Genomic DNA, 72,089 nt, shown 5'->3' on the forward strand with positions numbered 1-72,089 from the left:
ATTGCTTTTCTTGGATGATAATCAATAACCAAATCATAACCTTTCAACAATTCAAGCCACCTGCGCTGTTTCAGATTCAAATCTTTCTGCGACATCAAATACTTTAAGCTTTTATGATCGATGAATATATGACACTTTTCACCAAACAAATAGTGTCGCCAAATTTTCAGCGCAAATATAATAGCTGCCAATTCTAAATCATGTATCGAGTTATTCTTTTCATATGGTTTAAGCTGTCTACAAGCGTAGACTATTACTTTACCTTCTTGTATCAAAACACAACCTAAATCGTTCAATAATGCATTACAGCAAATTACAAATTCCTTACCTAATTCAGGCTGAACTAGAACTGATGCTTCAGTCAACAAGGTTTTCAATCTGTCAAAGCTTTGCTGACATTTATCAATCTATTCAAATTTCACATCTTTTTGCAATAGTCGTGTCATCGACGAAGCTATAATCGAGGATCCTTTTACGAACCTCCTATAGTAACCGGCTAATTCTAGAAAATTTCTGACTTCAGACATATTTTTCGAGGGTTTCCAGTTAACAATAGCTGATATTTTATTCGGATCCACTCTAATGCCTTCAGCAGATACTATATGTCCAAGAAAACTAACTTGCCGAAGCTAAAATACACATTTACTAAATTTAGCATACAATTGTTTTTCACATAGAGTTTGCAGAACAATTCTCAAATGATTAGTATGCTCGATTTCATCTCGAGAATATACTAGGATATCATCAATAAATACCACTTAAAATCTATCCAAATACGGTCTGAAAAATCTATTCATTAAATCTATAAACACTGTAGGTGCATTAGTCAAGCCAAACGGCATCACAAGGAATTAATAATGTCCGTACCTGGTTCTGAGAGCTATTTTCGTTACATCTGAGTCTTTCACTCATAACTGATAGTAGGGGTGAGTATTCGATCGAGTCGAGTCGAATCGAGTCAAAAATTTTCGAGTAAGTCGAGTTGACAAATCCTATTTTAACAACCGAACTCAATTTGAAATTTTTTCGAATCGAATCAAATCGAGTCAAAAAATTTCGAGTCAATTCGAGTCGAGTTAACAAATCCTATTATTTATACTTAATGTTGTGTTTAGATGGACCGATTATTTAACTAGTAGATGAAGTACAAGATTATTTAACTACATTAACAATATAATGATTTAGTCTTTTAACTTAATGAGTAAACATTTATCAAAACGACATAGTTTTGCCTTTTAACTTACTTATTTTGAATTTTAAATTTTAATAAAGTAAAAATTTATCAAAACTACGTAGTTTTGTCTTTTCTTATTCGGATTTTCGGATAACTCAAATTGTGTAATTCATATTCGAGTTAAACTGAAAAACTTAATTTTTTATTCGAGTTTATCCGAATAACTTGATTAACTCAAATAACTCAAACTATTTAATTCAAAATTTGAAATTTTATCGAGTTTTTCAAATCGAATCGGATTTTGCTCACCCCTAACTGATAGTAACCAGAACGGAGATCTATTTTCGAGAATATTGTAGCACCCTTTAACTGATCAAACAAGTCATCAATACGAGGTAGTGGATACTTATTCTTAATTGTGACTTTGTTGAGCTGTCGGTAATCAATACACAATCTCAACGATCTATTTTTCTTTTTAACAAATAGAATCGGTGCACCCAAGGTGAAAAACTAGGTCGAGCAAAACCTCTGTCAGTCAGTTCTTGCAACTGTGCTTTTAACTCCTTTAATTCTGTCATAGCCATTCTGTAGGGTGCTATAGATATCGGTGTTGTTCTTGGAACAAGATCTATACAAAATTCAACTTCTCTAATCGGCGGTAATTCGGGTAACTCTTCTAGAAACACATCAGGATATTCACAAACCACTGGCACTGATTTAATCTTTGATTCAGACTCTTTAGTATCCAACACATAAGCATGGTAAGCATTACACCCTTTCCTTATATATTTTTGTGTTGATATAGTTGATATTACATTAGATAATCCGTCCAATTTATTAGATTCAATACAAAGCAATTCACTATTCTGACATTTCAATACAATATGCTTTTATTTACAATTTACCACGGCATCATGCTGAGTTAACCAGTCCATCCATAGAATTACATCAAATTCATCAAACAATAATAACATCAAATCAGCTGGAAAATAGTAATCCCGTATCATTAATGGGAAATTCTTATAAATTTTATCCACCATCACATACTGACCCAGGGGTTCATACTTTAACACAAATTCAATAGACCCGACAGGCAAATTCTTACTAGACACTAAATTTGTGCAGATATATGAATGAGTTGAACCGGGATCAATTAAAGCAGTTATATCAATATCAAGAAGAGAAAAAGTACCAGTAATAATGTCGGGTACAGAGGCGTCCTCACGTACACGAATAGCATATGTTAGTGCCGGTGCCCGTTCTTCAGATTTAACAGTTGAATCTTTTGTTGTACCTCGACTACCATTGACATTGTCGGGGTTACGAGGTGGTCTACCTCTGGTAGCTGTATTGCTCGACTTTGATGTTTGAACAATATGTCTTTCAACTTTCTCCAGACAATCTCTTAGATCATGGTCAAATGAACCACATCTGAAACATGCTCCACTTTTCATTCTACACTCACCAAAATGCATTTTATTACAGTGTTTGCATCTGGGTTTGGTATTTCTAACACTGCCAGCACTTACTACAAGTATAGTCTGAGACCTTGAACTAGAACGTGGAATACTTTTATTTCTCCTAGAATACCCCGCAGAGGTGGTAAAATGGTCAAAATTTTTCTTTGATTTCTTTGAAGTAGACTGATTTGACTTTTCCGTAAATTTTTTACTTGAAGTTCGGGCCTCAATCTCAGCTTGTCTCTTTTTCTTACTCAACTCTTTAGCTTTATGAGCTAGATCAACCAGTACAACAAATTCTTTCAGCTCAAGAATCTCAACTAATAACTTTATGTCTTCATTTAAACCCTCTTCAAACCGCTTACACATTGCAATTTCAATCGGGATACATTCTCTGGCATACTTACTTAATCGAACAAATTCCCGTTCATACTCAGATACTATCATATGCCCTAGTTTGAACTCTAGAAATTCTTTCCATTTTTTATCAGAAAATCTCTGACTGATATATTTATTTTTAAACTCAGTTTGGAAAAATTCCCAAGTGACCATTTCTTTCGGTACAACAGAAATTAAAGTATTCCACCACTGGTAGGCTGAGTCTTTTATCAGTGATACAACACATTTTAGACATTCAACTGGTGTATAAGACAAATTATCTATGTAACACCCCTTACCCGTATTCATCGCCGGAATAGGGTAGGAGGCATTACCGGAGTTTACCGAATTAATTTTCCGTTAATACGAGTTAAATACTATTTATTTACTAAAACATGTCATGGTGTCCTTTAGATGGGTCTCCAAAGCCCAAAACATACTTCGAGACCACACTAGAATTAAATCGAAACCATAGGGAATTTTTCGCAAAATCCCAAAGTGTTTTTTTTTGCTCAATATAACCCCTTTATAAATATCTAACATTCCCTGCAATTTTTAAAACCGAGACCAATCCAACCAACCAATTCATTTCAATCAATTTAATACAAAATTATACTTCTATTATAATTATACTATTTAACTTACTCATCATTCTTTACTTTAATGTATATTCATTAAACAAGTCTTAATATTTATATAATCACCAAGCCTTATACATGCCATATAAATCAAAAAGGAAATTTACAAAAGCTACCGGAGATAATCTGGATAGTGTGATCCTCTGTGTTGATCCGATCCTCTGTATACTTCCACGTCAATCTACAAGAGACATTGAATACACTCAAATAAGCTTATAAAAGCTTAGTAAGTTCATAGGCATAAAACATAAATCTTACCAAATATTTATACACTTATACTATATACACAATTATTAAGTTCACCTGTCAATCACAGTCATTGGTGAGTTCCCTATATAAACTCACTACCACTTATCCATTTCCATTAATTCTTTTGGGCCCATTTATCATATATCATTCTTTAACCAAATTAGGGAATGGTAAAGGAAAATTGAGTACTTCACTTTCACTTTGCCATAGTATAACTATGGTCTTGCATATGATCACTTATCACTTTTTAAAATCATAGTCCTGCCACGGTCTTACACTGATCACATTTATCACTTGTCACTGATCAGATAAGTGTAGCTAAAGCTATCACTTATCACTTATCACTTGTCACTGATCAGATAAGAGTAGCTAAGCTACCACTTATCATTTGTCACTTATCACTGATCAGATAAGTGTAGCTGAGGCTACCACTTATCACTTGTCACTGATCAGAAGTACTCAAATCCGACATTCCACTCAATTTGATCATTTATTCGATTTTCAGGTTGTTATTTTATTTTCTATTCATCAATAAATATATTTCATCATACATTATATAATTCATAAAATTAACATATAATCATTAAACTTCAACCATATGAACTTACCTGGGTCGATTTGTAAAATTTGTGAAAATTTGTGAAAATTCAGGGACTAATCAGCTACTTTTTCTTTTCCTCGACTTGCTTCGGGTTCTCGATCTATCATTGTAAAATCATTCATTTATCAGTATTGACTTCATCTTCAACCCGCTTATAACTAATATTATCTATAATTTAATTGTTTACTTATGTATATTCCAATGTTGTCCATCGGTGTCATAGTCACTAGATTATTTTTATCTTTAGCTACAGAACTCCAAATTAGGATCCGATAATTTTATCTGAAACTAGACTCATATATCTTCTTATCATAAAATTTTTAGAATTTTTTGTTTAGCCAATAAGTACAGTTTATTCTTTAAAGTCACCCCTGTTCTGCTGTCTGACAATTCCGACCCTTCTTCACTAAAAATTAATTATCTCTTCGTACAGAATTCGGATGATGTCTATGTTTGTTTCTATTGAAAATAGACTCATTAAGGATTTTAAAAATATAAATTTAAGCCCCTAATTATTTTTATCCAATTTTTTATGATTTTTCAAAGTCAGAACAGGGGATCCCGAAATCATTCTGACATTGTCTCACAAAATCTATTATATCTCATGATATATAATTCCGTTGCTTACACCGTTTTTTCTTATGAGAAACTAGACTCAATAAGCTTTAATTTAATATTTTTTTCATCTTCTAATTATATTTCTATAATTTATGGTGATTTTTCAAAGTTAGACTACTGCTACTGTCCAAAACTGTTTTAGTGCAAATGTTGATTTCGATTTTTGCCCCAAATTTCACAGTTCATACAATTCAGTCCTTGCTCAATTAATCCCTCAATGAAGCTAATTCTTCCCAATTAATGCTTTACCTTAACATTATAAGTTATTTCACAATTATTTAAGTTCAAAATTTCCACATAAAACCCTAACTTCAAACTTTTTCACCTTTAGATCCCAAACATTCACTTTCTATTCAATTCTTTCAATAAAATTAGCATATAAACAATTTAAAACTCTAATTCCATGCTAAATCATCATATAATTCCAGCACATATTCATATCAACTTTCAATTTCTTTCATAGAATCAAAAACTAATGAATTCAACAAGTGGACCTAGTTGTAAAAGTCATAAAAACACAAAAATTTCAAGAAATAATCAAGAATTGAACTTACTTGCAGTAAAAATATAAAAAAGCAGCTTAAGAAAACCCTTTTATGGTGTTTTTGCTTATGAGAATGCAGAAAAATAATGAGAATTCTAGATAATTCCACTTTAGTCCTAGTTTATTAAGTAAATTTTTGCAATATTCCAATTTTGCCCTTAATTCATCAATTTTCCTGCTGATTTCATGCACCTTGCCGTCCAGCCCAAATAGACCTGGGGTCTATTTGCCTTTTAAACCCTCTTTATTTTATCATTTAAGCTATTTAATTATTTCCCATAATTTTACATTTGTTACAATTTAATCTTTTTTATTCAATTAACTATCGAAACTTTAAAATTTCTTGACGAAACTTTAATACTAACTTATTAACACTCCATAAATATTTATAAAAATATTTATGGCTCGTTTTAAAAATTTTCAAACTCTCGATATCTCGTTTCCGATTCTAATTTAATTTTTTTATTTCTAGTACACTATTCGCTATTTCAAAAAATTTCCTAACTTCACACTTAACTTATATTCACTAAATTATTAATATTTTCTACTCATTTGTCGGATTTAGTGATCTCGAATCACTATTCCGACACCACTGAAAATTTAGGCTATTACAATCTAGAACCTTGATAGTGTTTTCTAACAAAAATTCAGCCCTTTCAAGATTATCTTCAGTGGTAGCTCTGAATTCTTCTGCCCCGTATTTACGGATTTTATCAACAGAAGGCTTACTGGTTCTAATAAGTTTTTGTACCTTGAGGCATATCGGGAACCGGTTGAGAAACAGGAGGGGATGGAGGTTATTGTACAACCAGATTTGTTCTTACAAATTCTGTAAACCATTTGTTCATCATTTGGAAGAAAGATTTTTTAGCCTCTCCTCCTCAGCCCTCAGATACAGGCCTTCTACTATTAGATGCTGCTCTTTGTACAGAAGCTTGAGCATTACTTTCAACTTCTTCGGATTCAGCTCGGTTGGATGACAACACTATATGAAAAACATTCTTAAAATGGTTAGGATATATCACACTATCACAGGTTATATAATGGTATTATAGCTAGACTCACACATGCTACATTAGTTCGAGCATCGACTAAATCGTAGCTCTGATACTAATAAATGTAACACCCTTAACCCATATCTATCGCCAAAATAGGGTTACAGAGCATTACCAAAATTTACAGATCAAATACAGACATTCCATATCACTTCACATTCATATCAAAAATCAATCATAAATCAATCATATTGTCCCTTATATGAGCCCTTGAGGCTCAAAATACACCTTGGGATCAAGTCGAGACTAAATCAAGAACTCAGAGAATTTTTCGCAAAATTTCAAAATTTTTCCAAGATAAAAGGGGACACATGCCCATGTGGTCAGGCTGTGTGACTCACACGGTCAAGAGACACACCCGTGTCTCAGGCTATGTGGGCATTCGAAGTAGGGCACACGGCCATGTCCCAACCTCTGTTCATACCCGTGTAACTCTCTGACTTAAGTCACATGGCCAAGTCACACGGCCATGTGCTAGGCCATGTGAACATAATAATTTTCATTAAATAGGTGCAAGGGTCACACGGCCAAGCCACACGCCTACGTGTCAGACCGTGTGATAAATTCTGAGCATTCTGTTTTGAAATTTTAAATATGCTGGGACGCACGGCCAAATCACAAGCCTATGTGCTAGGTCGTGTGTCATACATGGCTAAGTCACATGCCCGTGTCTCTGCCCGTGTGGACAAAATAAGGCTATTTCTAATCCATATTTCTCACTAAAATTTGCCTTCCACCTACATAAACACTTAAATATATTCTCAAGTCAATACAAGACATTCAAATCCATTCAAAATCAAGTCTTATACATGATATAATACCTCTTATAACCAAGTATACAAACTTACCAAATTCACATATATGCATATTTTACCAAATATGTTAACTCAATTTAATCATTAACATACCAATATGATTCTATCAATCAATCATTTCAAACACATATCAAACATGATATAGCCTCTTATATTCACATTAAAACATGTCCATCACAAGTCATTCCAATGTCTAGTTACAACCAAAACATTTATATGCCAACATTAGCCAAGTTAACCTATACATGCCATTATAACCAAAGTTGATTTACTAAATACACCGAGATAAGCCGATTAATAGTGTGATGATATCTCCGCCAAGCTTCCAACCCAACGAGCTTCCGAATTACTATAAAATAGAGTAAGGATATTATACTTAGTAAGTTCGTATAACGAGAAATTAACTTACCATTCATTTACATTTAAAGTAAACATGTAAAATTCATCTAAAGAAATTTGGCAATTTGTCTAAACACATATAACCTCAAGAAACATGTTAGTCATGTACTTCATGTGAATATCAAGAAACAAGGATAAGCTCATCATGTAAAAATTTTCATATACATATGTTTTCCACATCATATATTCATATAACATATACATTTCCATAATAATTCATTTCAAGTTCAGATTATTCCATGTCGAAACTTTACCCGTTGAATTTATTTGAAATATTGATGGATACACAGGTAGTACACTTGAAGTGTACAAAACTGTAATCCATCAATTCATATTTGGGAATGCTCATACGAGTACATAAACGGGAAGCTCTCTCTTGAGCCATATAGTAGGAAGCTCACGTGAGCCATATAATGGGAAGCTTATCCAGGCTGTATAACGGGAAGCTCATAAGAGCCATAATTAGGAAGCTCATGTGAGCCAATAATGGGTAGCTCCGAAGAGCCATTAATCGGGAAGCTCTAGATAGCCATATATCGGGAAGTTCAAGCGAGCCAATATCGGGAAGCTCCGAGGAGCCATTAATCAAGAAGCTCATAAAGAGCCTTTAATCGAGAAGCTTCGAAGAGCCATATATTGGGATGCTCATAAGAGCTACAGTGTGTCCACAACACATGCAAGATCATAACCGATCGGGATGCTCCGAAGAGCTATAACGGGTAGCTCGCAAGAACCATATAACGAGAAGCTCATGAGAGCTAATAACGAGACGCTCTTTCGAGCTGTGGTGTGTCCGCAACACATGCAGAACCACAACCAATTCGAGAACCTTGTATCCATCGAATTTCATTTATTCCAACGGGCAGTAATATTGATCGGACATTGTCGAATATGTTATTGATTTTTATACATGTCCATTGTTAGATATGTGATTGATTCTCATATATGACAATTACACAATTCACATACATAACATTCAATTCAAACATATAATTATATAATTTAGTTACACGAACTTACCTTGACAATGTTCGTATACACAAAAGTTACTAATCCGCTACTTTCTTTTTTCCTCGATTTAACTCTGTATTTGATCTATCCGGATCTATTGAATAAATTTACCTCGGTTTAGTACAATTTATATTCAATTCAATCCAATTCAAATCTTAGGAAAAATTTTCATTTTGCTCTTATACTATTAATTAATTACCATTTCGTCCTTAGGCTCGGAAAATGAAATTCATGCAATTTAATACTTGTTCCAAGCCTAGCCGATTTTTACATGTAACAATAACAACCCATGTATTTCATAAAATTCAAAATTTTTTCATCAATTTTAAATCTTTACAATTTAGTCTCTAAATCACGATTTCATCAAAATTTCCTTTACAAAAGTTGTTTATCTACCAACAAACTTTTCATTTTCTACCATAAAATTTCATAATTCAACTATATTCATCCATGGAAAAACCTTATTACTTTGATAACTTTACAAATTAATTCTCGAGATAGCTAGATTAAGCTATTACGATCTCGGAAATATAAAAGTTATTAAAAACGAGACAAGAATACATACCTATTTGAGCCAAATAAGTTTGCTAGAACTCAAGTTCTCATGGCTAGGGTTTCCATGTTTTTAATTTGGGAAAGATAATAAAATATGATAATATTTTCATTATTTAATCATTTATCATCTTTTATTATTTTTACTTTCCAATTTAGTCCTTTTCTTTAATAAATTTTCTAAGGATGAATCATCATACTTATCTACTAACTCTTATTAATGGTCTATTTTCCATATAAGGACCTCCAATTTTGAATTCCATAGCTATTTGATACTTATAGCTACTAGAACTCAACTTTTGCATTTCATGCAATTTAGTCTTTTTATTAATTAAACATGTAATCGGTAAAATTCTTTTAACAAAATTTTCATACGACATTCCTATCATAATACAGACTATGCAATAATATTAAAATAATTTTTCTTCCAAACTCGAATTTGTGGTCCCGAAACTACTGTTCTGATTTCACTGAAAGCGAGCTGTTACAGAACTTACCTAATCAAAAACGGCTATGAGCACGACACCAATATTTACTCCGCCAACTTTTTTTTCCACGATTATATTCCGTTTGATTTTTCTTGATCTAAATATAATAATTTCATTAAATTATTCAATTATAATACTTTAAACACTTAAATTCACATACTTGACCTTTAATCAACATTTTATATTTTTACCCTAAACTTTTATCTTTTATTCAATTTAGCCCCTAAATTCGAAACTTTCAAATCTATCACAATTTCACAAATTTCATGCTAGCTAAATTTTCTCTTATGCCATTACAGCCCATAATTATTAAAATATCACAAGAATTTCATGCCAAGTTTATTATTTTGTCAATTTAGTCCTTAAACATAAAAATAAACCAAAATCATTTTACAAAATTATCCTATTTAACTATCAAACTTATAAATCTATCATAAAACTTCAAAAACATCACCAATTCATCAATGGTATAATTCAAAATATTTAACAAATTTACGAATTAATATCTAGATTAGCTAGATTAAATTACTATTATCTTAAAAACATAATATATATATATATATATATATATATATATATTAAAAACGGACTCAACACATACCATGCAAGGGTGGCCGAATGCTTCCTTGCTCAACCATGGATTTTCGGTCATGAGATTGAAGAAAGTGGAAAAAAAATAAAATGGTTCTCTTTTTGTTTTATTTTTTTATTTTTTTTTATTTTAACATATATTATAAAATAAATATAAACATATAAAACACTTAAAAACAACCCACCAGCCGCCCAAGTTATTTTAATATGGTCTAATTCTGACATAAGGCCTTCCAATCATGATTTTATGACTATTAAGCATAAATAAACTAATAGCGTTAAATTTTGTAGCTTTTACAATTTAATCCTTTTTCCTTAATTAATTATCTGAATTTAAAATTTTTGGACTAAATTTCAATACACCTATATAATAACTCCATAAATATTTAATAAAAATATTTACGGGCTCGGTTTACATAAATGAGGTCCCAAAACTTCATTTTCCAAAACCATTTAACTTTAGAGATAAACCACTTGAACTTAACTATTCGTCCAATTAAAAAAAATTATCAAATCAAAATTTAAAATAATATTATATTTGATTCGTTAATATTAGTATTTAATATTTACGAAGTCACTCATCAGATTTGTGGTCTCAAAACTACTATTTCTAACACCTCTGAGAATGGGCTATTACATTTTGTTTCACTAAAAACAACTTTTGGAAAATAATTTTTAGAAAATTGTTTGATTTTTTAGAAAAACTGATATTTTCTAGTGTAGATGATTTTGCATAAAATGTTTTTTGTTATTTGACAAATTTTTCTAAAATTATTTTCTAAAAGTTATTATTTGTGAATCAAACACGATATAAATATATTTGTTACAAAATATTATAGTGCAATTTCCTTTTTTCAATTAAAATTTATTTTATAATAAAATAATATTTTGTAATAATCAATATCATATGTAAACTTAATAATAAATAATGCATAATGAAAACTTAATTTAAATTACATATATTACATATATGGGAGTACATATTGACACATTAGGTAAGGGATAAATGAAACTAAGCATTATTTAAACAAATACTCATTTATATAATTAAAATATTCATATTTTCTATTAGATTAAAATATGTCATAAGTCCATATACTCTTCGTAAATTTAAAATTTAGACCTTGTAATTTTATTTTTGGTAATTGAGTCTTACTTTTTAGATTTCACAATTCAAGTTCAACTATTAGCACTATTAAAAATATTTTTTTTTATCATTCATGTTCATTACAACGTCATTTTTAGTTACATGATTACCAAGTGAGTTTTTTTTATTTAAAAATGTCATATCAATAAAATTGACAAAAAAATTAACATTGTTAACAATTGGACCTGATTTTTAAATCTAAAAAGTATAAAGACTAAATTCTTGAAAGTAAAAGTATATGGACTAAATTCCAAGTTTATTAAGACGACATGAATTAATGACCTATTTTAACCTTTATACTATAAAAATTTATTATTAATATTGTAATATATATTTATTATTAAAATATTAATATTAATATTAATATTGTTCATTAATATATGAAGAATATCATTTAAAGTTTAAATTTATTATTTTAAAATTTATTATTAAAATAAAATTGTAATTTTAAATAATTTATTAAACTAATAAACTATATTAATTATAGTAATAATTTATTATATTATTAAATATTAATAATTAAATATGTATGTTTAATAATATTAAAAATTACATTATTTTTATTAATATTTTAATATATTTTAAAATTAAAATTTTATTATTAATAGAATGATATAATGCTTGATTTAAGTTAATTTTTATATGAAAATAAAATTACTCACAAAGGAGTTATTTTCCGAAAAATGACTTGTGTCTTCCAAAATGGTAAGTCATTTTACACGAAAAAAAACTTACTTTCCATTGACCTACAAGTCATTTTTTATTGACCAAGTTGTTTTTCATAAAATAAATCCAGGAAAATTAAAAAAACAAAATCAATTAAATAATTAATTAAAATTAATTAATTTAATCTCCTAAATTTTATTTTATGTTTCCAGATTAAAATAAACTCAAATAACTCAACTTTAATGATTGTTTATGAAACCTAAATTTCTTTTGATTATATATTGTTGAAAAATCAATGCAATTAATTAAATTAATTAATTTGGTCTTCTATGCCAAACAAAAACTTGAATTTTTTCATTACTACTTTACCCAAACAAAGAACAAACAATTAATTTAGTTAATTGTAAAAAAATTTTCTTTACTTTTAGCTTAGCATTGAATATTTGAGATTATATAATCAAAAGAAATTTAAGTTTAAAAGAAAATTATTAAATGTGAGTTAATTTAGTTGATTTCATTAAGAATAATCTCAAAATATAAAATAAAACTTTAAAATTTTAAAAGAGATTAAATTAATTAATTTCAATATTATAGTAATAAATCGTTTGACATTATTAAGGGATAAATTTTTTTTTACAATTTATTTAATTGATTTTGATGTTTTGAAATTTAAATTTTCAATATTGAAAAATAAATTAATAGAATTTTAGACAATGGGAGAAACAAGTACAATTTAACAATTTTTAATATATTATTTTAGTTTCTAACAGTTTGGCTTTATCTTTAATGTTTTTTTAATCTTGACCAATAATTAAAAAAAAGATATTTTTTAGGTAACCAAAATAAAAACAACCTGGAAGTTGGGTGACCAAAATGAAAGTGTAAATATGATGTGCCATTTATCTTTTTTTTTATAAAATTAATGCTTAAGTAATTAAAATGAAAGCGCTTTAAAAGTTGGGTGACCAACTTGGCAGTTTATCCTTTTTTGAAATATAAAATAATTTTAAATAAAGCGTCTTAACTTGTACAAAGCAGTAGTTAAAGTTCTTGTTAGCATTCATTTAACACGGGTTCAAAGCATGTGATCCCATCCCTTACCCCGATATATAAAAAAAATTCTAAATAAAATTAGTATCATATCATTTGGTTATTTTACATCAAAAGTTTGCTCAAACATATTGTAAAAACATATAAATAATTTAGATTTAACATGTTAAAAAAAATTATACGTACAAATATATAATATAATTCAACTCACTTTGTTTTAAATATGCACCATGCCATGTTGAAACTATAATTTAATGTTTATGTTAATGAAAGAATCTTATCATTACAATATTGCCTATTACATCTCTATTTCATTCCCACCCGAATGCTATTACATTCCTACTTTATTTCATTCTAGCAAATCAAATTAAATTAGAATGACAATAATTTTGAGATATTTAATTTGCTTTAACTAGTTTCCTTTCTTTGTCTTCTTTTTTTAGTAAGAGATAGAGAGTAAGGTTTATTTAGGAATAAATTCAAGAGTGTGTCAGTCAAACACATTTACATAAGTATAATCACTCCTTTATAATAATCTGTTTATTTTTAATAGATTAATTACATCATGAGCCTTGATAATACATAACGCAATTATCATCAGCTACAAGCAAAGAGTAATACTAAAAGGTGGCGCATGAAAGAAATGAGTCCCTAAAGACATGTTGAAAGCAAAGTGTGCTAAAGAGTCTGAAACCTGGTTAGCTTCCTTGTAAATATGTTGTATGTTAACTTTCCAAGGCCTCACTAGTAACCAATGAATTCTCCTCGTGATTGTCCTCTAATCCTCTACTTTACCTAACAAGAAACCAACAACTATACTACTATCCATTTCTAAGAAAACTCCCCATAAGCCATAGCTTCAAGCCACCAATAAACCTTCGAGCACCCGTAGAGTTTAGCTTCAATGATGGCACACGAACCAATATTTTTAGCAAAGTGTAACACCCGCACTTGACTCGACCATTGGATTCGAATGTATGATGTCATATTACATAGCCGAAATAACTCAAGTTACTATAACACAAATAAAATCAACCTGCTTATCAAAATAGTTCATACACATGTAATTATACACTCATTGATTTCATTTCATCAAATTACAGAGTTATATGGGTTTAGTTTCAAAGTTAGGACTCAATCCAAACTCAAAATTCAATTTCAACTATATGTCTCAAGATTAGGATCTGTCTCGAGACATGTTATAAATTATTTTGGAATTTTTAGTTTCAAAGTTAACATGCCTCATGACACTACATGCTGTGTCTCAAGGCAAGATTTTTTATGTCTCGAGACTAGGTCTCAAGACCAACCTCCCATGTTTTCCTATTTTTTTTTAAAAGTTTGAATGTCTCGAGACAAAGAGTTCCTATCTCTAGACCTAGAGTAGGGAAAAATCTATTTAGCTTCGGTGTTCTACTATCTCAAGACAAAGGTTGCTTGCCTCAAGACTATACAAATATGTCTCAAGACCTCAAAGTTTTGAATGCAAAAAATTAAGTGAAATTTGTTTTAATGGTCTCAAGACATGTTCTTCCTCTCTCGAGACTCAATGACCAAATGGTCAAAATGCTGTACATTTAAGTATCCAAAACCTTAAACAAATGAGCCTAAACATACCTTAAACTTGTCACAAAACATATGAATCCAACTAACCTATCTAAACATGATCAAACATTACCTAAAGTTTGTTTTGAATAATGACTCTAAATACATTTGTTCTAAATACAAGTTGTTCCAAATAATAATTGGTCTACACATAGCTATTCTTAAAACACCATATTCTAAACAAGAGTTATTTCGAACTATAGAACTTGTTCTCAAATATGAACTACACTAGGTGACAATAGTTTTAACTGGAGTCCTATCCTAAACATAACTATTCTCAAACAATAATTGTTTTGAGCAACAACTATTTTAAATAAGAGTTGTTACTCCGGAAGAAATATTAAGTGAAACGGCGATACCAATTGTTCCACACTTAGTGGTACAATTTCTTGAAAAATAATAATATTTAGATCAAGGAAAAGATAAAATGTTAATAACCAATACTAAATATTTACAAAATGCTTTGATTATTTCCGTGACTTTTTATTAAGTCAAGAAAAATACAAAATATATTATTTTTAATATAAAATTCATTTGGCAATTTTAATATAAAACACAATTAAAAAAGAAACCTCTTTCTTGCCCATATTATTAATGTTACAAAAGAATTTTTGGTAAAATAAATTAACAGTTATTTAATTATTCAGTTTGTTCTATTTTGATAATTTAATTATTATTTTTTAATTTAGTTATTTAAATTCTTGAAATTAAATATTTTAGTCATTTTTGCCATTAACTTAGTAACGGAAATTTAATGTGAGTTATTTTTTGCTAATAACAAATTATACATTCTATCAATTTGATCTAAATCTAAAATTTTAAATAAATTTAATCCCAATATTTACAAAATTTGTCATTTTAGTTCTAGTTCTAAAAATTGTAAAATATATTTAAAAATGTTTAAAATATTTTTAGGTTTACTTTTAAATTTTTTTAAAAAATTATATTTACTTTTTTCCATTAACCAGACATGTGAAAAATTCAATCTCTTTTTATTTTGTCCCCATTTTTTCTTTTGCTACATTATTCACCTAAAATGTCTAATTAAAACCCTTAATGAAACTCAAAATTAACAAATTTATAAATCTATAAAAATGGTTGGGTTGACAACCCAACTCTAATAGCTTTACTCTTAGCTACATAGATAGTATTAGGGTGCGTTTGGTTCGCTGTATTGGATTAGAGGTGTATTGGATTAGAGGTGTATTGGGATTAGAGGTGTATTGGATTAGAGGTGTAATAGCTAATCCACTGTTTGGTTGAATGTAATGGAATAGAGGCGTAATAGTAATCTTGTGTTTGGTTGAATGGAATAGAGGTGTAATAGCATAATGGAAAAAACTAAAATGACTAGAATACCATTAGCATAAAATTGTTTTGGTAAATGATTATTGTTATTGTTATTTAAATTTTAATAAGATTATTATTATCAGTAATAAATATTTTAATCATATTTAAACATAATTATAATTAAATATATTTTAATTAAAATATATAATTTAATAAAATTCTTAATAATCAATATTCTTATATGAATTTACTCAAATCATAATATATGATACTATAAAATATAAATTAACATAATTATTAAATATATTATAATTAAAATATATAATTTAATAAAATTCTTAATAATTAATATTCTTATATGAATTTACTCAAATCATAATATATTATACTATAAAAGATAATTTTAAATAATTAAAATTAAATATATTTTAATTAAAATATATGATTTAATAAAATTTAAAATAATTATAACTAATAAATTATCTTATATGAATTTGTATAATTTAATAATATATAATTTCATAAAATTCTTGATAATAAATTTTCTTATATGAATTTATACAATTTAAAATAATTAATATTAAATTTAATTTAATAATGATATATAATTTCATAAAATTACTCAAATCAAAATATAACTTGAGAATTATATTCTGGATAAACATAATTAACTTATATTAAGAAAAGGTTAGATGAAATAATCTTATATACAATCAATGTATCAAATATAAATTTTATAAAAATAATTGAGAGAACAAACAAATTAAAAATGAAAGCAACTAGGTTTTATGTATATATATATGTACGTAGTCCATGTTAGGGGCTAGAGAATTAAGAGGCAAAGAGCTATATTGGTTTTGGAATGAAAAAATTGGTACAAACTGCAATAAAAGCTGAAATTTGGGGAAGAAAAAGCTAAAGTCCACAATGTAGGTAAAGGAATTGATTAATACAACAAACATAGATGTTTGTGGGAACCCATGGTTTATTTTTCAGCATCTGCTTATAATTTTGTGTCATTAAATTTATGATAAAAATTTCTTTTAATTCTTTTTTCATCAATTAATTTGGGGGTACCATTCTAGGCCAATGCCCACATGTCTTCATTTATTGCTATTATTTTGCTCTTTCATCATTTGTGGTTCTCTTGGTTACTTCCCCATCTTTTTAGGTACCATGAATATACCATTCCTTCATGCAAATTTTTATTTGAGCTTAGAGTTAGCACAATTTATTTTAATAATGTTTAAATTTGAACGAGATCTTTGAAAGTATCAAAATCGTTAAATAAAGATCATAATTGATATTAATACAAGAATTGGTACTAAAGTTTGATGTCCTTTTTAAATTATAACGATCTCATCATTTTTTGATCCATGTAGTACTCACATTTTTTTATATTAATACAAAAATTGGTACACCATTATCTTTAAGTATCAAATATTTATCAAATACAAATAATAGATTAAAAAAGAAAAATAATTATTATTACATATAATTTAATAATAATATAGAGATACAAGATGATCAAATCTCTACTTACTCTGCCTATGTCATGAGCACCAATGCCAGAAACTAAACAATGAAGCTGAATGATGTCCATCACTGATCCTATGAATTAAAACCAAGCAATAACAAGTCAACTGTCAAAAAGAATTAAAGTATGAATCTTAATATCTGAATTCGGGTGCCCACCATGTCCTCCTATGGATACTTTTATGAAATCCAAAGCAGAACCTTTTGTTACTCTATGTTGGAAATTTGGCTGCAAGTATCAACAGATTTGCAAAGCAAAACCAATGAAAAATCGAAGCAAAAAGAAATGAAAAGAAAGCAGCAAGTAAGACTTGAATACACAGCAAAAATTGTAACTGAACAACCATCTCCATTTCAGTTGCTTTGCTGTTGCTGATCTTGACAGTAGCTGGCAAAGCAGGCAACGTATGTTTAATGTTTTTCTAAGATTTCTCATGTATTAGAGGATTTTTCATGTATTATACATCTATGTACCATTGATGTAAACCAGATCCAGTATCTTATACTTTGTCCAGGTCAAAGTATCCTGGACCTTTGACTCTTATATACTGGGATTCAGACTCAGGTGCGTGTAAAAGGATACTTGGAAGATAGAATCAAGGTGATTATTAGTGATCAGGGAAGTATATGTCCTAGAATTGTTCTTTAAAGCATTCTAAGCCATTGCATTTACGTACTGAAAGCAAACAAGAAACCAAAAAGAAAAGGGTTACAGGCACTTAAAGTCTACAAGATAACAAGATAACAAACAACAACTAACAGAATGTAGCAAGAGAATCATCTTATTGACTAAGCTGTCCGCCTTTAGCAGACAATCCAATTCATAGAAGTATCATGATTGTGTCTATAAAGAATAACAGTATGATAGAGAGAAATGGTTTAAATTGTTAGTAAAATATCTTCTTGGTTTTATTGAACTTCTGACACCTCTGCCCACTATACTTGTACTACAATACATTCTTGGCAATATAAAATTGTCATAACATTGTAGGACACAGATCTGAACTCCAAGCAACCAATAGCACAGTTATATACCATCTTGAAAGACTCACCCAATTTAAACTTCAATGAATGTCTATCACGGTAATTTTAAGACCCTGCTTCATATAAAGCATAAAACTAGAGTAGCAGTAACAAAACTAAGGAATATAACAGAGAGCAAAGCAACCACCTACCAGGTTTCGCGATAACCTCTTCTTGAGGCTTCAACATTATCTTCTAAAAGAACGAACCGATACCAAGATTGAAATAAGTAAAGGTTTCAAAACCTAGACATGGGGTCTCATAGGCATAAATTCAATGAAATATTCTAGATAAAAGCTTGGAACATGGAAGTACCTGAAGTATTTGAGCCTCACCACCCAATATTTGAAATGGGATCACAGCATCTTGCTGACTCTACACAACTTTATACCAAAAAGAGACTATTATGGATATATATATATAAGATACATTTACACACACATGCTGAGGCATTTAGACTACACAAGATTAACATTCTAATTTCCACTAAAGCTAACAAAATATTTGTTGTTCACCGAATTCAACACTTACACTAGCTACTTTCACAGTTTGATCACTGAAGTCTTAGGAATAAACAACGTGATATAAAAATTTATTACAAACGGATCAACTTCAACAGTGAAATCAAAGTCAAGTCTATTTAAAGGAACCTCAATCATTATTTCTCAACAATGCGAGTTAAACATAACAGATCAAATGGCATAACATAACCTAAATTCCATTGAAATGCAAGCCAGTTGCAAAGAAACAAGGTTGAGTCTCCTCAGTTTTACCTTAAATTTATCATGAAACAAACAGAAAACTGATACAAGAGTAAAAAGAGTTTTGCGAAAAAATAAAATATTACCTGATAAACGTAAGGTTGAAAAGGAGTAGAAAGAAAAGGGGCAACCATTGAATGATCTCGAATTTGAAATCAAATCCTTGAAGTTTTCGAGGTTTTAATCTGAAATATAATTCAGAAGGGAAAATGAAATTAAAAAACAAAATTCACTGTTCCACTTCTGTTCTTTGTCGAAGCGGTCGATGGACGAGCTGACATTGACTGGTTGTAAAGAAAAAGAAAAGAAAAGGTTGAGAGACAGAGGGAGCAAATCGGTTGAAACTTGAGCAAATCGGTAGAAGGCAGAAGGAAGGAAGAGGAGACGCAATGGGGAAGCCAATCGGGAGGGTAAAACAGGTAGGGTAAAGGAAGCAGCACCTAAACTGAGCTTTGGGATGTATTACAAATCGGTGGATTTCACCTTGATGGGATACCTTGATGCAAAGATTACCAGTGCAAAAGACGTGTTGGATCATTCCAGGAACTAGCATGGACTTGAATTTGGGAGGGAGATCAGCCGCCCGATGGGGTATATGCAAATCCCCCAAAGCCAAAACCAGCACTATCTTCTTCTAATATCTACCAATAACTACAGCAATTTGATTCAGAAATTTTGAAAGAAACCCAAACAAGGAAACATGAGCATGAAAAGAAATTGTATAAAAATGATTGATTACCGGTGAAAGATTTGGCTTTCAATTTTGGGAATAAAACCAAAAAATGCACATAAAACACTATAAATCGGGTGAAATATCAAGTAGTTCCAGAAAAGAATAACTTCAAAATCATTTCTTCCTAAGCACCCAAGCACCGAAATATAAAATCAAACAATAAATCGTGAAATGGATGTGAGAAAAAGGGGTGACCTTGGAAGGATCGACTTTGGGGAAGCTTTTGACAACGTCGAGGACTCCGTCGATTACTTTGGGGAAGCTTTTGACAGCGTTGAGGACGAGGGCAGAAAACGGAAGAGAAAAAAGGGAAAGACGCTGAATGGGTAATCGGCGCTGAGGGGCCGTAATGCCTATTACGCGCAATCAATGTAATGGGGGAGTAACCGATTCGGCGGGGAATGGGAAAACAGCGAACCAAACAACTGTTTCCTGGTGGGCCTGCTGCATAGGGGGGGAATACGCATGCAGAGGGGGGGAAAACAGCGAACCAAACACGCTGTTAGTTTTAGGCTCTAGTGCTCTCATGTCTTTATTATTTCTAGCACAAGCATTAAAGAGAGATTGCAAGTTAAGATTATGATATTTGATATTTTTAACTTTGTTAATTGAATGAAAGAAAGAATAAAGTGGAAGATACTTGGGATAAAAAATCTTTAAAATATTTTTATATTTACTTTTTAAAAATTTTGAATTTTATAATTTACTTAAAAACATTTTAAAAGATTTTTATAATTAAGACTGAAATGATAAATTTTGTAAACATTAAAAAATTAAATTTGTTATTAGACAAAAAAAAACAAACCGTATTTTAAATTTCCATTAGACAATTAATAGAAGAGTGACGAAATATGTATATATATATTGGTATGAAAAGAACAGCCAGAAGGTGATTGCAAAATATATAATAAATTAGTGGATGTCATCAGCCATGCGGTCAAGATTCGCCTCGAGAATATTTTGTAGTGAGCTTGGGGGTTCTGAAAATTCTTCTAACTCATTGCAATTGAAAATGACACTTTTGGCTAAAGAATCAACAGCATCATTATGGTCTTGACGAAACTGTATTTTCCAGTTGCTAATGTACCGAACACAACTTCCACATTTCACTGTTTGCAGCGCCTCGAGATAACAACATTTCCACTATTAAAGTATTATCACTTTTCACCTCTAATTCTCTAAAACCTCCATGCTAACTTGAGTCCTTTTAAAATACCTCTTACATCAAATTTGAAGATTGACTCCTTTCAAGTCCTCATAAGTAACAAAAGCCACATAACCAATTGGCACAAAAATCTCTAAAAAATCCCTCCCAAAATATTAAAGTTCAACGGTAAAGTGATTAAAATCAAAAAAATCAAATTAATACGAGTTAAATAGTTAAATGATTATTTTTATATTTTATCTAAAAAATTTTCTTCTTCTAAAAAAAAATCAAAAATATAATTTATCGAGATTCAAGTATAAATATTTGTTATTGAATACTAAAAATTATTTTTTTATACAATAAAATCTCAAGCTAATTCATTTAAACTATCAGGTACGGCCTAAGATGAATTCCACGAAGTTAAAAATATCGAAAGATGATTTGAAGTGATGTTGCTACATAGAACCGTGGGGATAATCAAGAAAGATAACCATATATATCCTAAATTTGGGGTTAAATATAAGATAATGATCGCTTAATTGCAGGTAGAAATATAAGATATGATTTTATCTACCGCTTTGTAGATTGGAAAGTTGTATAAGTGAGCCGCCATCATACATTTTATTTTTATGCCAAATAAGTAAGTAGAATGAACCCTAAACAAGATCTGAAACTGATAGTTTTTATCAGAGAAAACCTGATTTCCTTACTTAAATCACATGCAAATCTTCCTTAGTAATTGACCAAATTGTTTTGTATAGAAGAACAAAGTAAAATTAGTTCAAAAAGTTTACAAAGAAATATCTCTATCTGCTTCTAAAATTACTTATATCTCCTTAAAAAGAATATTTAGTAGGATATTACTTTGATTTGGAAACCACTACCGTCGATTTGGTATTTATCCTTTTGGGACTCTTTCTTTATAATTCTGCATTGTGTCCCATTCTAAATTCTAACTCAACATACTTCTTTTGTGGGGAGAGGAAAATGGTGGAAGGTGGTATAGCGAAACCCGACAAAACAGACTTCAGCGAGTGCTGGAAAACGACATGTAAGACTCCTTATATCATGCGCCTTTCACTTTCGGCTGGGATTGGCGGGCTTCTCTTTGGTTACGATACAGGTAATAATAACATCATGGGTTTTGAGTCAAGTCTTGTTGATCGATAAAAACAGTGTCAGGAGAAGGTTTGATTCCCGATTTATCCGACTGGAAAAAAATAATAAGATCACGATATTAATAGAGACGAATATTGTGTTTTGTGGGGATTAATTGCAGGGGTTATTTCTGGTGCACTGCTTTACATTCGTGAGGATTTTCAACAAGTTGAAAAGAAAACATGGCTACAGGTTTTTGAATTTGACCCCTTTCTTTTCACTGTTTTCATTGTTGGTTTTCGAAAATTTTTAGGTTAAGTTATAATTTTGGTCTCCTGTTTTTATAATTTTATCTGTTAATTATTAATACGAAATCTTTTACAGGAAAATTACACAAACACTTCTACTTCTGTTTATGGTTGGTTTACAGGAAGTGATCGTGAGTATGGCTGTAGCAGGGGCCATTTTCGGTGCTGCATTTGGAGGATGGATAAACGACAGGTTCGGCAGAAAACTGTCGATTTTGGTAGCCGATATTCTCTTTTTCGTAGGTGCCATAGTCATGGCTCTGGCCCCAGCTCCATGGATGATCATTATTGGGAGAATTTTTGTTGGCTTAGGAGTTGGAATGGCTTCGATGACTGCACCTCTTTATATCTCTGAAGCTTCCCCTGCTAGAATCCGAGGTGCACTTGTTAGCACCAATGGTTTGCTTATTACAGGGGGACAGTTCCTGTCTTACCTAATCAATTTGGCCTTCACTCATGTAAGTGATGATAATTCACTACAATTCATGCTTAATTTATAAAATTCTCACAATCAGTACCGTTGTTGTGTTTACAGGCTCCGGGAACCTGGCGTTGGATGCTCGGGGTTGCCGGACTGCCTGCTGTGGTTCAGTTTTTCTTGATGTTATCACTCCCTGAATCTCCTAGATGGCTTTACCGACGGGTTAGAATATTTTCTCCGATTCATATAATGGTTTACAACAATGATATTTATTTTACTGGCTTGATGTACAGAATAAAGTAGAAGAGGCGAGGTCCATCTTAGAGAAGATTTATCCTGCTAATGAAGTCGAATCCGAATTGATTGCTCTTAGAAACTCCATTGAAGCAGAGAAAGCTGATGAACAAGCCATTGGTGATAATTTCCTAGCAAAAATGAAAGGGGCTTTAAGCAATGTTGTTGTGCGAAGGGGACTCTATGCTGGGGTGACGGTTCAAGTTGCTCAGCAGTTTTCGGGCATCAATACCGTTATGTATTACAGCCCAACAATAGTTCAGTTTGCCGGATTTGCTTCAAACAAGACAGCATTGGCGCTTTCTCTCGTCACGTCTGGGCTCAATGCTGTCGGCTCCATTGTTAGTATGGCTTTCGTCGACAGATATGGGAGGAGGAGAATGATGATCATCTCAATGTTTGGTATCATTTCTTGCCTAGTGATTTTATCGATTGTGTTCTTCCAAGCAGCCAGTCATGCTCCCAAAATTAGCCAACTCGAGTCTACCCATTTCGCTGCAAATGCTACATGTCCTAGTTTCCTTTCCGCCCCTAATCCAACATCATGGAACTGTATGTCTTGTTTGAAAGCGGAGTGTGCTTTTTGTGCCAATGGAGCAAATGAAGTAAGTATTTTAACTCGATTGTAAAGCATTTTAACTCGATTGGCAGTGACATTCAGATTGGTTTGTTTTTCTCTTTATTTAGTATTCTCCAGGAGCATGCTTGGCCAAGACATCAGATCTAGAAACCTCATGTCATGGACAACATCGTACTTGGTTCAAGGATGGTTGCCCGAACAAATTTGGGTTTTTGGCTGTTGTCTTCCTAGGACTGTACATCATTTCCTACTCGCCTGGAATGGGAACTGTCCCATGGATTGTTAACTCTGAGATTTACCCATTGAAATACAGAGGAATCGGTGGAGGGATAGCTGCAGTTTTCAATTGGGTCTGCAATCTTATTGTTAGCCTCACATTTTTAACCCTAACCAAAGCTCTGGGTTCCTCTGGCACATTCCTCCTATTTGCTGGCTATTGTGTGATTGGACTTGTTTTTATCTACTGGTTCGTACCTGAAACCAAAGGGCTGCAATTTGAGGAAGTGGAGCAGATGCTAAAGTCTGGTTATAAGCCATTAGCATTCAAGACAAAGTCAACGAGGGGTGAGAACCAGTCTGCCTAAGCTTCAAGAAGATTCAGTCCCTGTAGATTTTATTTATTGCACAGCAACTTTGAAGAAAATGAAACTCCGTTCTTCAAATTTAAAATACAAAATTTTTCGGATTTATAGCACTGATTACCAGTATTCAGTATAACAAAACATGCTTATATATCACAATCATTTAAATCCAAAAAACATCAAACTTGGTCATTCACTGATACTCCGGAGTTTAAGCCCAAGAGGCAAGAGGTAAAAGACATCTGGTTGTGCTTGAAGCAAAGGTCACTTTCTCAACTGTTGAAATGGATTAGATTGGCACTCTTTTTCAATCTGCTCTGGCTTTACACATAAACCCATCAAGTTCAGATGCAGGAATTAAATAACAGATCAAAATGATGTTGAAATTTCCTAAATGTCTCGCATAATAAAAGCTATCAACATTCTCACAAGATTAATACATGGACCCAACTTGCCCTTCTTAAAGGAAAGTTGATGTGGGGTTTGAAAACATAGTATGATTTAATGTTAGACAAGTATCCAAGCTTTGTCAGCTAAGCAGTGTAGTAAGCCCAGTTCATAAGTCAACTGTATTTGACCTTCAAAGTCAACCCTTTAAGAGATCCGCCATGAGTGTAAGAGGTCTAAAACAAGATTATAAAAAACTACGTCAATTTCTTATCCAAAAACATAAAAGGTCAACCGAAATAATAAAAAGAATACAAAACCCACCGTCAGTGAGGATTTTAAACAAAGGAATAACTTTTGTTTACTCAACCAAGGGGCAGACACCAATCCGAGTTCGAGTGATCCGACTCCGTGGACAGACCCTACCCTTTCCCCTTAATAAAAAAAATAAAGGAAACTGAGCCGGTACCTTTATAAGCCATTAAGCTTCCTTCCCATTTTGCTCATATTTTGTATATGTTCTTGATTTTGATTATAAGACCAATTTGAATCCTTTCGAAAGGAAATCATCCCTGAAAAAAGGAAGAACAAAAGGAACCAATATTAAGCACCAAGGTTGATAAATGAAATACAGATGGGCTGCTTAACATGTTTCAAAGAAAGATTCAAACAAGTTGGAATTCACCATTTGTACCTGTTCTTTCGATTTCTGTTTTTCAGTTCATCTTGTTCATTTTGCTTCTCAATTTCTAATCTTTTAGGGTCTTCTATCTGAATGAGGCTTCCTATATAAACCTCTGCACCAAATGTACCTGGACTACCACCAATCTTCACACTTCGCATCTTCTTCTTTTGCAAATCATACCAGGCAAACTTTTGGCTATTAATCTCCACCAAAATCATATCAAGCTGCTTGGAATAAGCTAATGGCTTTAAAAACGTTAGTGTGGTAATGGTTCTAGTTCTTTGAATGGAAATCAACTTAGTCCAAGATTGTTTTACTCCATATTCCTTCATAGTCCAAACATCAATTTTCTCTTGGTCATAATTACAAACAGCACATAGGCGCCCTTCCAGGGCTGCCACATCCAACAGATAGTTCTTATCGGCACATTCAGGTTGAGGCACTTCAATGAACTCCTCGTTTCCAAGATCAAAACCCACAATCCTATTCCTCGGTCCCAATTCAATTCGTGGAGGCATCACCCAATGTAAAACCCCACCAGCAAGCACACCATAGCCTCGCCTATGCAATAGATGGTAGAAAAATTGAAACATAAACCTAAGATAACAAGGGAGCTTAGTGATTTTCCTCCAAGAATCATTCTTTAAACTATAAACCTTAACCTCGTAGTCGTAAAATATACCTTCATCATCTTCATCGTCACTTTTATTGAACTGCACCATCCTTACGACCTTGTAATCATTGGTTTTAACATCCTGCCCGAACCCATAAAAGATATACCCAGATTTACAAGAATCACCTGGAGGGGGCTCAATCTCGGAAACAGGCAGTCGACGGAACTGCCTCGTGGAGGGATTATACAAGGCAAGGTTTTTATCGGTGAGACGGAATGCAAGGATTCCATTACAGGAACCAAAGGCTTCAGTCCCAGCTCCACTACTCAAAGGATAGTCGATGGGTACGGCGTTATCCAGAGCATCGAATTCCACGGAATAGAGATGTAAACCTTTGAGGATGATGTTGAGATTGGATCTGGTTTTGATGGAACGATCGAGGTGGGCATTGGTGAAATCAGGGTCGTCTATGAGAGAGAAGTAGGGTTTAGAAAGGGACCTGAAACGCAGGAGAGTCTTGACAGGAAGGCGATGGAAGATATCGGTGACTACATCCATGGGAACCTTAGACATTTCTTGCAGTGGGTTTGGGAGGTTTAGAGGGATTTCTGAGAGAGAGACGAGGGTTTCGAGGGGCTCTAAGATTTGGGGTTCGTTTGTTTGTTTGGAGGGAAGGGAAAGAATCGCCCTAGGTTGGGATTGCGCGAGTGGGGGCGACAAGTGGTGCGAGGAGAAGGCAACAGCGACAGGGTTATCTCTCTTTTATACGTAAAGACGCGTCCCACAGTTTTAATTTTATATCATAAAATCTGCTTTTCTGCACTTCCAGAAGCATCTCTCGGCTCAGTTTTATTTTATTTATTATTTATTACACCGCTAAATGAATATTTTGGTACTTGAAATCCCTTTCTCTTTTTTTAATTTTTTCCTCGGGCTTATATATACTGCTTCTCCCCACTTTAGTATTTAAAATTCTTAATGTTTTTAATTTAGTCCTTAACATATTTAGTCTTTTTTATATTAAAAAAATCGATTAGAATATTCAGCCAATTATATGCTATCATGTGACATACAATGGCATCACTTTGATGCTATTATCTAGAAAAAACTTTAAATCTTTTTTAAACTACAAAAGTTATAAAAATTACAATATATATATATAAAAGTTTACTAAAATTTACTAATTTTTTTAAAAATATATTATAAATTTTAATATTTTATAAATCACATCACTAGAGCATAAGATCATTGCCTCTTGGAAGGATATCACTTAAGATAATTGTTTTATGATTCAATCAAATGTAATTTATCATTGGTAGATCTTTTTAGGTCATAGATCTAGATAATTTTTTTCAATTTATTTAAATAATGAAAAATAATGTTAAATTTCAAGAGACAACGATATCATGTTCAGTCTCTAGTAAATGTGGTTTATAAAATTTTAAAAATATTAAAATTTCTAATATATTTTTAAAATTTTAAGTAATTTTTTTATTTTATATTATTTTTTATAATTTTTAAATACTTTTTTTATCTTTTAAATATGTTTTTGGAATTTCTTTATAAATTTTTTGATTTTTTTCATTTTTTAAAGATTTTTTAAGTTTTTCTAGATGATGATGATGTCACCATATGACATATGGTGGCATATGATTAGCTAAATATCCCAAACATAGTTTTTAATGTCCAAAAAACTAAACTAGGAACGCTTGATAAAGTTAAGGACTGAAGTGGGTAAAAAAAATTAAAGGATCAAAGTCGAAAAATAAATATACTTCAAGGACTAAATTATGCAATAAACTTTTTTCTTTTACAATCCAATTTTTAGGGTAAACTACACTTAAGGTCACTAAACTATTAGTAAGCTTATGTTTTGATCACTTAACTTTAAAAAATTACAAAATGATCACTGAACTAATCAAAAGTTTCCATTTAAGTCACTAAGTTGTTAAAATCGTTGTTGTATGGACTTCTCCCTGGCATCACCTACACCAATCAAGAGCTCTTGTCCCCCTTATCTTCTACAACTTAGTTTTTTCTTAAATGTCGCAAATCTAAGAACTAAAATCTAAACGAACTTTCTTCTCTTATCTTCGACACTACTTGTCAATTTGACTTGGACCGAAGTATCTTATTCCACTCATTGATGGGTATTGATCCACTAGACTAGTCGTCAAATTGTTGCTTGTAGCTAGCTAGCCGAATAAAAGAAAAAAACTAATCAACTTAGTGACTTAAACGAAAATTTTCAAATAGCTTGATGATCATTTTGTAACTTTTTAATGTTGAGTCATCAAAATATAAATTTACTATAATTTAGTGATGATATTTTTAAGTATAGTTTACCTTTTATTTTATTAGACAGCTAAATGAATATTTTGACAATTGAAATCCTTTTTCTTGTATATTAATTTGGTGTCTTAATTTTTTTCTTTTGTAATACATTTTTTATAACCTAAATCCGTGTCATCTAAGTGCACGAAAAGAGCTTTAATAATTGCTCTAAAGTAGGTCTTTTTTTAACACATTTAAATAATGTGACATACATCTAAATTTGTTTTTGTTTTTGTTTACATAGATTTAATTTAGGCATTTTAATTTGGTCATTTTTAGTTTTTTTTTATATTTTTTTAGTTTTAAAATTTTAGTCTAATCAAATTATAGTTATTAAATTTGTTAAGTTAAAAAGTTTTCTATTTCAAAAATTTTATTAGGTTAAAATGTGCTTTAAGTTCTTGTACTCTTTGTAAATTTGAAATTTAGTTTTTCTACTTTTATTTTCAAAAGTTTAGTCCATTTACTCTTTAGGTTTCAAAATTTACATCCAATTTGTAATACCACCTTAAAATTCTTTTATTAAATTTGTTGGTATGACATTATGAAATTAAAAAAAAAAGCACTTGATATTCATATAATAAAACATAATGTTGTAATGAACCTGAATTTAACATAAAAGTTTTAATGATGTTAACAATGGGGCTTCCATTTTTAACTTTGAAAATTATAGAAACAAAATTCCCTGAAAAAAGAAGTAGGGGGACTAAATTTCGAATGTACAAAGAGTATAGGAACTTAGAGCACATTTTGACCAACATATTATCATATATATAATACCATGTTAACCTATTATTTTCACATAAGATTAAAAAAAAAACCGTATTATTTTAACTAATGGATTTAAGTGCTACCATTTGGAATTAAAACTAAAATTGTAAAATTCAAAAAAAATAATATATAAAGACTAAATATTATCAAATAGAAGAATACAAATTAATATCAAATTTTACACAATACGAAGTAATAACAATGTTGGGCTTAACTTATTTAATTGTTATCGTTTAACTTTAGATTTAAATTTCAAATTTAAAAAAAATATAAAAGAACAAAAAGTAATGAATATGAACTAAATTCACAACTTATATAATACCTAGGATACTAGCAAAAAATTATCAACCACATGTTTGTTTTAAATTAAAAGTAAGGACAATAAATTAAAGAATTTAAGTATTAGTTGAAAATATTAAAAAATATTTTTTTAAAGAATAAAAGAATATCTATGAGAATGAAAACATATTATTTTCTAAATTGGAAATTTTATGTTTTCTATATTATTTTTAGAAAATAAAAATAAAAACTTTTTATGATAATACAACAAATGAATAAATTTTGGAAAAATATTATATAACATTTAGCCAAGGTAAAAAATAATTAATTTTATATATTAAAAAAAAGAGTTTTTTTTTCACTTTATTTCACTCTCAAACTTTTGGTTTTTGTCAAATTGTTCAAAACTAGCAATAGGGCCTCTCATTCACCTTCTTTATTAGAGGACATATCCACATCAACATTCAACGAAGGGATATCTAATAAGACATCCCCTTCATCCTTTTCATCTAAATATATATCGACAATAGCAGCTTCCTCACTTGGGGCCTAGGTTTGAGTCCAAGAAGACGAGATCAATTGGTTCTTTTGACTTCAACAACAGAAGGTTGTACCTCTATAATGGAAAATGACACTACATTCTTTGGAAAAATGTTAGGCAGAACACGGGACATGCCCTCTAGGAACCTCTAGTTATGATAGGCCATTTCTCATAATATACAAGATAATCTCAAGGTTTCTCCATCAACTTGCAAAGGATCTTCGCAACCATATCTTTTGAGTTAAGGGGTCACAACTGATCCTACGGCTTCCATGCTTCATTATTCATGAAGCCTCGAGCAAAATCACATGCCACGTACCCATTCGCACCCTCATCGAGCAAGCAATACTTAAACACATTGCGGAAGGTTATGTCTCGAAGAACAACGAGAATGCCCTCCGATTCATTGCCATAAATTACTCCCTGGCCTTTGGTAACCTTCTAGTGGCAGTTGATAATTGCACACATTAGTAGGCGACAAGCTCCACTCGATGGGAAAATTAAATTCGTCACCAAACACTAGTCCCACCAAAACATATTAATGATTATTTAGATTTACCACACCGCCCTCATAGAACATGTTTTGTATGGTAGGAATCCCAGGTCTCCTATGTTGGATCTAATGCTCAAAGTATAGTATATTCGTTTTGTATACTTATATTTTTCAAAAAAAAAGGTTTAATAATAATATCCTTTAATTACATTAATATCCTTTGTACATTATCCTCAATGTTATGCATACAAAGCAAATATTGGCTCACTACTTATCTATATTTGTCACTTTAATGACGAGTCGTTCTAGTGAAGACCTCAACACTTTCTGTAGCAATTTATCATCAAAACAACGCTCACCAAAATAGAAAGCCTCATTAGAAATCTCACACAATCACGCATAAAACTCAGATATAGTTTCATTTTCAAACATTTTCAATTTTTTGAACTTGGTTGTTAAAATCTGAAGTTTTGACATCCGTACGACATCATTTCCTTCAAGTTGGTTTTTCAAGATCATCCATGCCTACTTAGCAAATTTATATATAGAAATGACTTTAAGTTAATCCAAGTTGAATCTATTGAAAATGGCATTTAGGGCTTGTGAATTTCCATGAAAAGCCTTTCTTTCTACATCGGCGTATTTGTGTAATACCCCTCGCCCAGCCCAATTGTTGACCCGAGTTACAGAGTGTTACAGAAAAACAGAGGCATTCACATGTAAGGCTATCAAAGAAATCTATTTTAAAGTCAGCATAATTCTTATTCTAATCATCATACATACATATCAGATGTATAAACATTTATGAGACTAATCAAGGTTAAGCAACTTTATTAGTTTCATTATTTTATAATTCTATACAAATATTTTTTTTAAAATGTGCCAAGGTGACCCGTAAAAAAAATGACCGCTCAAGTTTATTCCCCAAAAGACTATCCGACATGTGTTCTTATTGCTTTATCATTATCCACCTAAATAGTTCACTTTTATAAGTTTGATAATTATCCAAGTGGGTTAACATTTTTTTAACACACGCAATTATTTTCATTTTGAGCATAATAATAGTTTACACTAAAATTGAACAATTTTCACAAAATGGCATATATATATATACACAACATTCAAAACATCATCATTCATTTCATATACAGTATCACCAAATAAACCTTCTATACATGCCATTTGACCCGGTGTAGAGTAAAAATATTTCTACCGAAAAAGAGTTGTATAGTGTGAGTCGTAGATTAATTCGCTTACTGAGTTTCGTCAAAATCTTTATAGGGAAAGGAAAAGATAAACGGGGTAAGCATTAAATATGCTTTGTAAGTACTTAGGTTTAAAATATTAAACTTACCTCGCAAAACATTCATACATTTATAACACTTAACTAATTTCTTTATCCTGCGAACACACTTCACATGTACAATGTGAGTGCATCACATTCAATATATATAACCTATCTCAAATATTTCATCATCTATTCATACATTATTTCAATCCATATAAATCATACCGTAAACATTACTATTTCGGAAACACTCCATTTGATGACTTAGCAAGAATTGAAAGGGATATACGGGTATCCATACATTAACATGCCAGTTTGCCCATAAAAGCAATTCCAACCGAGAACATGCCAGATGCACATAGTGCAAAGCCCGTAGGCTAAATATTCTCTCCTGATAACACGTCATGTTGCTCATAAGAGCTATTCTAATCAATAACATGCTAGATGCACATAGTGCAAAGCCCGTAGGCTAAATATTCTCCCCCGATAACATGCCAGATTGCTCATAAGAGCTATTCCAACCGAGAACACGTTAGATGCACATAGTACAAAGCCCGTAGGCTAAATATTCTCCCCCGATAACACACCAGATTGCTCATAAGAGCTATTCCAACCGAGAACATGTTAGATGCACATAGTGCAAAGCCTGTAGGCTAAATATTCTCCCCCGATAATACACCAGATTGCTCATAAGATTTATTCCAACCGAGAACACGTTAGATGCACATGTGTAGAACCCGTAAGCTAAATATTCTCCCCTGATAACATGCCAAATTACTCATAAAAGTTATTCCAATCGAGGACACGTTAGAATCTCCGAAGAGATTAAATTGGAAATCCACAACAAATGTACGATTCTAGAAAACTTTAGTAACTTTCTTCATCTTCTTCATTTTCCCTTCTTCCCATACAGTGCATAAATACCCCTATTGGTATGCAATTGTATCATTTGTTCATTCAGACTCATATACATAACAAAACTTTCTTTTTACTAATTAATATATTTCTCACCTTATTAATACAAGTTTACTAATGTTTTACCATATATATTCGCATACTATTAGCTAGTACATACCTAATACATTATGAACTTACCTAGTACAATAGTAGAATTTGAATGCCAATGATCAATCTGTGATCTTTCCTTTTCCTTTGTTATCTACTGTTGATTTGGTTCTTGATCTATACATTAATACATTCAGTTTATCAATGACAACACTTCAGACTTCAATATTTTTTAGACTAGGCATACAAGTTAGCTAAATCGAGATACAAGGATCTTAAAAACACGAAACTCATGAAGAATAGGCTTTGGGAACACTTACATGAAAAATTGATTAATCAAGAGAACCTATAGCTTTTTTTCTTCTACAAAGAAAAATATTTTTGGTAAAAGAAGACGAGAATAAGACTCTCTTTCCCATCCCATCACTTCAGCCTATACACTTAACCTCTTAGTTTCATCATTAAATAGAAATTAACAGGTGTTTCCAGTAAACTTTGAAACAATCATACTACCATGCAAGAGTTGTTATTTACCACTTTGGACCTTGAACAATTTTTATTAAACTCATCTGATCAACTTTTCACCAATTTTTATGATTTAGTCCATACACTTTCATTTCTAACCTGTTGACCGAATTTACTAATTCAAACATCAATAAAACACTATAACAAAGTTGGTAAATATAAATAAATAATATTTATTGACTCTATCGTCAGAATTGTGGTCCTTGAACCACTGTTTTTAACACCGTTGTAAATCGAGCTATTACAACTTTATCCTCATTAGGAAATTTTCATCCTCGAAATTTTTACCTGTAAAAAGGTTTGGGTACTAAGATTTCATTGGTTCTTTTGTTTCCCATGTAGCCACTTCTATACCATGATGATTCCATAAAACTTTCACTAACAGAACACATTTATTGCAGAGTTCTTTTACTTCCTGAGCCAAAACTTTCTCCAATTCTTCATCATAAGATAAATCAGACTGTAACTCAATCTCATCAAGAAAGATTACAAGAGAAAAATCAGATCGATAACGATGCAACATTGATACATGAAACACATTATAGATTTTCTCAAGTTTTGGAGGCAACGCTATTCTATAAGTTATTTGCCAGACTCTATTTAGAATCTCATACGATCCAATGAACCTTGGACCAAGCTTCCTTTCTTACCGAAACACAACACTTTCTTCCACGATGATACTTTCAAGAATACTTTGTCACCAATTTGGAACTCAATGTCATTCCTTTTAAATCTACGTATTGCTTTTTTCGATTAGAGGCAACCTTCAGACAGTTCTTAAATAACCTTAACATTTTCTTCTACTTCAAGAACTAAATCGATTCCTACTATCTTCCTTTCATTTAACTTAAACAAATATAAAAGAGTTATGCATTTCCTTCCTTACGGAGCTTCATATGATGCCATTTTGGTACTTGACTGATAACTATTATTATAAACAAACTCGATTAGGGGTAGAGATTTCTCCCATCTACCTTCAAATTCTATAACACAGCATCATAACATATCTTTTAAAATTTGAATTATATCCTCTGATTGACCATTCATTTGCGGATGAAATGCTGTATTAAAATTCAATTTGGTGCCTAAAGCTTCATGCAACTTACCCCAAAATCTAGAAATAAAACGCGGATGTAACACCCCAAACCTGGCCTGGACGTTATGGCTAGATCTGGAGATGCTACGTAAAACAGTTGTAAATCCGACTTTCATTTATTTGAAAAAAAATTATAAACTTTTGTTACTTAAAAACCCATTTTATTAGAAAACGTGTTTGACAAATTTATTTAATTAAAAACATTGTTTGATTACATTTTTTAGATAACTCGAATACATTGCAGCGAAAATTCATAGATCATTATATTTTGGACAACCAAGTTTGTTTTCTCGAAAACAGTTGGTTGCAAGAAAATAATCATTTTCAGTAAATTGTTTTATCAATTGTTATGTAAAAATCTAGAATTAAATCCAAAATCGAGACAGTCCCAAAATGTTTAAACAGTCCAAATTTTACAAAACACTTAATCCAATTTAAAATAATTAAAGAGTCAAAATACTAATATAACCGAGCTCCCATCGCACTGACCCACCTAAGTCTAAGGATTACATGAAAATATCATTGAAACGAGAGTGAGTTTTGAAACTCATTGTATAATGATAAAGTTATTTAACACAGTAAAATACATATCAGATAGATTTATCAGAAACATATTTATAGCAGAGTAGAGCAGATATAAAACATAATCCTACCCTCAGTTGCTACACACCAACTCCGTCTATCCCAACACACCATATGGATATATAACACCTATCCATCCCTACACACCACTTGGTGTCCACATGACACTTTGTAAAACAGTTGCAGCTGAACTGCCGAATCAATAAGTGATTAATTGCCTTTTACAGAATCACTTCCTCCACATGCTATTTATAACCCAACCCAAATGCAAATGAAGAGTGCAAAAAATATCATACATGTTTAGAGCAGAAATTAAACATGACATAGCTTTGCATGCACAACATAACAGATACGAACCATATACTTATCATACATATTCATTATTCTTTCAGATATCAAAATTGTACCAACAGATGTCCAGATTTGTATGCACACGATCATGTGGGACCGACAATGCCTAATTTTGGCTTTCGCAGTTTGCTGTTTTTCAGGCTTCTCGTTAAACACCTGATATTCTCTAGAATTAAACTCAAACACGAGCAATCATATACATAAATCGCCAATTAACACAACCGATTTTAGTAATGATTTGCAAAACTCTAATCTTTAATCACCCACAATTAACTAAAACGACCTTTTAAAATACATCCATGCCCTTACCGTTTGAACGAACGACCACTACGCAAATCTCAAGTCGCTGGAGGGACGCTAAATGTGTCACGATTCTCACCTAAACGTAACAAACTAATTAAATAACGAATAAAAAATTTTAACAACATCACTTTGCAACCCATAACCCTCCAATCTAAACGATTAAAAAACAATCCAATAGCCTTACCTATCAAGAACAAAATTAAAAAAGCCAAATAAATGAGCATAATGAAGACTAAACGAACAACAACCCACAATTGCAAGAAACAAAAAACAAAGACCAAGAAAGTAACAAAAATGAAGTATTAAAATTACTCAATTCTATGTTGGCAGTGGCGTAGGAAAGAAAGGTAAAAAATAATAAAAGAGAGTAAAGAAAACAATGAAAGAAAAGATGAGAACGTGCGATTGAGGGAATATTTTATTTTTTTTGGAATAAAATTAAAATTAAAACTAACTCCCCTCATCCATCAACCCTAAAATCATGCAACAGATTCCTTCTCACTCTAGAGTTAAACTTTAACTCAAATTCTACTAAAGCAACAACAACCAAAATTTGACCAGCAAAATGCTCTCACAAAGACTCGAATTCACGACCCACCCTTAACACCTAAGGCCCTTAAACATTGAAGCAGGTACCTAATTATTTCTAAATTTAACAAATCCAAACTTAACATTTTAGGGACGTTACAATGGACCACGATCTAAAATAATAGACATTGGTACATTATGTAATATAACTATCTCATCTGTATACAATTCTGCTAACTTCTTAATAGAGTACCCGATACAAAATGAGCAGACTTTGTCAATCTATCAACCACAACCCAGATAGTATCTTTCTTTCTCAGTGTCACAAGCAACCTTGTTACAAAATCCATTGATACTCTTTCTCATTTTTTCTCAAAAATCATTATAGGTTGAAGCAAATCTGACGGAACTTGATGTTCGACCTTAACTTGCTGATATGCTAAACATTTCAAGACAAACTCTGAGATCTCACGTTTCATTCTTGGCCACCAATAATTCTAATTAAGATCATTATACATTTTATTGCTACCAGGATGAATTGAATAAACACTATTGTGGACTTATTGTTAAATATTTCTTTTGATTTTAGAATCGTTCAGCACATAAATTTGATTTCAGAAATATAGGTTGTCATCTATACCAATGCTAAAATCAGTGGTCTGACCATTCTAAATCTGTTCTCGTTTAACTGTCAATTATGTATCACTTATTTGCAACTCAAAAATTCTCAGAAAAAACAACGGCTTAACTTTCAACTGATTGTTATATTATATTTTAATTCCCAAGTGCTAATTCTTAACTCTCTCCCGGCGATCGGGAGAGAGGTGGTCAGTAATCAAACTACCTTCCTTCATGTATTTCAAGGTCACAAATTGAATAAAAGATCACTTTCAAATAACTTTTGAAGCCGGCTCTGATATCAATTGAAAAGCCTTCGGTTTACACTTGAAAAATAATTTTCTTCCAACTTTGTTAGAACAAAAATGAAAAAAAAAACTTAATGCAAAGTAATGCAAGAAGCAAAATAAGAGGAAAATTAACACACGATATTTGTTAACGTAGTTCAAACAACGATCTTACGTTTGTGAAGCCTCGCGCAGTGAATGATTTTATTCAACAATTGTCCGAATCACCTATTAACTTAAGCTCAATCTATCCTTACACAAAAAAGTAATTGCAGCCACAATACTGAACCCAATTGTCACAAATCACTCACCTAAGTACCTCACAATATAATCATTAAACTCTTGAAAGAATACCTAAAAGAGAGTTACAAAATAACTACAAGAAAGCACACCAAAATTGTCAACAAAGACACTCCAAACCTGCTCTATAAATGACGCCACAAGCAGCTTATTTATAGGCTGATACAAAAGTCTATCCAACTGAGTTTTGATAAGCTTTAAACTCTTATTTAAAAACTAAAATTCTCATTAATTATCCTGAGTATTTATTAAATAAAAGTATTCATAAATCAAATTTTCAACCATTCCAAAATTCTCTCAATAGATAATGATAAGGATAACTAATTAAAGAATTGAAGAGTCCTAGCCAAACTCCAACTATTGTTTGTCAAACATGTCACTCCTTAGTAGGCTAAAAAATATCGAACACCCATAAGGCTAAAACAATCCATGACCCAAGCAAAAAAATCATTTTGATTCTAACAGAGCATGAAAAGAGCAAGTCAAAACCCTTCAAACAACCTCCAAATTATCTTTGTTTCACCTATCAAAGCTAGTGCAAAAAAAAAATTTTAGCACCACCGCTCCAAAATTTGTTCATTTAATGCCATTGTTGCACCATTCCATTGCTGCAGAAATATTATTATTATTCCTTCAAAATAAGATAATGAATGCCACCAACCAGATTGTTTCCAAGTTGTCGTTGCCACCAGCCTTAAAATTTTCGGTTTGTTACACTTTCTTGCTACTAATTACCCTGAAAGATTGCTACTCCCTGCTGCTCCTTAGCTGCTAAGCCATCCTTGTTGCCACTAAGTGCTTTAAAGTCGTTGTTATTGTCTTCAATTTTTTTTTTGCATCATTCAACAAATTGCTCCACCGTTTCCCCCAAGTAGTTACATCGATTGCTTCAATTTTGCTGCACAACCTTCCACCAGCGATTGTCCAAACTTCTCTACTGATTAACGTTGCCACTTGCTACACAATTTGAGGTTGATTCATGTGTTTAATTGATTGGTTAGTGATTAATTGTCTAGTTCTGTTTCACTATTTAAGTAGAGTTAGATGCATTAGCATTAATTGAGTTAATATGTTGATACAATTTGTTTAATAAAATTTAGATTAATTTAGATCCAATTAATTATGAGCTTGAGATAAATATTTTAGATCTTTAGGATATGAGTAATTATAACTGAACTTAGATTTGAGTCTAATTGATTTAAGGCTAAAGTAATGTAGAATTAAAAACTCAGGTTTAATTTTAATACTATTCATTTTAGTAATGCTAGTAAATTAATTGGAGAGTTTTCATTATCTTTCTCGAAAATCGAAGTACTTTGAATCTCTGGTAACGAAACTTATCAATAAAAAAAAAAGAAATAAAGAATGAAGAGAAGGGGAAAAAAAGAAATTTTAAAATTTCTCAGAAGAAAATTGTGGACTTTCTATAAATAGAATAGTCGAAAATTGGCCATGATTAGACCTAATCATGGGCCGGGTCATCGCCCAGGCTTGAAGGCTTGCTTAAAAAGTAGAAGGGTTTGGGTAAAAATATAGGCCCAAAAAATAGGCTTGACAAAAAATAAGACACGTCCAAGCCTCGGATAGAATTTTTTAACTTAGGCCCAATTCGACCTGAATCACATTCCTATACTTTTTTTTCTTATTTTTTTTCTTCTCCAATTTCATTGTAATTTTCATTCAATTTGGTTAACATTAAAGTACCCATAAAGATGGAAGTTTAGATTTGGTGAAGGAAGCTAATGGAAGGGTTAGATTAAGGGATAGAAGTGTTTTAATAGAGAGAGATAATAAGGTAATTGTTAAATTTAGTATATAAAAATATCAAGATTTAGTGTATATTGAATTGTGAAAAGAAAGAGGGAGCAAAGGAAGAGTGAGGTAGAATTTGAAAGCATTTTGGTACTCTATGATTTCTATTTACATTGGTATTTTGTTTAAATATATTATAAATGTTTATTTGCTAAATTTTGATGATATGGATTTTTTAAAGGTAAAATCGGGAAATTATATCTATTAACATGTATATGTTATGCATTGTTTTGAAAGGTATGTCTTTTGATGAAATTGGAAATGTATAAGCCATATTGTGTATTGGTTTGAAATGAGCATTTGATATATTTGACCTTTTCTATATTATGCTATATGTGATAAGCCAATTTAATTGGTTTTGATAAACTTGTATAGAATTTGCATTTTCTGAGATAAACTTAAACATATGTTTTACTTGTGAAAGGTATTGGAAATGTATATGTATATGTACATGGTGTTATGAAATGGGTAAATTGCTTGTGAGGTTTTTGAGTATGTGTATATGTATTTATTGATGTAAAAGAGTGGTTTTGAAGTGAAGTATCTTAAAACTCTATACCATACTCTGGATTGCATTTTAGTCGATCTACTAAAAAAATAGATAAATTATCTCCTACATATTAGATGAGTGAGTAAAATAAATCATCTGTTAAAATTTGGTGTTTATGCATAAGGTATAATAATAAATTTAGCCTTCAATATTTACACATTTATTCAATTTGACCCCTACTTTTTATTGGAAGTAAATTAAAAAAATTTGAAACTAATAAGAATGAAGGGTCAAAAAGGCTTTAGTAACAATTTCAAAAAAATCATTAATCCCTTTTAAAATTTAAAAATTAATAAAAAGCATAAAAATTATAACAAAATTTATAAATTTTTTATTAAAAATAATAATACTAACCCATCAAAATCTAATGGTTATAAGATTTTAAAACAATTTGACCCTACTTTTTTGTTGGGTCAGTATTGTTAACTTTAATAAAAAATTATAATTTTAATTTTTTATAACTTTTTTTGATAAATTTTTTTATAATTTTTATGGTTTTTTAAAATAATTTTTAAATTTTAAAAGGGCTTAATTGATTTTTTTTTAAACATTGTTACTAAGGTCTTTTTGACCTTTTAGCCTTATTAGTTTCAAAATTTTTTAATTTACTTCCAACAAAATATTATAGGTCAAATTGAATAAGTGTGTAAAGGTTGAGGGCTAAATTTATTATTATACATTATATATTTTAACAAAGAGATTATTTTTGTTCACTTATCTAACGTATAAGGATTAATTTACTCATTTTTTAATAGACAAACTTGAATACAATCTGAAATATAATATAAAACACTTTGTGGCACTTTTACCGTGGTTTTGAATGGATAAAAAATGGAATTCTACAAAATAAAAGCCACCACACAATATTGGTGATTATATTTGGCAACGTTGAAAGTTTAGATTATATATGTACGAATAAAGATAGTTTTAGCATAAATTATTAATGTTTTCAAATTATACTTATGTATATGAATAATGGATAATCAATTAAAATTGTAATGATATTCTACAGAAGTTTACTCGGCCTACAAATGAAATCATTTAAAAGAAAAAGCATAACATTGTTATGATTTTTTTTCCTGAGAATGTATTAAATAAATTGTTACGGTTTCCGGTTTATCCATCTATAGTAATGATTAATTCTTTCATTGTGGTTTACAAGTGTTCTCTAAAAAAATAAATAGTTGGTCATGAAATATGCTCCATCTCTATGAACGAAAATCAAATCCCTAATAATGTAATTAAAAGATGAGGTGAGCAATCATCACTATACTTTAAAAGAAGTTAAATTCATGAATCATTTTTACTAAGGTTTACTCAACCTACAAATAAAATCATTTAAATTAAAAATACTTGTCACATATCGAAAATCAGGTTAGAACAAAATTGGGTTAATGAAATCAGGAGTGGCCATGTTCTTATTTTTAGTTTTGATTGTGAAAATTATGATAAGTGAAATGATTTGGTTTAGTGGTTAAATGTTGTGCTTGTGTTTGAGGTCATATGTTAAAATCCTATTTCTTGGAATTTTGTTAGCTTTTTTTAGCTCAATTCCTATCCTTAGTCTTCTGGCTTAAATCTTATTTCTGAGCAAGTTATAACAGAATGAGTTTGTTGGTTCAATGATAAGGTGTTAGCTTATCCTAGGTTTTGTGTTTGACTCTCGTGTTGTGCGTAAGTGTAATATTTTTGTCCTTGGCACTTGTTAGTTGTTGGGTTAAAGTTATTTTTCTAAAAAAAACAAAAAAAAAACTAGTGGATAAATCTTTATCTATTTTTATTGTTATTTTTTTATATTTTGTTTCCAAAATTCTTATTTTCACTCCATTAACCATCCACTTTTCCCTATTCCCAGATGTTAATTTTGGTTTTGTTCCTCTTATTCTTCTTTTCTTCTTTCTTTGTTTTCTTTTGTTCTTTTCGTTCTCTTAAGATTTTTGCTCACGTTCTTTGTTGGCTATTGTTTCTTTACTGTCGTTCCATTTGTTCCTTGTGCTTGTACGTGAGTTTTGTCTTTTGATTGTAGTTCAAAGCGGGGTGTAAGTTTGTTTAATATATTTTCTATTATTTTAGATTGAATTTATTTTTCATGATAAGATAGAAGTGGTTAGTATTTAGTCTTCTTGTTATGTAGTGTTAAATGTTTTCGTGATTTTGTTTAGGCGAAGGGTATGAGAATCAGGTTCCATCAGCAAAGTGATTTCCGATTTAGACATTTTCGTGAAATCATGTATGGTGTGTGGGTAGACCGTGTAGACTACATGGTCGTGTGAAATTGTACAGGGTGTGTGAAAAGACCATGTGAACCACACGGGCATTATGTAAGCCCAAAAAAGAATAAGTTTCAGTAAACAAACATGGGTAAGTGTACGAGGTATGTTAAATAAGTTCTGATTAGTATAATAATGCATTCTGATTTGCTATAAGTAGGACCCAAAAACATAATACATGAGTTGGGTATGATTATTTTGTAAATCATGTGTGTAATATTTATTCTGTTATCGGTTTTGATAAGCTATTTGATTGACTATGCAATATGATATGCTATGATTTGTATACGTTATGTGTAAGTTACGTTTCGTATAATATCTGTTTTTGTATGCGTGCATACAACCTATATGAAATGTATGTATGTTAACGTGACTCTGTATATACATTAGGGTGGGTTCTAATTTGATAGAAAAAAGTGTTATATGGCAGTTTTACTACAGTTATGGCAGCTAGATTGCAATATCCATTTGGCAGCTCAATTGCATATTTATGAGTGGCACACCGCCACATATTTGTATGATTGGATGGACAGACTCTCATAGTCCTAATTGGTATGATTGGTTGGAAGGAGATGGTGTGTAGTGGATAGGGGTAGGATTTGTTCTGATTTGATACGACATTTTTTATTTGATATGTATATGCTTCTGAAATTATAACATTCTGTTTTGCTATATGCTTCTAGATATTTTATATTTTGATATGTTATTTGCATATGTGAACGCTATAAGTAAAACTCTGTTACGATATTTGTAAATTGTGCATGTTATAGTAAGAAAATACTATATGTGGGTTAAGTTACACACTGAACTTCTAGTCACTTGTTTGTTTTATACTTTTCAAGTTAACTTCCGACTTAGGATCGGATGGTGTGCGGGAGATCGGATTGGTTACCAGTTAAAATATATGTGGGTTTATGTTTTAATTATTTTTGGATTGTAAACTGTTTTTGGGTCTGGTTTTGGTTTTTGTTTTGTTCATCGACATTTAATATTTTCGAGCACAAAACTGCAAATCACACGAACTAACAAGTTAGATTTTGGTTTTCAAAACTAAAACAAGCTAAGGATTTTCCACTGAAAATTTGAAATGGGTTTTATGAACATTTATAACGAATGATTCAAAATACGCCCAATTGGTGAACTATACGTTTTCACTTATCGAGACCGTGATTTTCAAATAACTGAAATTTTGGTAAATTTTCTATTGTAAGATTAAGTAATCATTTAAGTATTCTCTAAAAAAATAAAATATATGGTTTCTAGCAAATGATTGTTTTAATTCTGGAATTGGTCTGTAAATGTTAGTACTTTCAAACGTGCATTGAGTTTGATTTAAACCAAAGCTATGAACAAGTTGATGTAATTCCTCAATATTCGGTCATAATTTCTAGGTTGGATTTAGGGTGTTAAACTATTGAGGTTTACATTTTCATGAATCAAGAACGAGAATCGAATCCCGAATTACGTAATTAAAGGATGAAGTGAGTAAACATCACTGTACTTTTAAAAAAAATTAAATTCATGAATCATTTCTAGTGTTACTATAATTCACTATTGATGCTTTAAATAGAAGTTAAAATTCATGAACCATTTTGTTTTTGTAGTTTTGAATTAAAGGTAAATTTCATATCAGTTTTGTTTGATTGAATTTTGAAATCAGAGTTTGATTTTTCATTGAATTTTACTATGTTTTCGAGATTTTATTTTAATAATTAAAATAATGAATTAATTAATTTATTTTTAAATATTTATAAAAATAAAAACAAATTTTCTTTTTATATATTTTAAAATTTCAAGTATTTCTTTCATTAAATAAAAATTATAGTTAACTATTAAAATGCCATATTTTAGATGATATTTTTCTTATTAAATTTTATTTTCAAATCGTCTATCACCTAGTGCTAAAATTTAATTAAAAAAATCAATATTAGGTAGTAAAATTTAACCATAACTTTACTCGTAACAACAAATACTAATTAAAATAAAATATAGCAACAAATTTACGTTATAACAATATAAATTTTGATTTTCTCGGAACCATAAGAGCATTTCTAGATTCTCTCCACCTTCCTTTGATTTTGTAGATTCTTACTTTATTTTGTTGTTGTTTTTTAGGTTTTATTTATAATTTAGCCACTAAATTATATTCCTTTTTTTTAGTATTTAAATTTTTTTGTCCTATTTTAATACCTAAATTAGTATTTCTATACATATTTTAATCTTTTTACAGTAAACTATGGAGTTTGAAATTGCCTGGTAAAATGTTGTTTTGTCCTTTCTCCTGTTTAATTGTTAAACTAAAAAAAATCATAAAAAAATCTTGAAATTTAACCTAATAATTGATAAAATCCAATTCCAACAGCCCTTCCTTGATTAGGAAGCACAATCCTATTAAGAACACCATGAAACCCAAATCTTTTTTAGTTGAGCACTTTCCTCACCATCTCCTGCAAAATTGGATGAAATCCATACAAGCTGGATTGTTCATACAATGGATGAAATATCCATACAACCCAATCCCAGGTTTAAAATCCTTTAAAACCCACAAATTAAAAAATAAAAAGCCCACCGTTAGATCGTTAAGCTAGATCTGGTGAATGGCTTGGAAGAGACTACAGTGTTGAGACTGGAGTTAAACTATGAATAGGCAACCACTGTATTTAGAAATCAGAAAGAGGTGGTAGTTGATGTGGTTGAAAATTAGTGTAAGCTATCATCAATGGGAAAAAAAAAAAGGAATTTAGAATTAATTAATTATATTGAATGTTTTAGTTTAAGAAATTTTAGTTCAAATTTTTTTAGTTTTAATTTTGATTTAATTTTTGTAATTCTTGAACAGTTTCTAAGATATATTCTTATTTTCTTTATAAATTTTAAATATTTTTATAATTTTTTTTTGTTTTTTTAGTAGTCAACAGCCACACTAACCATCAATATTTTCCATATGACATGTTTTGATTTATTGATGCCCATTTTAACACCGTTAGTTAGAATTGTTGTAAGTTGTAACTCGTGATGATCAGATAACACAGCCACATCAACAGTCAACGATCACATCACTTGTCAAAATTTGTCACATGACGTGTTTTAATTGGTTGACGATTTTTTAACACCGCTAGTTTCAGGGGCTAAAATATGTAATGGAACAATAAATCAAGTATTAAAATGGGACAAAAAAGTTTAGATACCAATATGATAAAATAAGTATATTCAAGGGCTAAATTGTGAATAAAACCCTTTTATATATTTTTTAAAATTATTGAAAAGTTTTCATTGATTTTCGTTTTTTGAAACTTTTTAGATTATGTATTTTTAAAATGTTTCACAAGCAACCATTAGAGTTTGACACTTATAAGGTATTAAAAGAAATAATAAACATAATTGATTATCCCATATTTTTATTCATACCAAAAATTTTAATTGGTGATGTGATTAGACCTAGTAGGGGATGCGGCGAATCGGGCTAAAAATTAGTGACGGCCTTCAAGTCCCTCGCATATCAATATCTGAAATATTATTTGTACTTTTGGACCCACACCAAAATTTAATAAATAAGAAGAAGCAGAAATTTAGGATGATTTTTTAGATTTAAAAATATTAACATGTATATATTTTTAATTTTTATATTTTTCTAATACTTTTAATCATTTTTAATTTTTAAAAATTTAATTTTTAAAATTTTTTAATTTTAAAAAATTAATTAAATGATCTTATTTGTCATGTTAGCTAAGTTAAAAAAATATTAACTTTTTTCATCCATTTTGGAGTTATTTAATAAAAAATATAAGTTTAAGAACTAAAAAAAATAAAAAATTAAATGGAGGGCTAAAATATATTTTTTTTATAAAATTGAAGGATCAAAGTAGTCATTATGCCAAGTCTAAATATAGAAAATTTTTATATAAATACAAAAAGATTATTTATAATTTTTCTAAATTTAAAATAAAAAAAGTCTCCCACTTTTTCTTTTATTATCATTTAACTTTAGCTTAAATACTTATTTCGAACCTAAAACTTAACACCTCCTCTAAATTCGATGTGATCAACAATGATATCATAATAGAGTTTATCATCTAAAAATTATAAATTAAAAAATATAAGAAAAAACTTATAAATGAAAATTCAAAAATATATTTGAAAATTCAAAAAATTACAAAAGTTAAATGAAAATTAAATATAAAAATTCAACTAAATATTCTCTTTCGTGTATGTTCTCATTAACCATTCTAAATTTTCCCATCAAGCAAACATAAGACAAACTATGAAATTTGTTTCGTAATTTCAAATTTTACATTAGAAAATAAAAAATAACACAAGCCTAGAAGAATTTTAAAAAGAAAAGGCATATCAAACATAATCCCAGAATTTAAGATAAAAAAAATATCGTATGAAAAAAAAAAAGCAGTTCAACGAAGGATAGAAAGATTAAGCTCATAAAAGACCAGGACCAGTGATTATGAATACTTTAAATTTGAATACAACTCATTCGAGGATGAGAATTAAAGGAAAAAATTGATTAAAAAGAATAAACTTTGGCATTGTTTCATGAGTATTGTAATTGTAATGTATCGAAATTTTTTTGTATCATAATTTGTGTTTGCAACACTCGGGCATCTTAATGACCCGAAATTAAGGATTAAATTGAAATGATTAGTGAACCGTTGGACCCCACTGAGAAAATTCAAAAATCTTAACGGCCGAATTATGATTAATTAAACCTCAATCTTGGTTCGGCTAGGATGGAACCAACTGGTTCCATAATGGGAGACAAAATGATTAAAGGTGAATGATTATGACGACCAGTGAAAATATGCCATAGGAGTATATATATGTGTGTGCGTGGAGACGGAATTTCTAAATTCTGTTTATACATTTTTCTCTCTAAAACATCATCTTCTTTAGTCATTCTAAAGAAAAAGTGGATGTAGTTGAAGGAAGCTCTGTATGTCGCATCAGTCATGTGCATTGAAGCTTGGTAGTAGAGACATTGAAGAACTAGTAAGCTTCTTTACCTATTTGTTCTTGTGAATGAAAAAGAAATACAGTAAGAACTCTTAAAAGCTTCTGTATAATGATGGATTTTGGGTTTTAAGGGTTAAACACCTTTAGTTTAACCGATAAATGGTTGTCATGCTTAGCTGCCAGGAAAAAGAAGGCTCTGGCGTTCAGACAAGCTAAGTTGACAATGATAAGATAACGAGGTGAGTTATTTTACCTTGTCTTTGGATGATAGATAATGTTGTGTGACTTGCATGTATTATATTGATGATGTACTAAGGTTGCTTAAGATATGGTATGTGTACGCTTGAAGAAAGTGAAGGTTGTGTGTGTGCACAATACTGTGTGAGCTTTCGCCAATTGACTGTTGATTGTTTTATGGTACAGAATAATAGATAAACTATCATAATGTTTGTTTAATGATAAATTATATGATATGTTTGAGTAATGTATGCATAGTGTGGTGGAAAGTGTGGATGGGATAGATGAAGTTAGGACTTGGGAATGAAAATTTTTGTTAGATACTACCATACGGTGTTGCTGAGTGTAAGCCGTGATATGCGAAGCTCCGGGTGTAACAACCTAATTTTCAGTGGTGTTGGAAATGGTGATTTGTGATCACTAAATCCGACAAGTAAGATTGAACAAGATAGTAATTTAATATTTATGAGTCAAGTAAGAATTTAGAAGAATTTGTGAATTGGTGAATTGGTGAATTTGGTGAATTAAAATAATTTATTAGGTCAAATGGGTAAAAAATGAGGTATCGAGACCTCGAATTTGAAAACCGAGCCATAAATATTTTTAGAAATATTTATGGTGTATCATTAAGTTAGTATTAAAGTTTAGTTGAGAAATTTTAACGTTTGGGTAGTCAATTAAATAAAAAAGACTAAGTTGTAACAAAAGCAAAATTTGCTAGAAGGATTAAATAGCTCAAGTGTTAAAAGAAAGAGGATTGAAAGGGAAATTAAGCCTAAAACTGAATAGGTTGGACGACAATAGAGGTGTGTATGGGTCGGGCCAGGCCCACCCAAAATTTGGGAGGGTTTGGACAAAAATATAGGCCCGAAAAATGGGCTTGAGCAAAAAAATTAGGCCCGTTTAAAAAACGGGCTGGACCTCAAGTAAGGCATTTTTGGCCCGAGCCCAGCCTGGCCCGGCCCGAATTCACTACATGACAAAAAATCTATTTTTTTAAATATTATTTCCTTATTTTTTTCTCCTTATTTTGCTACTATTTTACTATTATGTTGCTACTATTTTGTTGTTATTGTTTAGATATTGTATAAAATTTATTTTATTGTTAATTTTTTTATTATTTTAAACACATTTGTTAATTTTGTTATTATTTTAGAAGCATTTGCTTGTTAAGTTACATCTATTTTAGTGTTATTTAAGTATACATATTTTTTAAAATTTATTTTCAATATGTTGAGAAATATTTATTTTGATGTTTTTAGTATTTTTGATAGTTTATATTTATTTTAAAATTATATAAAAATAATATAAAAATTAATATGGGCGGGCCAGGTCGAGCCCGGGTTTTAATATTTTTATTCGGGTCGGGCTTGGGCAAAATATTAGGCCCATTTTTTGGGCCGATCCGAACTCGACCCGACCCGGCCCGGCCCATGCACACCTCTAGACGGCAAGGGCAATAAAATCAGCAGAAAAATAAGGGAAATAAGGGCAAAATTGGAAATTTTACAACTTTAACATATAAAATAATGACAAAATTGAAAAATTTAGAGATCTCTTCATATTTTCTCAGCCAAAACGCCATTAGAGGTCTGGAGAAAGCTGGTTTTTCATATTTTTACATCATGTGAGTTTAATTCTTGCTTTTTCTTGATAATTTTTATATTTTTATGACTTTTACAATTAGGTCCACTTATAGAATTCATTAGTTTTTGATTTGGTGGGTGAAATTGGAAGTTACCCTGGCTGAGTAAGGGAATTTTATGATGAATTATTATGAAATTGAAGTTCTAATTTCATATTAAAGTGGTTTTATTAAGTAATTTTGATAGAAAATGGAATTTAGGACCTAATTGTGAAAAAGTTGTGAATTAGAGGTTGGTGTTGAAATTCAGAATATCAAAGGTTATGAAATAGTTTATAGTGATAAAATAAAATATTAATTGAGAAAAATTAGTTCAATTGATAAGTGAATTGAGTAGGGACTAAATTGTAAAAACTATAAATTTTTGGGTAAAGTGCAATTTTGAAAGTTGAAGAGCATAAATTGTGAAGTGAAATAGAAATGAAATAAATGCTAATGCGTGAAAATATTTTATATTATAGATCAAGAATCCAAAGACGAACGAGGAAAAGAAAAAGTTACGGAATAATTCCTAGATTTCGAAATCTTCTACAAATCAGCCAGGTAAGTTCATATGGTTGAATTTACATATTTATTTGTGAATGATTTAATGATATAATGTGTTATTATATATTAATTTGTTGTGGGATTGTGAAAATTATGTTAAAATGAAAGAATAAAGGTGGAAATTCAAATTAGGAAAAACGCAGGATTGAGTACGTTCGTATCGTGACATGTGATGAATTGACAAATAAGACCATGGTTGATCCATGGAAAATTTGTGAAACGTAGGTATGGTATCATCCATACTAAGTTGTGAAATGTAAGTATGGTATTATCCATACTGAGTTAAGAAACATAGGTATGGCATTTCCCATATCGAATTGCGAAATGTAGGTATGGTATTTAAATGAAGAAAACCATACTGAGTTGTGAATCGTGGCACTGAGCAACGACGTACTCAATTTCGTAAAATGTTTCCTAATTTGATAATAAGTAATATATGAGGTGTGAACTAAAATGAAAAGGGGCCGTGTAGTTGCTAATGTTGAGCTCAACTATGTGAAGTATTATAACAATGGTTGTGGATGGCAGGGAACTATAGTAAATGTTTTGTTATTGTTTGGAAATATTATGATTGATTGAATTAAAGGGAAGTTGGTAGATCGGATCATCACAACAAAGCTCACTATCCAGATCAATTCTTGTAGCTTTTGTTTTATGTTTAAAGATTTATATGGCATGTATAGAGTTTAAATGAAATAAAGTTAAGATGTTATAAACTAGTTAACAATATTTTGTACTAAAACAATTTTTGGTTAGTAGCAATAGTTCGACTTTGAAAATAGTTCGACTTTGAAAATTCACCATAAATTATGGAAATCGAATTTGAAGTTGAATAAGATATGAAATTAAAGCCTATTGAATCTGGTTTCACATAGAAGAAACGGTGTAAGCAAAAGACTTTCAGATTAGGAGATATTTGAATTTTTGTGAAACAAGGTCAAAGTGATTTCGAGCTCCCCTGTTCTAAATTTGGAAAATCATTAAAAATTGTACAAAAATAATTATGGGTTATAATTTATATGCTTAAAATCCTTTCAAAAGAAACAAATGGGAACATCACCAAATTCTGTACTATGAGATAATTAATTTTTAATAAAGAAAGGTCGAAATTGTCAAATAGCAGAACAAGGGTAACTTTGAAGAATAAACTGTACTCTTTGGCTAATCAATAAATTATGAAATTCTTATGGTGGAAAGATATATGAGTCTAGTTTCAAATGATTTTTACGAATCTTAATTTGGAATTTTGTATCTCCAGATATAAATAATTTAGTGACTATGAATCGAGTGGATAGTTTTGATGTGAATATGGAATTTTTGTGTAATTATTCCGTAAACTTCGATAACATCTTGTAACCCTGTTCTGGTGACGGATGTGGGTTAGGGGTGTTACACCGGGCCTTATGGAGTGGCATCATGGTTAGGAATAGCGAAATGGAGGAATGGGTGGAGGAATAGGAAAAATGAAATTTCAATAATATATCGTTATACGGTATTGCTGAGTGCAAGTCGTGATGTGTAAAGCTCTGAGCCTTGTGGGGGGGGACACTTCGGTGTTGGAGCATCAAGGTGAAATGTGAAATAGGTCCTTCGGGACAACACTATGACGACGATTATTAGGTTCCATAAAGCAACATCGCGCGGAGGTCAGTAGGCTCTATGAGGCAACACTGCAATGGTGGTAAGGTCCTACGAGGTGACACCTCAAAAGAGGTCTAATGTGTGGTAAATATTATGTGCAAGTCCGACTAGACACAGTTTTACACACTTTCTCTTTCTCCAAAATGAGCCTATTTTCCTAAAAAAAATTTAAAAGAAAATGACCTATTTGACCAATAAACATTTTTTTTTGAACATATATGACTAATTTAACGTCAAAAGTGCAAATTTCAGAGGCCAAATGAGTATTTAAGCATTTAAGTTTTTTGTTATTCATATTTTCTCTCCCAATGTAGATTAATATGCTCTTTAAGTTTTTTATTATATATATTTTTTTCCTACTTCAACCATGTGTACCCATACATGGACCAATTTGTATTTGAAGTTGTATATATTTGGGCGAGTCTCTTAAGTCTAAACAACCACAAGAAACATGATAAGCCCACTACCTTATTGGGCAGAGCAGAAACCCCTTGGACTTTGGAAATAAGCCCAAAATTTACCACACTATGATTGATATCAATTTTCCGTTTTGTTAATAATTATATATAATCTTGATATTTACTTTTACTCATAAATTCGTACTAACTTTTAAATTAAAAGAAAATACATTTAAACACACCTAAAATCACATTTTATTGATTACCAATATTAATTGAACTCAATCGAGGTATTTTTGTAAAATATGATTATGATGTTACTTTTTATAAATTATTTTTATAAACTTTTTACGAATAAAAAGTATTTTTAAAAAAAAAGATGTTTAAAATAATGTGTTTTCCAATGTGTAAATCTGTTGTACTTATAAAATAATGTTTATAAAATAATGTTAAAAAATAATAATAATAATACTTTGACGAAGTTAAACGAGTTGGGTGTACGATTACGTAAATGGGTGAAGAAAGAAAAATGGGGTAAGAGAAGACTTGAACTCTAGAATGTTAAAATTGAGTTAAGAAGAAATCAGTGATGAAGTTTGGACATTAGAAAACACATTATTTTAAACATGCGTTTAAAAACATTAAAATATTTTTTAAAAATAAAAATATATGAAAATGAGAAAAAAAAATTAATTTTCTCTTAAAATATTTTAATAATTAAAAATAAGGCTTTTTTTTAAAAATTAATCTTAAGTAATTAATTTATTTTAATTCAAGTTCAAAGGAAAAAACCTTTAAATATCAAATTCTGACTTTAATAATAAAAAAATGATTGATTAAAATATGTTATTAGTCTTTATATTTTTTTAAAACCTTAGTTCAATCATCATCATTGATAGTTCTATCAAAATTCGTCAATATATTTACTATTCGTCAATCATATCTCACATCTTATGAAAACAGTCTAATCAATATGTCAAGTTAATAAATATTAACAAAAAATACTAATAATATTAATAATCAAATTGAATTTTTAAATAAAAATAAAAAATCTTAATTTTTAATTTTTGAAGCATAATAACAAAATCTCATTTCTTTTTTTTTTAAGTAGAAGGAGTAACAATATTTTTTAACAAATTTATTTTTATTAACACTAAGGCTTAATTTAGTATTATTTTTTAAAAGTATTTTTAAAATACTTAAAAATATCTTATTTAACAATAATTTTATCTCAAAAATACTTGTTAGAAATAATACTAAACTTGCACAGAATGGGATTGGGTGATGCTGAATCCTAAGTAGATTTCAAGCCGGAAATGTATGGTTAAAACTAAAACCAATCTCACCAACTTTCCCTTTCCAATGGTATCAACGAAAATAAATAAAAAAAATTGCAGAGAAATGGCCTTTGAGAGGGTCAAAACGCCAACCACAAGCATTGATAAAACATTTGGATAATTCATTGCTCCTCACTAGTTCGATTTGTTGAAGATATTTCCACGTCAACCATTTTTATTTTTTCTTCTTAAACACAAAGGTCTAATATTTTTTTGGACATGCATCAATATTTAATATGATTTCATTTTGGTAAAATTATACAGTGGTCCCTACATTATGCACCTTTTTATAGATTTAATTATTTTACTGTATTTTCATCACTTTTAGGATTTATAATTCAATATGTTCTCTTCTTCCAAGTTTTTTTTCATTAATTCCATCAAAAAGTTAACTTAGCCCTTTTTTTTAAAAAAAATCGAGTTTTTATTTGTTTTAGATATGTATGAAATTGTTACTTTATAGAAAAAATATGAAGGTATGTAAAAAATAAAGTGTCATTAATGACAATAAATCACAAAGAAAAAGAGAAAATAAAACGCATAGAGTTTTATATGGAAACTCTTTAAAGGAAAAAACTATTTGTAGAGAAGGGTTTGTAAAACCATATTCTAATCAAAGTCTAATAGAAGTAATGCAGTAAGGTTAAAACACCTTATTCTAATCAAATATCAAATGGAGGAAGTAAACTTTTATACAGATTTTATTTTGGCCCTCGGCCTTCGCCCTCACAGTTCCCCTATCTTGTCACTTATATTTTATTTTAACAAGAATTTTGATCACACAACTCTAGCAAGATATATATGTCATACAATAATATGTCTAAGAAAGATAAATGACAGAATTTAAAACTAAAATACATATTTCAAAAAATAAATTATAATAGAGAAACTAAATAAACTAAAAACACATAGTTGATGGACTTTCTATAGAATTTAACCTTAAATTTCTACAAACAATACAGTTGCCTCCCTTTGACCCATGGCATTGCGGGGACTAAAAATCTCATGTTTGTCGGGCAATTGGCTTTTGCTACCATATTGTCCCTTTGACCTGAATAAATGAAAAACATAAACTTCTATACGTAACTAAAATAACAATTCAAAGACCTATCGTATACTATTTTATACTCCTTTACCGTTGTCCTTATCAGGAGGGGCAGAGCAGTTACCTTTATAATTTAATAGAATCGTCAAATTGCAATTTGGACTTAAAAAAAACTAATTTTAATCTCTAAAATTTATAAAAATATAAAATATTAAAATGATGAAATAATTTAATTCCGACCCTAAAAAGGTTTTCTAATTTCGCCTAGCTCTTACTAGCTTTCCATAATTTATTTATGTATCTCAACTCTCTTTTATCTCAAGTATTAGAGCATTCTCTAAAGATCAAACTCTAATGCCTTTTTGACCAATACATTCTCCCTCTTGTGTCACGGGTTGCGGTTCAAAGCACGTAACCATTGCAATAAGAACGTTTCATGGAGGACTACATATTAAATGGAGTTCATTTAATTAACATGAACTGGCTCGATTCAATAAATAATAGACAAAGCTCACTTAGTTAAAACTTTGGTTATCCAGCGAAACACTTATGGAAAATTGGGCCTACGTTGATAAATAGGAAAGTAATCTTAAAAAGTTTATAATCTGATAAAATTTGATTTTGTAATATTGAGGATTATGTAAATCCCTTAATTATAGATATGCTTCAATCTCGTCCGTCGATATAAAGCTAATTATACTGTTAGATTTGGGGGGCTTAATTATGAATAGAGGATCTCCCTCTCCTTTGTAATCAATCATTGTATCCATTGTAGTTCATTTTTTTTAGAAGTGAATATTAATTGAGAGCGTTTACTCAAAAACTTAGCGTGTTTTAGTTTTCTGTGGCTATTTTGTTCTTTCGAGCTTTCTTTATCTTTGAGTTATTTCCATTTTATAATTCGGTGCCTTAGAGAATTCTGACGAAGATTCCCACTTTACAAAAGTTAGACTAATTTACGCGCATTTAAAACGAAAAAATCACCTAAAATTATATAAATTACGAGACGAAAGGTCTAATTCCGTGACATTTGTATGTAGTCCGATAATAAGATAATGACAACTACACTTATCAGAAATCAACATACGTCATAAATCTATAATTTGTATATCGCATAGATATAGTTCATATAACAAAACTTATGGACCCAATTCCCAAAGTTTAATCCAACATGAAGACAATCATGCTCTCTAGGCTAAAGAGACCAAACCATGGCTTTTATATGCTATTGCTCTTCCGTGGCTTCAAGAGGCGGTTTAAGGTTTTGTTCTAAGTTAACAAGAGACAAAATCTTAAAAAGGTATACTAAAAATTTTATCGGATGAGTATATACAATAAATAATAAAACATATGATTAATTAATAATGATATATAAAATATTTATGATATTAAAAAAGGAATTAGATTAAAATATGAGTAAAATAAAATTTAAATACAAAATACATTAGATTAAAAATACTAAATACATACAATTGTTTATTATTGTGTTATCATCAATTTTGTGTTAGTGTCGAGTTAATTTGTGACATCAATTCAATCAACAATATTATAATATATACAAATATATAATAAATATATTTATTAAAGTTTCATATAAAAAATAAAAATTGATTTAGTTCAAATGGTAAAAGAATTTTTTTTATATATGTATGATGTCCTTTGTTCAATTCTTATTATGGATGTCGAAACCATTTTTTAAAGGGATGTTTGAAAAACGGGGATCGACTTTTGAAAAACAAAAACGGGAGTCGCCACCAATCTTTTAAAGTGTGATTGGATCACTTTATAAAATGTTTTGGTCTACGAAATCACGAGAAAACAGGTTCGGGAGTCGGTTACGTTCGAAGAAGGATTAGCACCCTCGTAACGCCCAAAATTGGTACCAAATTGAATAGTTTTGCCTTAAACAAAAATTTGAAAGAATTTAGAAATGAGATTTCCTTAAAACCGTAATATTTTAAATTAAAAGTATCAAGATTCATTTGCTTCAAAAGAGTACAAACATCACATCCAGCATGATTGGATACGATATCTTTAAACTTTCGTAACTGAAATCATCTTGTGATTTGTAAAAAATTCGTTTAGAAGGATATTTTAGATACTTAGACAAACGAGAAATCGCAACCCAGCATGTTAGGGCACTACTTCTCGAATTCCTAAATATCGAAACATTGCCTTACTTTTTTTCAAAAAAAAAACTTTTGAAATGAGATATTTTTTGCTTTTGAAAGTGATGATGTATTTTACAAAAAAAAAATTAACATTAAATAAACCTAGCTACATAATGCATGCTTTATCATTTTATGCAAATATAGTATAGAGAATAATAAATAATAACATAAATTACACAATATACGTTATCACCTTATGCATGGCCCTATATGACATATATATACATGCATTATCGTTACATGCAACATACAAAAATGGCAAAATAAATCAATGCAAATTAAACATACATAATAATATTTCATGCAAATATACTCTTAAAATAACAATATAAAATATTCAATTAAAGATAAAACAAATGATATGTAAAATTTAACCTATTAGGCAACGAAAGAGAACCAAAAACTAAGCAAAGTAAAATGTATAAAATATAAGTTGAATAAAAATAAGCTATTTAGAAATATACTAAATAATATAAGGATAATAAAAGAGAACCCTTTTTTTTTAAAATGATATATACATATATAGATTATACTTATAAAATATAATAACTTAATATGTAAGAAAAATAATGTACTAAATATTGCTATTATACTTATAAAAAATAATTTAAGAATGTAGATAATTAATAAATAATAAAAATAGTGTATATTTTATAATAAAATAAAGACAATGTAAAGAAATATGATAAAATATATAGTGTATAATATAATTTACAAACAATATAAATCATATGATAAATAAAATAAAAATATATATGATAAAATGTATATAATATATAAAAAATATCATATGGAGTAAAATATAATATGTAATAAAATAATATGAAAACAAATAATATATAAATATAGTGAAATATATAAAATGTATATAAGATTTATAAGAAACATATATAATAATATAATATACATAAATAAAAAATTATTATTTTTATACATAATTAACATTTTAAAAAATATATATAATACATATGTTTTTAAAAAAATATTTTAATTAATACAATATAAATAATACATATGCCATATAAAATAATAAAATAATATATAATATAATGGATTTTCCATATTTAATAATAATATAACATACAATTTTAATATAAAATAATAATATATATTAAATAAATAATAAAATTCAAAATAAATAAATTTATAAGTGTAACGGGACTAAAATTAAAAGCAATTAAAAATTTTGGGCAAAATTAAAAAATAAAAGAAAAATTTAGGCCTATTTAAAAATGCATTAAAACCGAGGGACTCATTGGGCAATTTGCCCTAATCCCAAAACGACATTGTTTCCACGAATTCAGTTTTAAAGCCACTGTGAGGACTAAATTGAATCACAATTAAAATACTAGGGCTAAATTAAAAAATAAATAAAATGAAATTATAAAGATTAAAATTGCGAGAGGACCAATTGGGCAATTAACCCACTTTACGAAAACACGCGGATCCTCCCCGGGTAACCGGGTCAACACGCGGATCCTCTGCATAATACGGTGTCGTTTTAGTGCTTATTGAATTAAGCAAAACGACACCGTTTTGGTAGGGTTATATAAACCCCGATTTCAGCTTTTAAAATCATTTTAGCCAGGTTTAAAAAAAAGGAAAAAAATCCTTTGAAAAAGGATCTGGGGTCCGGCCTAGGGGTTCTGTCGAGCCTCCGTCCCCGATCTTCTCACGCGCTCACGTGCCACTACACACGGTGGTCGGAGGGTTAAAAAAACCTCATTCTTTTAAGAAAATTGCAGGTAACCTCTTCCTTTTTCATAATATTATCAGTTTTTGCAATAGATCGATTTGTATACTCGTTGAATAAATAACAGAAATAAAAAAACTCGAATCACCTTTTTAAAAGAAACTGCTTGAACTTCCCTTTTATGAATATGCGTAAGTATCTTTTTATTCTGTAAAAATCCGGTCCTTTGTACAGATTTGTAAAAAGGCTTTTATAGCATTCTATGAACTATTTACATTTAGAAAGAAATCTTTGATTTCTTTTCCCTATCCGTTTTCCTTTTCTGTTGTGTTTTCTTTCTATTTTTGCAGGCAATCGAGGAAAGGAGACCACCAGCGTTGATTCGGCCGTCGATCACGGCGTGATACGAGGCCAGAGTCATGACGTTGATTCGGGTCACTGCGAGACGAACGAACACGAGTCGAAGGGGCGTGACTCTTGGACTGATTGCGGCGCGAAGCTTCTGGAAACCCTAGGGTTTCCAGATTTAGTTTAGGCACTGGGCCTCACTGGTTTGGGTCTGGCTCGGGTATTCGGGCTTGGGTGTAATCGAGTTTTGGGTAGTAATAGGTCTGCTGGGTTTAAGCTAAATGGGTCAATAAATTGTAATAGGCTGTAAATGAAATTTGGGCTTTGTACATGGACTATAATAAATAAACATTTATTTATTTATTATTCTTTGTTTTAAAGCCCGGGCAGAAATGGGCTACTACAATGGACAAATTTTTATTTTTATTTATAAAAATATAAAAAGTCAAAAACATTCATATGATCATATAAATTTGCAAATAAAATGGATTTTTTGGTAATTCCCTAACAAAGATGGAACCAATTAACGAGTAACACCAACTTGATAAAGTGATTTCTCTCTACTCGGATATCTACTTCAATAATGCTATTGGTTCGTACCATTATGGAAGAAGATTCGAATAAGATATGCACTTCTTCGAAAAAAAAACTAATATACTTTTATTTAATATTTTAGCTTAACCTTTTTAACTCCTCGATACTCAATCATATCCTCCTTTCTTTTACTATTGAAAGCATACCTAGAGTCCCATATTATGTTGTATTGAAAGCACATAAGAATATGTTAGATATATTAGTTAGATTAAATATAAAGCACAAATTCCATAATTTGTAAAAAAAATTAACTATAGAATATATTAGTTTTTTATCCCGTGTAATGCACGGGTTTACTTAGATATATTAATTAAAATATATACCATGGGAAGACGGATGAGTGATCAGTGTAATAAAGACAAACTTTTTCGATTTGAGGCCAAATGGTGCTTAGAGAATTCTTTTGAGGAGGATATAAAAAGAAATTGGGCTGATATTTCAGGAAGTGTCCCGGATAAGTTTGATAGAATGGGCCAACAACTCCAAAAGTGGAGTAGATCCAGAAGTAGAGAGCAAAAGAAGAATCGTGTGGATTTAGAAGAAAGACTAAATTGTCTTTATAATCGGGAACCAACTGATGAGATCCTAGCCGAAATCACAGATATTCAATTGGGCCTTAAATTAGAGGCTAATAAGGAATAAATTTTTTGAGAGCTACGAGCCCGCGTCAATTGGCTGAAAAATGGAGACAGAAATACCAGTTATTTTCATAAAGTAGCTGTTCAATGCCAGCTTCATGGTTGGATCAAGGGGTTGGAAGGGAAGAATGGTACAAGGATTACCACGACTGAGGAGATGTTAAAGCTTGCTTCAAATTTTTTTGGTAATTTATTTTTGGCTTTGGATATGTGTACAGATGAGCGCTTATTTTAGTTAGTAGAGAAAAGAGTTACTGCAGATATGAATGATAATTTGCTTCAGCAATTTACTGGAAAGGATATTACCTATGTTGTTAAGACGATGGCGCCTTTGAAAGCCCCCGACATTGATGGCTTTCTCGTAATCTTTTTCCAAAGGTAGTGGCATATTATTGGACCTAAAATTTCTAGTTACTGTTTATCTGTTTTGAATGGTGAATCTGAAATAGGAGAGATTAATAAAACCCTTATTGTTTTTATTCCTAAAGTCAAAAACCAAAAAACCTTTCACAATTTAGACCCATAAGTCTTTGTAAGTAGTTTACAAAATTATTGCGAAAGTCTTGGTGAATTGTATGAGTGCAATTTTGGGAAACTGTATTAATAAAGCTCAAAGGGCTTTCCTCCCAAGAAGACATATTTCGGATAATGTGTTGATTGCTTATGAGGTCCTTCATTCTTTGAAAATGAAGAAGAAAGGAAAGAAAGGGAATTTTGCGTTTAAGCTCAATATGAGTAAAGCGTAAGATCGTGTTGAATGAAATTTTTTTGGCTAGAATGATGACTCATTTGGGTTTTCATGCTAATTGGATTGTTCTTATCATGAGATGTGTTTGTTCTATATCCTATTCTGTGAGTATATGGATCAAACAGTGAGTGGTTTTCACCTTCAAGAGGTTTAAGATAGGGCGATCCACTCAGCCCTTATCTCTTTTTAATTTGTGCTAAGGGTTTTTCTACACTCCTTAATGAAGCAAAACATAAAGGTCTGATGAGGTGTGCTCCTATTAGAAGGGAAAGATTTTCGATTAATCACTTGTTCTTTGCAGATGACTGCATTCTTTTTAGAGACGCTTCAAACAAGGGAACTAGTGTGGTTCAAGATGTTATTCAGGAGTACGAGATGGTTTCGGGTTAGCGAGTGAATTTTGACAAATCACTTATCTATTTTGGGGCTAATGTGGATACAAAAGTCAAAGAAACCATAACCAATTTACTGGGTATTAGGGTGGCTTTAAATCTTGAAAAGTATTTAGGGTCACCTTTGATGGTTGGATGAAAAAAGACTTAGGCTTTTGCTAACTTTATTGACCGGTTTAGAAGACGAATCGAAGGTTGGAGTTTATGCTATTTATCTACAGGGGGAAATGAGGTATTTGTTAAGTCGGTTTTACAAGCTATACTAGTTTACGTTATGCAACGTTTTACTCTGCCAAAAATGTTATGTCGAAAACTTGAAGGCATAATTAATAAGTTTTGGTGGTCTAATAATAAATCGGCTAAAGGCATCCATTGGAGTAACTGGGATGCTTTGTGTAATCCGAAAAGTGTTGGTGGGCTGGGTTTCAAAAATCTGGTTTTGTTTAATAAGGCCTTATTAACAAAACAAGCTTGGCGTCTTTTATCACAGTCCAATTGTCTTTTAGCCAAAGTTTTAAAAGCACGTTATTATCTTTTTTCAGATATATTATCAGCAAAAATTGGCTTTTACCCATCATTTACCTAGAGAAGCATTTGCAGTGCTAGGATTTGATTGCAGATGGGATACTGTGGCGAATTGATAATGGTGCTAGCGTAAATATATGGAATGACCGTTGGCTACCTAGAGCAGGGACCAACAGATTATTAGCTCAAAAAATAATCCGAACTGGACGATAGTGAATCAGTTGATTGAGGCTGAAACTAATACCTAGAACAATGATCTAGTTTACAATATTGTTGATGATGATCATGCAACTTGTATTTTCTCCATTCCGATATAAGGCTAAATCGGAGGATATGCTAGTCTGGAAACATGAAGGCACTGGGGAATACTTAGTGAAGAGCGGGTATCGGGTCCTAGTTATAGAACATTTACAGAACTCTAACTACATCTCCCCTAATGTTGAGGCTTACAAGGATTTTTACAAATCTTTTTGGCCTATGCACATCCCAACAAAAATAAAAATACATATATGGAGATTGTTTAATAATTTTTTGCCCCATTTCTATAATTTGTTTCAAAGAACTTTAAGGGTTGAAGTCGACTGTCCCCTCTGCAAGGCAGCTCTAGAGGATTCTGACCATCTGTTGTGGTCTTGTGGTATATTACAGTAGGTCTGGGCTTTTTTTCAAATCAAGATTGATCCAGTCAATAGTACTTCGAGTTGCAAAACTCGTTTTGTTAACACTTTCTCTGCAGCAGATGATCAAAACAGACAACTTATTGTAATTTCTCTATGGGCTCTCTGGTATAGAAGAAATAAGTTGATTCATGAAGGAGTTAAAATTTTTTTGTAAGAACTGCTAGGATTCATTTGAGGATATGGTCAAGAAATAAGATTAAGCCAAGAGAATCTGAGAGGTTTTTATAGATCCCTATCTAAAGAACTACAGAATCCCCTAGACATTGGTTTTATTAAACTCAACTTTGATGCAACTTTTCAAAGCAATTCTAGAACTTCTACAACAGCAGTACTAGCTAGGAATTCTGAAGAAGAAGTTGTAGGGGCAGAAACTTATCTTTTTGAGGATTATCTTTTTGAGGATGTTGTCAACGCTTTTGTGGCTGAAGCAACGGCGTGCGATAGGGCTATCCTCTTTGCAGTAGAAATGGGTTTCTGGCGTCTGCTCGTGGAAGGGGATTCACTTCCGGTTATCAAAAAGCTCAAGACAAAGGGGGAAAATAGATCGATTCTTAGACCAATTATACATCATATACATATTCTAGAAATTTTTTTCGATGTATCTTACCTTTTTGTTTCCCTACTAGTCAATGGAGCGGCTCATACTTTGGCTTTGGAAGGAAGAGGAAGACAAATCTCTGGTATCTTGTAATGACCCGAAGTTTATGGGTATCGAAAAAGTGTATTTTTGGGTCACTGTTTTCGTAAAATGAATTCATAAATATTTATTAAAAATATTTACGAAGTCAATAGAGTGGTTAATTAGATTTTGGCTAGGTGAATTAGCTTGAATTAAGATTAATTTAGTGTAAGGACTAGATTAATATAAAGTAAAAAAAATTGAATTATAGAATCGAGAAAAGTTGAAGGACTAAATTAGAAATAAACCATAAGAGAAATAAGTGACAAATGTATGGAAAATATTATCCCATGTGTATGTATAATATACATAAAATTATACGTAATACTTAAGTATATAATATAATAATAGATTAATATAATAATATAATAATATAATATAATAAAACATAAATAAACTAAAGTAAATAAAAAAAGAGAAATAAATAAACGAAATAGAGAAGAACAGGAGAGAAAGAAAGAAAATAAAGAAAAAAAGAGAAATTAGAGATTTTAAGGTTTCAAGCTTAAGTGTTAACGTTAAGCCGTATACGTCAACTAAGAAAGGAAATGAAAAAGTCAACGACGATTAGCTCGAAAAATAAGGTTTATATTTCTATAGTCCGAATTTAATAATAATTTAATGTATTTATTGATGATATGTATGATAAGTGAAAATTGAGGTAAGTGTTGATATTATGGTATTGAATTGGATTGTGAATATGTATGGATTATTGAATTGAAATGTGTATTGATTGAAAATTGAAAGTGAATTGAATACCCTATTAACAATGTCGGGCTAAGTCGGATATAGTTGGCATACCATAGGATTGGAAGTGTTCAGAGATACTTCGACTTCTACTCGATGAGGCACTATGTATCGTATTATTATTGCTTCAGATAAATCTGATGAGGTACTGAGTACCGTATTGTTTTACTTCGGCATGGCCGATAAGGCATTGAGTGTTGTACTGGTGTGTTTAGGTTGGATCTGCGTATCCGTCAGAGTCTGAGTTGTGTTAGTAGGGATATATGAATGAATTGATCAAATGATTGACATTGAATAATATTGAATACAAAATGGATATTGAAATTGAAATTGAAATTGAGAAATTTATTGTGAAATGCTATTGAATAGCAATTGTGAGATTGAAATAGAAGATATGATGATTTATGAAATTGATTATTTATTGAATGATTTTTATTATGTATGATTATGTATATAAACATTATAAATTTTTTATTAATAAGTATTCGGATTATAGAAATACCACTAAGTGTTATACTCAACGTACGGTTGTTTCCATGCACAGGTTAGGTAAAGTTCGATTGTTGAATTAGCATCCAAAGTCGGTCCCAAATTCAAATCACGTGGTAAAGTATTTTTACTTATGAAAATAGCATGTACCTAGGTTGTTTTTTGATGTCATTTAGAAATGTGAATATTGATGGTGTGTAAGATGATATTGGTTGATCTATATATATTAACATATGTCTTATATTATAGCCATTTATATGGTTTTAGTTTGAATTGGTTGAATGGTATTTAAATGAATTGATTAGATAATTTATGTTAGATATCTTTAAACATGCGTAAGTTAGATCTCTATATTGACAGTTCTGACATGTTTTGGACTGGTTGAAAGATTGGATTTTGATTTGTTTGTTGTTCAAGGTTTGCAGGGTTGGTAAACTTGTTGTACAAGGCTCACTTTGAGTCCACACGGCCTGGCACACGGGCGTGTGGCCAGACTGTGTGAGACAAACGGCTTACACATGGGCGTGTGGATAGGCCGTGTGGCCTAAGTCAGAGAGTTACACAGGGTAGGACACGGTCTGAAGCATGGGCTTGTTTAGGGTCACACGGGCGTGTCCCTGAACCACACGGGCATGTGAGCTCTGCATATAGGAAAAATTTTAAAATTTCGTGAAAAATTCTCTAAGCTTGTGATTTAGTCCCGATTAGTTTTGAACACGTGTTTTAGGCCTCGAGAGCTCATTAAAGGAACATTGTAATTAAATTATGATGAATATGTTAAACATATATGTGGTTGCTCGTTTTTGTTCTGAACTGTCTGGTAATACCTCATAACCTTGTTTCGGCGACGGATAAGGGTTAGGGGGTGTTATATATCTGGGTTGATGGGGTTCCGGAATCAGTAAGGACGATGGTGTGGAAAAGGATCGGATGACTTGGAACTAGAGTCACCAAGCTTCTTTCTAAATTTGCTTTGAAGATGGAGTAGGTTCTTTGAATCTCCATAGTTTGACTCAAAGCTTTTGGCTTTTCTTTATTTGTGCTCATCTTAGAAACGTTTTTGCTACACAAGGTGAAGAAAGATATTTGACTGGTATTTTGATTGTGAATCGTTTTTTGGTATTGGCTTATGGTAGTTTTCTCCTTTGCATTTTTGGTTTTGTTTTTTCCCATGTGCGGTTTCATTGTTTAGCCGTTTGGTCTGCTGTTGTTTTTGTCTTTTCAATTTACTTTTGTTGTGACTTTTGTTTTTCTCCATATTGAGCCATGTGCTTCAATAAATATCAGTCTTTTATACTAAAAAATTATATATTTAATTAATTAGAGATAAAATAATCATTTAATATTATAACTTAATTGTTTTATTTTTAATTGGTGATATTATAAAATTTTAAAATTTATCTCTTAGTTAATTAAAATTAATTAAAAATAATAATCATGACACAATATATGAGGTCATCATTTTCCTGTGGTAACTTTAGGTTTGCCCACAATAAATTTAACTTAAACATGTGATGCTTTATAATTGATCTAAAAATTTACTTTGTCTACACACCCATTTAAGTTCTTAAATTTATCATATGGTCCAAATGAGAGAATGTTAAAGACTGATGTGGTCATAGGATAAAATCAATTAAATTAATTATTTAATTTAAGTAATATTATCTAAATAAATAATATTCAAGTTAAACCTAAAAAATAAGTACTCTCTAAATCATTGATTAAAATAAAATCTTAAATATAGGTCCCTAGTCTAATATTATAGATGTAAAACATATGAGCATGTAGGTGATTGCTGCCCAATTGATTCAGTCCAGATTTTTGGGACAATTAGTAAATACAAACAACCACCCATGTGTAAGAAGTAGGTATGGGGATGTATCACATTCACTCATGTTGCTATATGTTCAGATTGGACTGCACTGCTAAGCCTAAGGGACCATGTGAGGCCGAGGATGAATTATTAGAATTCAGTTTGGCCTTTACCTTATCAACCCACACGCGTCCCCTTTTATTTGGTTACCTCGAACTTTCTCAGTTAAAACCTGAACCAGGTGCAACACTTTTTCCCAGTTGGTCCACTTGGCTGCTCCCACAAACCTTTGGATGCTTAGCATTGATTGACAATTATTGCAGTCCAACTGGTCCAGTAAATTATTGTACATTTCCTCTTTTGTGTTTTTGAGTTTTGACCTTTTACCTTACTTTTCACAGCCCAAATGTTTGAACCTAAAATACCAATGTTTCCCATGTGGAGCAAAAACAAACTTAAATAGATTAATTCAACGCAAATATCCCCCACACGTAAAACCATTCGATGATGTTGAGTTTATTCTAGATTTTCAAGTGATTCAAGTTTTCATTTTACCGTAATAAGAGTATTTATTGTTGGTAGTATAACTAATCTCTTTATTGTAGGTGATTTTTAAAGAGATAAACGATTGATGGTGAAATGTGTTTCATGGTTAATCTTTCTTTGATAGCATGACTATTATAATTCTCTGTTGAAAAAAATTATAATTTTTAGAAACTTTGAGGTATATTCTCGATTGGTAAATGTAGATAATTGAATATTAAAATTATAGTTTTATATTTTACTCAATGAGACTTTTAGAACGATATATCATATGCTTAAAATGGTTGAGAGATGAATGAGAAATTAATACTCAAAGTAAGCTACTTGTGAATATATGTTGAGGAAAAGAAAAACTTAGATCTCATATTGGTTAAATACCAAGTATGAGATGTGTATATATATATGAGAACTCACTAAAAAGATTATTGAATGACTAAGTTTAAAACTCATATTTGGGGTGCACGTGGTTGACGTGAAATGTCTGGATCAACCGGGCCCAAAATAGGTTTGTAGATATTTTAGCCCAATATGAAATTTATTTTTCTCTGCAAAATTGATTTAAAGGCTCTTTTAATGCATATTTTATATCTTTATTTATGGAAATTTTTAAAATTACACTATATTGAATGCTTATAAAAGCCTAAAGAATTCTACAGAATTTTTTAGATACACACTCACAACGAATTTATTTTGTTCTCGAAAATTTTTTCCTTTTTCTCTCCATATTTTCATATGTTTCTGTGATAGATGAAGACAAGATTTTGTTCGTTGATCATTATAGATGTGCTGCTGTTTCGATCATCTTGTTGTTGTATCCCGGGAGACAATTGACCTACGTTTCTCCAAGTACCATAGGAGCGGCCGAATCTGTCTTAAGGAAACTGTATTAACAGGCCTCAACATCTAGTAAAACTCGATTTTCTTATTTGATTTCTAGTTTTCATAATCTTGTTTATTTAGTTTTTTTTTCCATATATGATACTTTAAATATAAATATTTATTTAATTTATTTTATTTAAATCTAGCGTTTTTTAGATAAATATAGATATTTGTTTATATCACTTATTGAGATCTTATATTTAATATAATTATTTATATTTATATTTGTTTGTTAATGTGTTTTGTCCAACATTCCCTTCCCTTTCAATGAAATATCACATCTTCTTTATTTATCGATATTATTATTTAAAATTTTTATTAAGATCAAATTATCAACTCAATTATAAATTTATTTAAACACCCAATTATTTTTACCCAAAATCTAATTGTTAATTTATTTGCATTAAATGAATTACATATGACTTAACTTGTTCCTACTAATTAAAATTCAATTATGGTTACCTGAACAAGAAAATTCAAATATGGTAGAACAAAAATAGTGACAGGCTAAGAAGTAATCTCCCCAAACAGATAGCTATAAACCTTACATGTCAGCTTAATCTTTATCAAGTAATTTTTGTTTTAAAAAAATTGTCACTTGCAGAATAGACAGACAAAGCTATCACTTCCAAACACATTTACTATTTTTTTTTATTACTCTACCTTCGTTTTCATTTTTCTACAAACAAATTGTTGCAACTTTTCTTTTTATTTATTTTCCATGAATTTGTTTTCTTGAATCAAACAAATGTCTGGCTGACTGGGGCTCTCACACTTTTTTCCATTGTTCCATGTTACGTATTTATATCATCAACCCCAAATGCAAATAAAATTTAGATCGCCTACTCACAAATAGGTTAGGCCCGACCAATTCAGTACATGCAGGTCTTGTAGTGGAGGTTCGTCAAAAGAGCTCGTAAGAGAATTTTATGATCTCAATTTGTATATATTAAGGAGTTCGCATGCAAGGACTACAAAGTTTAATAGGTAAATTAAAATAATTCACGTGTCCAATATACATAAAACGTAAAAGAATGTCAATTCTATTAATAATAATTATATGTATAAATATTCAATTATCTCCATTAATGAAATATTACAGAAAAATACTCAAGAGTCAAGAGTACCATATCTCAATTAGTTGGAACATTTTGAGAAATTATACCTTGTATGTAACAATCAATAACCCATGAAAGGACTAATCTACAAAGGCTAAGATAAGTTGTGGCATAAAGATACCCACGTGGCTTTGTTGATGATCTGTAATTGGCCCTATCCATGCATCCCGTACTTTGAATCCAAGCATATTCCTATATATATATATTATATATTTAAATTTATTAATTTTATCGAATCATTATGGTTTCTAATGTTTATACTAATCAACATTTGTAAGCTATATGCCAAAAACAACTAATTACGGGGAAAAGCGAATTTGTCAATAGCTAGCCTCCGTCCCAAGTTTCAGATATAAAAGCAAGCCTTGTCCAAGCCTCTTATTTTCCACCACACTTGATTCATATCCATCTCGCCGGAAAAATGCCCGCCGGTGACAATTCCGATGATTCAAAAGCCCCACTTCTCCCCATCAACGAACCAGTGGAGTCTTCATCGAGTTCACCCTTTTCTCTGAAATCCTTGATCTCACTTAAAAGTTTCTATGTGGTGTTAGGACCCATATTGTGTGCCATCGTGTGTGTTTTTGTGAAGTTCGATGGTCCAGTGACTAGCCGGAACATGTTAGCTGTTCTGGCCTGGGTCTTCTCTTGGTGGCTCACTGAGGCCGTGCCGATGCCAATCACCTCCATGGCACCTCTCTTTTTGTTTCCCCTCTTTGGAATTTCTTCTGCAGATAGTGTTGCCCACTCGTATATGGATGATGTGATTACCCTGGTTCTGGGTAGTTTTATACTTGTTCTTGCTGTTGAGCGCTACAACATTCATAGAAGATTGGCCTTAAATGTGAGTTTCCCTTATCGATTTTACTCGTTTCAACTGTATTTTTCTCCCTCAAGTTGATTCCTTCTTGTTAGAAAATTGACATAGCTGACAGTAATCCATAGAACACATGAAGTTTATAGCAGCTTCTTTGTGTTTGGATCGATTTTGGACTCAAATTCAAAGTAGATTATTAAAAGATTATACTATTTGTTGAAGCAATTAAAAGGAAATTTTGCTCAAATGCTATCACAAAAAGGGTTTTCTTTTTTGGCAAAAAAACAATACTGGGTCTTTTAATTTGCTCAAAAGCTTCAACATGATTTCAGACTGCAAAAAATTATCAAACTAGTCCCTGTATATTAGATTAAAGAACACAATGGTCCTTTCTGTTAAAAATGCCATCCATATATACTGTTAAAAATTGGTGTGGTTGATAGAATAACTAGATAGTGACATGTGACATGCCACATGTATTTTATACTGATGTATAGGGATCGATTTTTAATAGAAAAATGGATGAAATTGTTAACAGAAGAACCAAATTACTCTTTGATCTAATAAATAAGAATTAATTTACTATTTTTTTAATAAATGAGGTAAAATGCAATCGACTCCTAATATAGAGGTCTCCATGGCACTTTTACCGATTTCAAAACATATCTTTTACTTGTTATTATCATACCATTTGTTGTAGTAAAAGTTTTTAAAATTATTTTTTAGATTCTAAATTAGCCACTAAACTTTAAAAATGTTCTAATTGAGTCATCAAAATATTAATATTATATCAATCAGGTCTTTTCGTTAACCTAATAACTGATTTAAGTCTTATATGTAGCATTTTTAAAATGTGTGGATTAAATTTTAACCATGTATGTACTTATGGACAATTTGGATTTAACATATTAAAGAAAAACAATGTTATTAAAAAGATAGTGTTACATTTGAACTAACATTTAATGCCGAAGCTAATGGTTAAACAAATAGAAAGATCTAATTGTTACAAAACTAATAATTTAAAGTTTCAATCAGAATGTTTTGAAATTTAGAGACTGATATCAAACTTTGAGTCATCATTTAAGGACTTATGGTGAAATTAACCCAATCATTAAAATGAAAAAGAAGTGCCAAACCCTTTTTCTTTTTCTTTTTTTTCTGACAAGTCATATGAACATATCTGTTTTGGATTTAGAGAGACAACATTATATCATAACCAAAAATTCCCATCATGCCTACTCAACTAACGTTGTGCGTGGATCACACAGATCACTTCGCGCTTCTGCGGGGAGCCAGTGAACCCACCTCTCCTCTTACTCGGCATATGCGGGACCACTTTCTTCCTCAGCATGTGGATGCACAACGTGGCCTGCGCCGTCATGATGATGCCCGTTGCCACCGGGATCCTACAGCGCCTCCCGACGGGCCCCACCCAATCCACCCACATCCGCGACTTCTGTCGGGCTGTCATCCTCGGCGTCACGTTCGCCACCCCCATCGGTGGGATGAGCACCCTCACCGGAACCGGTGTCAACTTGATATTGGTAGCCATGTATAAAGGCTCATATCCAGATGCTGAACCCATCGGCTATAACACATGGTTCTTCTTCGGTTTCCCCTTGGCCGTCTTGATTTTCTTCGCGTTTTGGGCGATACTCTGTCTGCTCTACTTATCCAGAGGCTCTAGCCAAGCCCTCTCTGCCTACTTGGATAAAACCCACCTCAAGAGGGAACTCAACTTGTTAGGTATATAAACAAATTAAACCCCACTAAAATAATCGGAGTTCAATGATATAATTTGATGAAATTAAAGTAGTATTTTGCATTTGGTATGAACAGGTCCAATGGCTTTTGCAGAGAAGATGGTTTTAGCTGTGTTCGGGGTTCGTATTTATCTCTAATCAATGACTATTATGTTTATAATGACTTTTAACTAAAAAGACAAAGGTAAATGGCTAAGTACAGGTGCTGGTAGCTTTATGGATGACCAGAAGCATAACTGAAGACATTCCGGGATGGGGAACTCTGTTCAATGGCCGTGCAGGCGATGGAACCGTCAGTGTGAGTAACATAAACTTTAAAAGAAGACTTGCAATGATAAAGCCCCAAAATTTGATGTGATGAACTATAATCTTAAACCGTGTAGGTTCTTGTGGCAACTTTTTTGTTCGTAATTCCCAACAAGAAGCGAAAGGGAGAGAAATTGATGGACTGGAACGAATGCAAGAAGCTGCCATGGAACATTATTTTGTTACTAGGGGCTGGTTTCGCCATAGCCGACGGAGTCCAGTCAAGCGGACTCGCTGATCAATTATCCAAAACTCTAGATTTTCTCGAAGAGGCTCCGTATTTAGCTATTGCCCCCGCGGTGTGTTTAATCTGTGCCATAATTACCGAGTTTATAACATCAAATGATGCTACTGCTACCCTTGTGCTTCCACTTTTGATTCAAATGGCAAAAACCATGCATGTTCACCCATTACTCCTTATGGTCCCTGGAGCAGTGGGATCACAATTTGCTTTTATTCTTGCGACGGCAACACCTTCGAATATCATTGGATTCGCGACGGGGCATATAAATATTCCAGATATGGTGAAGACGGGGATACCGCTTAAGACTGCTGGCATTGTGATTTTATCCTTGTTAATGCCTACGCTTGGTAAGCTAATCCTTCCTTATTCCATTTTTAGTTCAAACGACAGGTTTTTGTGGGTTTATAATTTGTTGTAAACTTTTGTGATGGCAGGTGTTTATGTTTTTGGACTAAACGGAGGAGTTCAATAGCTGCAAGGGGAAGTATGATATATATATACATGTATGTATATAGTGTCGTTTGATAGCAAAAAATGGTAAAATTTATCGAGACAAGATGTACAGCCATACAGGTCTATCACAAGTTGTGCAAAAGCATGAGAAGAATGAAGCTTCATTTATTGGTTGCAACAAAGTGATCAGAAGAGTTGTGGGGAGA

The 72,089-nt window shown here is 30.8% G+C and overlaps 3 protein-coding genes across 4 annotated transcripts in view; 2 read left to right on the forward strand and 1 right to left on the reverse strand.

Annotated features, from left to right (window-relative positions):
- Positions 1-22,198: 22,198 nt before the first annotated feature.
- On the forward strand, positions 22,199-24,926 carry LOC107961926 (inositol transporter 4). The gene is made up of 7 exons (XM_016898099.2): positions 22,199-22,425; positions 22,513-22,654; positions 22,811-22,881; positions 23,060-23,395; positions 23,473-23,580; positions 23,652-24,257; positions 24,340-24,926. The coding sequence occupies exons 2-7, from the start codon at positions 22,519-22,521 to the stop codon at positions 24,814-24,816; spliced, it is 1,734 nt and encodes a 577-aa protein (XP_016753588.2). The 5' UTR covers positions 22,199-22,425; positions 22,513-22,518; the 3' UTR covers positions 24,817-24,926.
- LOC107961927 (F-box protein CPR1) lies at positions 24,895-27,272 on the reverse strand. Of its 2 annotated transcripts, none has more exons than XM_016898101.2 (3): positions 25,895-27,272; positions 25,525-25,772; positions 24,895-25,436 (listed from the first exon to the last, which is right to left on the reverse strand). In XM_016898101.2, exons 1-2 carry the CDS (start codon positions 27,070-27,072, stop codon positions 25,733-25,735), a joined length of 1,218 nt encoding a protein of 405 aa, XP_016753590.1. In that variant the 5' UTR covers positions 27,073-27,272; the 3' UTR covers positions 24,895-25,436; positions 25,525-25,732. The 2 variants fall into 2 exon arrangements, with proteins under 2 accessions (XP_016753590.1, XP_016753589.1); XM_016898100.2 differs by having other exon boundaries at positions 25,670-25,772; positions 25,895-27,262.
- A 41,257-nt stretch (positions 27,273-68,529) lies between these two features.
- Positions 68,530-72,089, forward strand: part of LOC107961925 (tonoplast dicarboxylate transporter) — a 3,665-nt gene continuing 105 nt past the window's right edge. Inside the window, exons 1-6 of the mRNA XM_016898098.2 lie at positions 68,530-69,144; positions 70,386-70,863; positions 70,957-71,000; positions 71,083-71,178; positions 71,264-71,777; positions 71,865-72,089. The exon at positions 71,865-72,089 is cut by the window's right edge and continues 105 nt beyond it. Of these exons, the coding sequence (XP_016753587.1) occupies positions 68,722-69,144; positions 70,386-70,863; positions 70,957-71,000; positions 71,083-71,178; positions 71,264-71,777; positions 71,865-71,902 (1,593 nt within the window). The 5' untranslated portion in view covers positions 68,530-68,721 and the 3' untranslated portion in view covers positions 71,903-72,089. The remainder of the gene's footprint in view (positions 69,145-70,385; positions 70,864-70,956; positions 71,001-71,082; positions 71,179-71,263; positions 71,778-71,864) is intronic.

This window comes from Gossypium hirsutum, chromosome A06, assembly GCF_007990345.1.
Source record: "Gossypium hirsutum isolate 1008001.06 chromosome A06, Gossypium_hirsutum_v2.1, whole genome shotgun sequence".
Classification (NCBI taxonomy): domain Eukaryota; kingdom Viridiplantae; phylum Streptophyta; class Magnoliopsida; order Malvales; family Malvaceae; genus Gossypium; species Gossypium hirsutum.

Bases quoted from the DNA above. Each gene is read 5' to 3' on its own strand.
- LOC107961926 (XM_016898099.2), top strand. From the start codon at position 22,519: ATGGTGGAAGGTGGTATAGCGAAACCCGACAAAACAGACTTCAGCGAG. The intron at 22,655-22,810 runs GTAATAATAACA...GATTAATTGCAG, and splicing joins TCTCTTTGGTTACGATACAG to GGGTTATTTCTGGTGCACTG. The intron at 23,581-23,651 runs GTTAGAATATTT...CTTGATGTACAG, and splicing joins CTAGATGGCTTTACCGACGG to AATAAAGTAGAAGAGGCGAG.
- LOC107961927 (XM_016898101.2), bottom strand. From the start codon at position 27,072: ATGTCTAAGGTTCCCATGGATGTAGTCACCGATATCTTCCATCGCCTT. The intron at 25,773-25,894 runs GTACAAATGGTG...TCCTTTTTTCAG, and splicing joins AACAGAAATCGAAAGAACAG to GGATGATTTCCTTTCGAAAG.